General features: G+C 39.4%; 3 protein-coding genes across 4 annotated transcripts in view; 1 reads left to right on the top strand and 2 right to left on the bottom strand.

Moving 5' to 3' along the window:
• Positions 1 to 14,250: 14,250 nt before the first annotated feature.
• HSPA13 (heat shock protein family A (Hsp70) member 13) lies at positions 14,251 to 22,646 on the top strand. Its single transcript, XM_074901883.1, has 5 exons — positions 14,251 to 14,307; positions 15,477 to 15,817; positions 16,731 to 16,944; positions 17,532 to 17,699; positions 19,206 to 22,646. The coding sequence occupies exons 1-5, from the start codon at positions 14,283 to 14,285 to the stop codon at positions 19,874 to 19,876; spliced, it is 1,419 nt and encodes a 472-aa protein (XP_074757984.1). The 5' UTR covers positions 14,251 to 14,282; the 3' UTR covers positions 19,877 to 22,646.
• Positions 22,647 to 26,310: 3,664 nt separating this feature from the next.
• On the bottom strand, positions 26,311 to 65,975 carry LOC141958138 (multidrug resistance-associated protein 1-like). The gene is made up of 28 exons (XM_074900766.1): positions 65,913 to 65,975; positions 63,992 to 64,053; positions 59,218 to 59,359; positions 57,770 to 57,927; positions 56,197 to 56,374; positions 54,382 to 54,636; positions 52,215 to 52,280; positions 51,482 to 51,619; positions 47,934 to 48,080; positions 46,625 to 46,709; positions 46,444 to 46,510; positions 44,781 to 44,907; positions 43,230 to 43,406; positions 42,537 to 42,704; positions 41,393 to 41,579; positions 39,741 to 39,810; positions 38,724 to 38,784; positions 37,339 to 37,558; positions 36,679 to 36,833; positions 35,436 to 35,591; positions 34,998 to 35,197; positions 34,058 to 34,184; positions 32,561 to 32,662; positions 31,470 to 31,613; positions 30,658 to 30,816; positions 28,114 to 28,280; positions 26,912 to 27,106; positions 26,311 to 26,422 (listed from the first exon to the last, which is right to left on the bottom strand). Exons 1-28 carry the CDS (start codon positions 65,973 to 65,975, stop codon positions 26,311 to 26,313), a joined length of 3,888 nt encoding a protein of 1,295 aa, XP_074756867.1.
• Positions 65,976 to 70,347: 4,372 nt separating this feature from the next.
• Positions 70,348 to 72,089, bottom strand: part of RBM11 (RNA binding motif protein 11) — a 9,038-nt gene continuing 7,296 nt past the window's right edge. Inside the window, exon 5 of one of the 2 annotated variants that reach the window (XM_074901847.1) lies at positions 70,348 to 71,320. In XM_074901847.1, the coding sequence (XP_074757948.1) occupies positions 70,988 to 71,320 (333 nt within the window). In that variant the 3' untranslated portion in view covers positions 70,348 to 70,987. The remainder of the gene's footprint in view (positions 71,321 to 72,089) is intronic. The other variant, XM_074901855.1, reaches the window with a different exon arrangement.

Below are 72,089 nucleotides of genomic sequence, written 5' to 3'. Positions count from 1 at the left end.
GGCTATTCTGCTATTTTGAAAAATTTTGACTAAATAATAAAATTCATTGCAGGCAGGCAGTTTGTACCATTTAGCCTAGAGTGAGGTTTTATGCTGAAATTAGAAAATCATTTGAAACAGGAAAAAAAAATATTGGGGTGGAGCTATCATAAACAAAGTGTTAGTCCAACTGTGAAACACTGAAAAGGATGACAGTGTAGATGAGTGCAAATACAAACTACTTATTTGCTAATATACTGTAGTCATCTGGAAACACTCCTCTCCTAGCTGTAGGTCAGTGCTCTGTAGAGGTTATCATCACTGACCAAGCTCTTTGTAGCATTTTTTGAGGCTATCGTAAAGGCAAGCAAGAAGCATGTGTTGATAAAGAACTGATTTGAAATGTCAGCCTTATGGGAGATGGTGCCAGCAGAGCTAGCTGGCAGTTGTTTGTTGTTTTTTTTTTTTTTTCTTTTTCTACAAGTACAAGAGGATTAAAACCTTTCTGATCAGGAAGCAAACCCTGAGGAAAAGAAGCCAAAAGTCTGACAGGGCTGTGAACCTCATAGCCATAGCATTAATTTTGCAGGTGACTAATAATAAGGAGTCAATAATCCAAAGGATGATCTCTGAAGTGAAGAGCACCAAATTACTTCGGGGAGAAAATCAATTATCTCCAATGCAGTTTTGTGGCTGCACAGCCTACAATATGCAAATGCACAGAAGTTACCATAGACACAGAAACCTGAATATCAAACTTACCAGAAAAAAATCCAAGGAATTTTACAAGAATCATAAAAAAAAAAAAAAATCCTCCTCATGAATGGATGCATATCTGCTTTATTGACACAGCTACAATGTTATTCTAATATTTTTCATCACAAAGGCTGACAGCCGTCTAGAGATGTCAGCATCTATGAAAGAGATGCTGCACTGTGGTGAAAGCAGAACAGGGTGACTGGGTCTGGGAGACAGCACAGAAATCAAATTATCATCAAATACTGTGGGCAGATTTTTAACATCTTTTCTCTTGCTGAGTGGTGTCTCACTTCATAACTGGGTCACTGAAATTAATGGAACTACTTGCAAGTAAAACAGAACTCAGTGTGCCTTAGAGCATCAGGGTCTGACCCACAGTACATATTCAAATGTCACCTTGTATTTTAATGTATCTCAGACTTGAGAGTTTTTTAAAAATTATTATTAATTTAGAAATAGATTCCTTATTGGGATCAGGCTCTTTTTTTTTGCTAGAAGCATAAATGTCTTTAGAGAAGATGTCTGAACATTTGGCCACTTGTTACTAAAAATCCCATTTCCATGCATGTGTAATCCACATTCCCTGAAGGTTTTGAGAGCAAGGAGCTTATTGTTGATGAAAAGGGAGAAGCACAGCCTAAGGGCTGCTTGGGAACTCCAGATGGACAGAGGCCTCCATGGGGAGGGTGCATTCCTCGAGCATCTGCTGGTGAGCCAGGAAAACGACTGTATGGGACAGACCTCATTTACATTGCAGTTAAGCACCGGGTTTAGGCACTTTGGTTAAAATGCATTTAACCTTTGGATTTAAGGATAATAAAACACTATTATCCCAGTTGCGGGATAATTGGCAAAAGGACTGTATCAATTGTGCTTAAAACTGTTTCCCTAATTACAAGCACCGCCTTTACGACCACACAAGGGAAACCTCGGAAAAAGCTGGGAAAGAAATGAGTCAAGAAAAGTTTCTTCCAGAAAAGCTTATTTAGGAGCAAGGATTTTTCTTAGCCTCCCTGTATCACTGGTACTTTCTAAAAATGGGAACAGAATGGTGTCACTTCTGAGATGTTGAAAAGAGCTGAAAGTACTTGGACTCAAGCCATGGAGAGAGAACTACCTAACTGAGCAACATGGATAAAGACCTCCTAGCCTTATTACATGATCTGAGAGAAGGGACAGACACTTCTCTCAGGGTTAAAAGAAAAAAAAAAAGAAGAGCAGTGAGAGATCTTTGTGCCCCACAGGTGAATTTCCCCAATTCTGGACAACAAATTTTTAGACATAACAGAGAAGATTAAAAAAGTATTTGAGAATAGCTTCAGTACTTAGGGCTGTGAGAGACAGACTGGGGTTAAGACTCTACTTGGAGGAGGCAGTGTCACCTAATACCATTTCACAGTTTCTCAAGCTTATTCTGTGACCCCTTTTATAACTGCTGATAATGGGCTCTTCAGAGACACTCACTGCCAGTGAGTATGTGGGGCTGAATAACACCTTCAGAGATAACTTGATTTAGTGCCCCAAGATGTTGGCATAGGGCACTAAGCTGGAGTTATTTAAATATTCTTAAAAAAAGAAGTAACTCCTAAAACCTTGAATATAGACCTTATTATTACATGTAGTACCTCGCTGAAAGCATCGTGAGTTGTAAGAAGCTGCAAACTTATCCGGTCCAAGGTCTATTCAGTATAGGTACTCCCCACATCACATGCCATGAAATCAAAGATTGTCTCTAAGGATGGTTTAGGTCATCCCCATGAAGTTCTAGGCTTCCCTGCTGGGGTGTTGCTGCTGAGTTAATTTTCAATCCTAAATTAAACTGACACTACAACAGCATAAGCATGAGCATTAAATCCCCCACTGAGGGAACTCTTCTTTTTTCATTGGGTATAAAGTACAGCTGAGAGGTCCTCAAAATAAACATTTATGGCACAAAACAGTCAGTCATGGCCGAGACAGCTGGATGACAACTATTGTGCAAGTAGTGCCTCAAGCACTCTCTTCACTCTTTTGAAGCAGCACTGAGTTATGCACACTTGCTTGCTATATGATGTGTTCTGATACTGAAAATATGTGTACAGAAATAAACACTTCCATCAAGATGCAGATACTGTACACCATACTCCATACTGTGGGGCATTCCTCTGCTTAGGCTCATTAACAAGAATTACCACGCTAGCAAAATACATTGGTCTGCCTAACACAGCAAGAGAAAAGAGCTGTCTCAGAAGGAGGCGCTATGAAATACATTGATTCTGTGAAGACACGGCATTGTCCTGGTTCAGCTAGGATAGGGTTAAGTTTCCCCAGCAGGGAGGGGGAAGGGATCTCCAGCCGGGTTATTCATACCATGCTGACGTCAGGTCTGGGCACAGGAGTGCGGGAACTTTTTCCTTTGTGGCTTTGGTCGCGGGAAGCACGGGGCTGTCTGTAACCATTGCGGTATTTCTCTGTATATCTTTTGTCTTGTTTACCGTTATTACTGTTTATTGTTGTTATCATTGCTACTGATGCTGTTCAGATTGTTGATTACACTGTTGTATTAAATTTCTTCTTATTTTAACCCGGGGTTTGTGCCCTACTTGTGTCCGAGGGTGGGGGAGGGACAACGGCAACATGGTCTCCGGTCCCGGCAGGGCTTAGAACTATCACAGGCATACATAGGCCTTAGAAAAATTCTGTCCTAACACCTGTTTTGTACAAGTTAGCCAATACCCTGCAACTTGAAAATCTTTATCCTTTCTATCAGCTTCTGTTCTTACTCTTATTGTTAACCCGAAAGTCCACTCTGAGGCACGTGCAACACATTTAGCCTTCTATAAGGTAGATCGCATCAAGAATTCAGTTCACCAAATCCTGACAAGATTTTTTTTTTCAAGTAGCATAGGGAGCATGTATATATATTTAAAGATAACATGGGAGTCGGTTGCCTTAGTAACAGGATCTTTCAGTCATTGTGTTTAGTATTTACTCAGCACTGGAAATGTACACTGTATTGAGAAGAAATGTGGTATTTTTATTAGTCTACCCCTGTGTATATGCCCATCAGCAGCAAATGCATGCTGTGTAGTTTGACTTTCCATTTCTGAGCTATGTGAAACCTCTGAGAAGAGAACATGCAGAAATGAAACCAGGGCACCTGGTGCAATGTATTTTTGTTACAAGTATTTTGAGAGAAAAAAACTGTTTTGAGTTTAAAGCACTGCACTAAAGATATTCCTTGTCTCACAGTTATACCTCCATTTGTAGAAGAGTGTAAAAGCACTTCTATTCCATTGTTTCATATTCTGATGAAAAAATCTACAGAAAATAGTTATGAAAAAGGATATTTCTACAGTGCCAGTTTCCACAACTGTAATAATGTGCAGTACAAATTTAACAAGCACTGTTAAATGCTGTTTTAACTGACATGTGGAGGGGGGGTTGGTGTAAGGGCAAATACATTTAAAGGGCTATTGCAAAGCCTGCTTCAGTCTGTGAGAAGCAAGGCATCAGTTACAGCTGCATCAATTAAAATGCAGGAGAAACTAAGTAGAATACATCTATTTCATTTTGGGTCCAGACAGGATGCCAAAAGGTTTATATCTCTTCTTCTGCAAACATGCCATGGGATTTTGCATCCTCCCAGCAAGACATCAGAGTTGCCTTCAGATGCTAAGCAAAAATCTGCCACCTCCAGCTGCCCAGGGGCTGCTGTGAGGGCGCAGGGACGGAGGCCAGGCTGACTGGGGACAGAGTGCCACCTACCGCGGCACAGAGCCTTCCCTCCAGGGCCTGCAGAGCCTGGCATCACTTTGCTCTGAAATCACAGGCAAAACTCCCCTTGGCTTGGACGGCTTTTGTTTCAAGGCCTAAGGACTGAATCATCCCCTTCCCACTTGGCTAGCAAGAGCCAACAGGATCACAGCATGCTGCCAGTGGTGCAAAAGCATGTTGCTCAAGACCTTATAGACCCAACCACACAGGGCTGATGCTGGAAAAGGGTTAACTGCATGAACTAACCAGGCAGTCTCTTTATTGTAATATTCTGTGCATTACCTCATGCTCCTACAGTAACCTAGCTATTGCACCCACAAGACATCCACTCCTGGGCTGCTCTCTCTCATTATAATTTCAGGTACTGTAAAACACTTCCGTATTATATCAATTTAATATCTGATATGGCCTCTGTAACGGTATGATATCATACGCTTCCAGGATGATGGACTCCAGTCTAATATGGCTTTTCCTTCTCTAACTACTGTGATCCTCTATCTATTTTGCCATTCAGATGGAACAGAGCCTGATCAGATAGACAAGCAGAATGTTATAGTCACATAGAATAACTTAAATGTAATGCAGACAGAACATTTGTTCTATATTAAAAATAAAAGCTGGAAAATAGATGTGGAAAGGCATAACAGTGGTGAGAGCAGGTTGAACCAGACATTTTGGCTGGTTAAAGCACTATCCAACAAATGCAGCTTTTTGTTTCATCCCGAACAGTTTTCTCCCTGATCCCGACTCTCAATTTTGTTTAGCTCAAAATATTATTGCATAGGTGGGTTTGCAATGGGCTTTTTGGTTAACTGCTGAAAATGAACCAGGAAGACTATGTTACCAGATGGCATTTATCAGACTGTGTGCTCCCCACAGAGGGGCAGGCACATAATTCACCATGTTTTGTGTGCAGGGCTCTCCTGATGCTCCTTGAGCTGGAAGAGGCAGCAATGCCACACAGCACAGGTGCAAGGGAGATTGCAAATCACCCAGCTGGTTAGAGCTCAGCAGCAAGAGGAGCAGAGTGGTGGATCCGCTTCCCAGCAGCAGTCACTTCCTCCAAGTTATTTAAAATCTTTGTGTTTAAAAAGAAAACTTTCTTCCTCCATTTCTTTTGCCTTCTTTCAGTATAGGATAGAGAAAGCTTCACGTTTCTGTCAAAAGAGGAGGAAAAAAAGATAATATACATCGTTTAAAAATGGCATAGAGATGGTAAACTGATTTCCCTGACAAGCCCTCCATGAATTATCTCATTAAGATTATCATAGGCTGCAAAGTAAACTGCATTTTTCTTAGGACTGCCTTTTACAGGAAGAGCTCTGCTCTTAACTGTTTATCACACTTTAGAGCTAAAATCTATCAATCTGCACTAAAAAAATTAGAGTTCTTCTGAGAACCAGGGAAAGGTTTCAGCTAGTAAAGCTTTTTGTCTAATGAACTTTCCAGAAAAAATAAAAAGGCTTTGCTTGTCCTGATCAGATTTTGGGGCCATGGAATTTTAAACTAAAATATATAAACCAGTCACACAGAAACAGGCTTATCCATAGCATTCTTACCCACACATAGAACTCAGAACAAAGAAACGGAATGGTAATGAATTACTAGCCCTCAGTGACTGCAGGTAACAGTCAACTCAATGTTATTTTATGGGAGGATCTACTGTACAAAGTCAAATTATCAAAGTGGTTTAACTATTTGGCTTCCAATCACATACCCTTTGGAATTATCCAGACATGTCACATTTTCCCTATATTGAGCCAGAACGTGTAATCCAGCTTCAAAAACTTTGTATTACCAAGTGGGTCCATACACAGCATGATATAGAACGATTGTTTTGTTTTAAATGAATGTAATAGCAATGAGGATGCAAACACACATCTTTCAACTCAGATTATTTATTACCACTGAAATTGCAAAACCTTTCTTTACCATTTGTTTTTATTTTGCTGATATGCATATTGCAGGTATTGTAGATGTGTAGCAGTTGCCTAACTATATTCTTTTTGAGTAGTACATCGTTATATATCTGTATCTGTCCTACAGTTCTTCTCTCATACCTAACTGCTGCTGAAATGAAAGCATGGAAGATGGTTACTGTAGCATATGGCAGACAGAGAAGGACAGGTAGCATGTTGTATTGTTCCTTGGATCCTTTTCAGCAAAGTGAGGGTAAAGTATTGATGTTGCATGATATGAACTGAATAACTGAATCTATGTCTCCTTCTGAGAGACAGGACAGCTACAGTGGGAGTGAACAGGTAAGGGAAAAAAAGGGAATAAGCTGAAGCTGTCAAGGTCCTTAGGAAAGGGAAAATGTGAAAGAATTGACATATGTCAGCTCTGCTCACTTTGGGACTGACTGACAGCAAGAAAAGAGCTATGTTACTGAGATGGGAAACATTTGGGGCTTCTCCAGAACATATGAAGAGATGCATTTTTTTCCCAACAATTCAGCAGAAATTAATATACTTCTATTATTAATCTTTCTGAGATTGCAAAATCCCTCCCTCACACCACTGTTTAATTGTAATTATTGGTATTGTGGAAGCACCTCAGCTTGCTGACAGCCCCAGCTCACTTTGTGCTATGTGCTAAGAACAGAAAAAAAAAAGCAGTCCTGCCCAATAAGACTGTTTGCACATAGTCAGAAATGTTTCTTAGAACCACGACATAAACATACTGTTGCATTTTTATCAGTATTTTGTATTCGGTAAAAATATTCTGAAGCTTAAGGGCTCAGTGCCCACAAATATGCTGGCACACAGATTTCACATATCTTGTAAAGTCTACTACTGTGCTGGTGTGTGCATATGCAGTAGATGATTTTTCAAATAGGCAAAAGCATGCACTTGCATATCTGAGCAGCAGGACTGAGCCAAAAGCATGGCAATGAATTACTGGCTGCAAGAAGGTGTTGATGCAGTCCAGTAGACACATACACAACTCAATCATTCAAGACAGAGAAAGCTGGCATGGGACTTTTGTTTTATTGTGATTGCACAGAAAGGCTCATTTCTGGATGGATCATTTTCCATAGCAGTGCATGCTTCTTCTAGAATGGCTCTAAGTTTACTGTATCTGCTTCCAACAAACTTCTCTCCAGGCTAAAGAGACACTTGCTACTCACATGACAGTACATGGAGGAGTGATGCTGAGAAAAGAAGACACGCTGTGGCTAACATCTTTGCTTGTCTCGTAAGAGTAATCCAACTAATGTCGAAATGATTCCATCAATATTGTCAGAAATAGGTTTAAGAGCCCTCCAGGTATGTTGCAAGCCTTGGCACAGGCAAAGACTAATGCGAAGTGGATGCCAATTGACCAGAGGTTCTGGGAAGATAGAAAGCAACACTAAGGACCTTGACTTAGGCTGATGAGCCTGAGTTTTCCTCTTTGGTGTTCTCAGCATTTCTTTCCCTATTTCAGATGGATTAGAGTATATAAGAGGCATTGTGGGATATGCTGTCAAGTGCTATTGGTTTCACATACCACACGCAGAAACAAAACCAAACTGAGTTTGTATAATGCTAGACGAGCTTGCTCACATCTTAGTCATATTTGAACTATGTATCCATTGAACTGAAGTATGCTGGATATTCATAGAATAATGACAACTCTGGTTTCTGCAGGATAGACACATGCTATAAAGATCAGTAGGAAATGCCACTGCAACTTTGCCCAAACAGCAACTACGAATGAGGACACTTCTCTTACATCAGATTTTTGCTGACCCTCCTTAATACAGATTCTTTTTCTTATCAGAATGGAAGAAAGCTGATGTTGTCATGAGCTCTCTAGAATAGTGTTTAAGACATCCTGCTTCAGATTGTATTTGGCCTCCAGGCTTCTTCTTTGTTCTTGAGTTGCTGAGTCACTGAATTTCTGTGTTCCTCTACTTCACACTGTGTAAAGAGGAATAATACATTCTCTTACCTATTACTCTTCTGTATACTTGGATTAGAAATAATCTGGGTAAGGGACCAGCTCTTCTATGAAAAAAGGCATGGCATAGTTACTCCTAGAGTACCATGACACTATTTATAAGGGATAATTGAAATAGATCTTCTATGTCAGTGGCAAGATTCACCATAAAGGCCCAAATGTTCTTATCCAGTGTATAAACCCACTGATGTACTCTAGGTGATACCTTCAGGAAAAGAACAATGGTAAAATAGATAATTCTGAGACTTTAGCTCCAGCACCCCACAAAAGGAAAAGCAAGACTTCTCTATCCACACATATTGCAAAAGCTCTTTTCCTTTGCCAGGGGAGCTCACTGTTAAAGCGGCTATATTTGAGTGCATTCCTCTGTTTATCCTCTTGTTGCCATTCCTAATAGGTAAAATTGACAAGCCTGACTGACATCTGTATGGATTTCATATACACAGCAAGAAAGTGAATGAGAAAATGGCCTCTTGGGAGACTGCTGGGACTCTTGTTCATTATCATCATCACTATCATGATTCCTGCAGATGATGAGACTCTCAGTCATATCCTCTTCCTTGTGCTCTAGGTTGCACTGTGCAGCACCTTGGTGTCCGGTGACAGTGGTACAAGCAACCAGTCTTCCTGTCACCCCCAGAGCTTCTGCATTCTCCCTGCTTCCACACAAGACACCCCAGCTGAGCAGAAGGTGGATGATATGCTCCAGACATCAACACGAGTCCAAGCCAAGACATGACTCAGACCCGCTAACCCCAGCTGCCGTGGCTGGGGAGAATTCAGCCAGTCTCACAGCTCTCGCTCAGCTGTTGGCCTTGCAACACCTACCCAAAATGGCACTTTGGTGAAGCAGGAAGAGAAACCCTCAGTTACCAGACCGGTAAGCGCCAAACAATGGCTTGTCTCATTAATAAAAGGTCTCTGCTTTTTTTTTTTTTTTTTCTTTCACACCACAGCAAGCTGTATCAGCATGCAGACCAACTGAAATTCAGGTAGAGAAGTGGGAGAGAGACCTGTGAAAATCTTACTTGTCTTCCAGCCTGTTTTTCCTGGACATCTACAGGGTTATGTTATACTGTTATCACTGCAACTGTATTCATGAAAGGGGAAATAGTAATTTCATTGTTAACCTCAAATTTCATGAGGGTTCAGTGAAATGGCTATGTTAAGGTAATTAAACAAACGGTAATGAAAAATGAGGCACCATTTTCATGACTTATGCCTTTACAAGAATTTGGATAACGATTGCAAAAGGTTAATATGCTTTATATGAATCTGCAGGTATCTGTCAAACACGGAAAGCAGCCTGGGGAAGCAATGCTGCATGGCAGAGACACCTGCTGGAAGCTTCTTGCACTCGTTTCCCGCCTTCTGATTCAGTTCCCCGGGGCTGACAATGCTCTGAGCAGCCCCCAAGATGCGCCATTGCCTCCGGCTGGGAAACAGATTTCTGGCTAATGAAGAATTCGGTGCACACCTGACCGGCGACCGCCAGTCAGCCACTCAACAAGAGCCAGAAATCTTGAAGTTATATGCTGGAATTTAAATGGAAACTATTGCATCTAAATCAAAGGTTATACTTCTCTTCCACCTACCTGGCATTGAACTGTCTCTCAGAGGAAGACTGAGCACTGGTGAAATCCTTCCTTTTCCCAACTGTATACAGCAGGAGAAGATCAATGTTTTAATATGGGAAAGGAACCATGAGTGAAGTTCTGTGTAATTCTGATGTCGTGATTACACTAAGGCTAAGAACCTACTTTTACTTAAGTTAAAAACTGAACATAAGGTATCAGATTTTAGCATCTAAATCGACTCCTGTCTCAGAGACATTGACTACACTCTCTACCTAAGAAGTGGATCCAAACCCCTCTCCCCGTTCCTCCTTCACAGTGGGAAAACACAGCGTGATGATACTGTGCGGCTGGGGTCATACTGTGTGTTGACTATATCCTGGCACCCTGCATTTCAGTTTTGGATACTGACTTGAAAATGCTTGAGACTGTACAGAATGGACTCAGTCCGCCCTAGAAAGAGGAAGCCCTGTTTTGTATGATGGCAGGAAAGAGGATGCTTTGCAAATTCAATTACCTTTTCTCCAAGTGAGGGGATACAGCTGATGCAAAGCATCCTACAAATAAAAACAAGCTGCATTTGATTCCATGCACACCGAATGCTTGAACCGTGTTTAGCACATCACAGGTCTACAGTTTGAACGATACTCCCCAGTGTAGCAGGATTTTTCCAGTTCACATCTGAAGGGAGACCGTTTTAAACCAAGCCTCTGCTCTTACATTGTAAGAACAACTCTCCCTCAAGCTACTTGCAGACAAAACCATGTTTACTTCCACCTATCAAAGCACCGAGGGAAAACAACAGCCCCTTGAAGGAAATTAATCCCCGAAAACCTTTTGAAATGTCAGAAACAGCTCACTACCAGAGTGAATAAGGATAAAAAAGCACTTGTCCCCAACCCTTGGAGGGAGTCAGCTGCATGCCCATCTTCCACTCAAGTCAGTGTCAGGCGAGCATTGAGGGTCCAGTAGGTCGTCGCCCAGGGCTGGTCAATGCTGCACAGCCAGCACAGGCCAGGTATCCAAACCCGCAAAAATACCAGAAGCTGTTCAGTCCTAGTAGCCCATGTCACCACAGCACCCACTTACCCTCATTCAGCTACATCCAGTGAAGCTTTATCACAGTGACGGGGTTTTTAAAAGCAGTTCTATGGGTCTGAACTTGCACTGCCCAACCACAGGTAAGGATGTTCAACACAGCAGTACGTGCCTTGCCTGCCACTACAGGGAAGTGGCTAAAGCATGTCATTTCAGAAAAACACAGCCTGCCTTCCAGTGTCTGCCCTAACCACATCTACATATTCCTCACAAGGCAGTCTATGGGGCAGAGGCTACCCATAGCTTTTCCCTCCCAGCTGAACAAGTCTCTCCCCCTACTGACAAATGGATATTTAATTATTCTGTGCAAAAGCAAGCCATTTTCTCCAGAAACACTGAATGTTCCCTTCTGTTCCTGAAAAACCAGCTCCTAGGTGTAGCACTGCCTCAGATAAGGGAAAAAAAATGGAAACAGGTCTCACTCTCCTTGACGAGAGCTCTGCAAGGGTAGGTAAAAGAAGCTGACCCAGAAGATACTCTGGTAATGCCCAGAAAACCAAGGGTAAGCTCACTAGCATTAGTTCTGCCAATTTTGCAGATGCAAAAGAAGTCAGGCATCTCTGTGCAGAGCCCAGGAGTATCCATGAGCAGGTCCTGATAGGTCATGGAGAAGATGTAGCAAGAAAAATAGGCACTTCTGGACTTCATATGAGCATGGGTGCTGAAGATCAAATGTTGCCTTCAAGAGACTATAGAGTATGTAGGGTGGATCCAGCCTTCAAACTACACAAAAGCCAAAAACAGCTACAAGGAGGAAGGTGGCTTCTGAAGGAGTTTCTGGCACGATATACCTTTGCTGCAGGGCAGAAAGCCTGCTGAGATGCTCTCCTTGATTTGACTCCCAGGCAGGTGGCCTGTGCTGTGTAATTCTGCAGGGAACAGCCAGGCCTCTGGGGAGTGAGAGTCAGGTAGGGAGGCCTTGAATGATACACTGAATTCATTAAGCAGCTTTGTTTTGAAGAAATAGAATGGAAGCTATACAGGAAAGGGCATTTGAATTCCATCCTTCAGCAGCTATGTTATCAAGTGATCCCAATGTCTTTCAGAGTTTTAACCTCCAGGATGAAAAGCAGAGCCTGGCCCATGCTTTAGAAAAGGATGAAACCTCTGAAATGAGGTTTTGTATTGGTATTTCTAAAAAACCATTCCTACATAACTGTGTTCTGCAGTGTGCCATTTCAGATGGTCCCTATGTATTAAAGCATCTGGTTGTTATCAAAGATCAAAATTATGAGCAAAACCCAGTTTAATCATATGTCCTGTTTTCACTAAATCTTTTTTTTTTTTTTTTTTTCTCACTATCCACTGGCAGTTGCATAAAATACAAAGTGCCTGCGCTTGAGTTACAGATGTGAAGAAATACTGTAAACATGATTACAAGTTTTCCCTCACTTAAATAATTTAAGAACGACCACAATTACAATGGTGCCACTTCAGGAAACATGATTGCAGTATTGAACTCTGATGTATGGAAAACAAATTAGTTAGCTATGCAATTAGAAAACAGTCAGATCACGAGCCATTAAGAAGGCTGAACGGCTTAACCTTCTCTTCCCTTACCAAGGAGTTTCCACCTTCTCGGGCAGAGAATGAATCATATCGCTATGCTAACAATAAATGGAGGATGCAAACATTTTTTACTATTAAGTTAAAGTGGTGCTGCTTTTTGCATAAAGAAGAAGCTTAGAAGAAGTAAGCTCCCAGGAATTACTTTTAGGCTATGCGTCTTTCCATTACTTAGGAGAAACAGAGGCATTAAAGATGGTAACTGCAAAAGAACATATTCTAACTTTCCTTCTACTTGTTACTATTAATTTAAAAAACATCTAGCTTAAACTGCATTAATGAAACACCAGATTCTCACAATTAATTTCTGCCTGATATGGAAGCCTGATCTGCAAGAACCTGAAAATCTGTTACTGTTTATGAGAGCAGAGCTTAGCAGAGGGTTAACTGACTAGCAAACCCAAATGGTACTTCGTGTTTTATTTCCTGGATTACTACTTCTGCTCCTCCAGAAGCCATTTGAGGGGCAGGTTTCATATGCATTCTCCTTACTTGGCCAAATGTCAGATGGGCAAAAGAGAAATCTGCCCTCACCACGGATATGAGGAGGTAGAAGCTGCCATGGCTGCCTCACTGTTGAACCATTACATTCAAAGAACACCGTTAAGTTGCAAAAATGCAGCAGAGCACTTCAGGGAGAGAAGATGACATGTTTTTAAAAGGAAAAGTGCAACCTCAGCGGAGGAGACCCTGGTGCTCTCTCCGAAGAGAGCATGTGAGAGTAGATGAAACAGAAGTACTCTGCTTCAGCATGATGTGCTGGACCAAAACCCCTTCGCAGGTCCCGGACTGTCTCGCCCTGCTGCCAGAACAGGCACCGGGAGCGCACAACAGGCCCCTGAACAGGGGGTTTCGACGTCCACGGCCAAGGCCATTTCACCACAGCACCCGGCGCTTTTCCTGGGAGCCGCGGCCGCAGCAGCCCCGCGTTGTGCGGCAGCCGGAGTCGTGGCTTTGCTGTTCGTTTCCGGCCCGGGACGGGCAGGGCAGCTACCCACATCGCTTTAGCGAAAGGCTGAGACACGGATGCCAGCGATAACAACAAAAAAGAAATAATAAGGGTTACAATTCTTTTTAAAGGCCTAGCAGTTTCAACGTGCGCCGGTTTGGCAGTGCCAGATCTGCGGTCTCTAACGCCTCACGCCGGCAGGAGGGCGCTGCCGAGGGGCGGCGGCGGCTGCCCAGGTCGGGCCCCCGCGGCTTGCCCCGGCCCCTGCCCTTGCCCCTGCGCCGAAGAAAGGGCCCTGGAGGCGGGTGGGAAGCTGGGCGGCGTTCCCGTCCCGGGCACCCGGCCGTTGCCACGGCGATGGCGGCCGCGGCCGCGCCGCCACCAACCGAACTACCGCTCCCAGCAGGTATCGCGGCCCGGCCTGTCCCCCGCCCCTCCTCCCTCAGCCCATTGGCTGCTGTCCGCCGGAAGTAGCTGCGCCCCTATGCCTCCTGGGAGTTGTGGTTTTCTTTCCTCCACAGTACGGCAGCATGGGCGGGGCGGGCGGGACGCGCGTACTACCGGCCCCGACGTGCCCCGCGCCCAGCCCCGGCCCGGAAGGAGCCGTCAGCAGGCGGCGGTGGCGGTGGCGGTGCCGCTGGAGCTGGCGTGTGGCGATGGCCGGGCAGATGGCGGTGCTGGGTGAGCGCGGGCGGGGGTCCGGGGTCCTGGTCCGCCATTCGGGCTGCTGAAGGAACGGTGTCCGGGGGGCGGGCGGCGGTGGGGCCGGCGGAGCGCTAGGGAGCCCCCGGGAGCTCCCGCTCTCGGTGTGGCGGCGGCCGCCGCCGGGCAGGGCCCAGGCGCCTCTCGTCACTGGCCTCAAGCGGAGGGCGCTGAGCGCGGCTGCGTCGTGTGGCTGGGGCTCTTTCTGTCAGCGTATCGCTCCGGACGGGCTTTTCAGGATGGTGCGGGTGTGTCCTCCGTTTGGAAAGCCGAAGGGCTCAGTGGCTTGGTCCTGAGAAAGGTCTTGGAAGATTCATAGCCAGAAGTAAACCTGTGCTTTCTCACTAGTTTGTTTGAAGCACAGCTGTGACCACGCTTCCCTGCTGGGAAAAAGAGCTTATCCACTGTGACATTTAAGCTATTTAGTTTTATTCTTGGGATTTTGTTTGTTTGGTGGTGCTTTTTTATCTCCTCTGAGGCGTTGCTTTATGTTAGTTTTTTGGTTTCTTGCTTTGTCGGTTGATTATATGTAAAATTAAAAAAGCCCCCAAACCTACTCTGTACTTAAGCTACTCAGCCCCTTGATTTCAAGGCATAGAAAAGACTCAGGTGTGGGAAGGTGCTTTTTGGGAGTGATGACTAAAATAAGTGGAGTTAGCATGGGTTGGTACCTCCTTATTTCTAGACTTCTAGTGAAGTTGGAGGAGATCTTTGAATTGGAAATTTGTCATTTCGCTGTGATTTTGTGTGGCCTCATTAACTAGATGTCCCTTGGGGGTCATTCATAGGAAGTTCCCCCAAAGTATCATTAGCCTACAGTCTTGAAGTACCTTGCAGAGAGGAAGAAAAAATATTACAGCAGAGTGATTTTTTTGGCTTTGCTGTACCTCTTGGGCTTTTGTAAATCAGTTTTGTAATTAATGACCAAGACTTTTGACTCTTCTAATCACTTTTTCTCGAACTAAGAGACCTGAATTTGGTGGTGATCTTTGAAGAAGTTAAAAACTAATCAGGTAGCTGAATAGGCTTCAGAGCGTGAAATAAAACTGCATGAGGGGTAATATATAATACTGTGTAATTTGCATTGACTTCTAGGTTTGCAGCAGTAGATACTCTAACCCTATTTTTTAAAAAAATCTGTGTTTCAGGTTCAGCTATTCTGGCTCTCTTGTTAGCTGGCTATCTAGCACAGCAATATTTACCAATGCCTACGCCGAAAGTAATTGGGATTGACCTTGGCACAACTTACTGCTCTGTTGGTGTCTTTCTTCCTGGAACAGGGGAGGTGAAGGTTATTGCAGATGAAAGTGGGCACAAGAGCATACCAAGTATAGTCTCTTTCACAGAGAAAGGTGTGTATGTAGGATATGATGGCCTAGAACTGGCTGATTCAAATCCTCAGAACACCATATATGATGCAAAAAGATTCATTGGGAAAATCTTCACTTCAGAAGAACTGAAGAGCGAAAGTAGCAGGTATCCCTTTAAGGTGAGTAGCCATCTTCTTCAGTTCTGTCCGAGCACTAAACTATAGACGCTTGAAATAGCTTACAACAAGGTGACCCACTTGTCTGACCTTGAGTCATTTGGATAAATCTGATAAGCCTGAACACTGTAAGAGGTATCCAGAGAGGGGAGGAGGAAACGTCTGTGGAAGTTGTCTACTTCTGTGTGAGAGCTGATAGTAGAGGACAGGGTCCTCTAGAAAATCACTGTGCAGTGTGTTTCTGGATAACCTTCCAGCACGTTCTCTTAAAGTATAAATTTCAACTTGAAATTCTAACTGTGCTTTCTGAAACTTCACTTTTTCCCTGAGATTTAAAAAAAAATACATCTTGTCTGTCCCAGTGCATTTTTTCCCTAGTGCTTTTTTAGTGCTTACTTGACCAGCAGCAGATCTTGGAAGCTGCTTTTTAAAAAAAAGTACTGTGTTGATTTAGCATGGTGTAGTATTTTCTGAAAAGAGACAGATTTTCAGGTACTACAAACAGTTTTTGAGCTCTTTACTTGTCAAGAGAAGCTGTTCCAATACCAGTCAGTTAGCTTCCTTTCAGAAAGAACCTACAGGAGGCTTTATCAGTAGGGTAAACCTTACGAATAAAAAGCAGTACTTTTATCTTCGAATGTGGCATTGAAGCTGATTACATGGTTGCTAGGTCTTATTTTTTTTAATGTGTCTCACCTGGGCACAGTGGTTGTCACTACTTTGGATAATACTCAGACCCCTTAAGTGGCATGTTTTGCATAATACTTGTAGTCAAGGAATAAAAGTGATTGAGGAAGCAACAAAAGCACATTCTTATTTTTCCAGAATAAACAGACTATATGCAAATAAAACATTTGGTGGGAGAACGTAAGAAAAAGACTTCCCACCTGTGGGTTGTATTGCTTTTTCTTCCTAGATTTTCAGCAACAATGGATCAGCTGAATTTTCTGTGACAATTAATGAAACCTTTCACATCACTCCAGAGCATATTGGCTCTCAGCTGCTACTGAAATTGAAGAGAATGGCAGAGGACAATCTTGGCATGCCCATTTCAAAGGCGGTGATCTCTGTGCCAGCAGAGTTTGATGAGAGGCAACGGAATTCTACCATTAAGGCAGCTAACCTTGCAGGTGATGTCTCTTTATTCCAGCATTTTTCTATGAAACCTTCAGGTCAGTTTCACTAACAGTGATGTCTTTGGGGCAGATATAGAATCAATGATTGAGAACTTCAGAACAGTTTTTTTGGTTTTTACAGACCACTAAGAATTGTGAGGAACAGCAGAGAACTCTTAGGTACTGACAGGTGCAGCTGACTAATGCCAACATAGAGAGCTAGAAGTAAGTTTTACTTCAGGGAGAATTGTCTTGTTAATCTCCAAATAGAGAGACTATCCAGAGCACCCTTGGACAATTTAAACAGAAATAGAACATGTGAAATAAATCTCCTTGGCAAGGTTTCTCTGGAAGAAATGTATTTGGGCAAATCATGGTTCATGAGTTCACCCTGACGCTGAAGTAGTACTACTTTAGGCTTAAATAAGAAGAGTTCATTGAGTATTATTGCTTAGAAAATTATTTCCTTTAGATCTGGCATCTAACTTAAGGCAAGTTTGGTTAAAAATAATGAAATGACTAATGGTAAATGTCATTATGATGTGAGAATTGCAGTTTTCTGAAGTGTATCTGACTGTTACTTGGATCTTTGCTCTTTATAGGGCTAAAAATTTTGCGAGTAATCAATGAACCCACAGCTGCAGCTATGGCTTATGGACTCCACAAAGCTGATGTGTTTAATGTTCTGGTGGTGGATCTGGGTGGAGGAACTTTGGATGTGTCTCTGTTGAACAAGCAAGGAGGGATGTTCCTCACACGGGCCATGGCAGGTGAGAAAAATGCTTTAATTTCTCAGGGGTGGGGGGGGGAGGAAAGGTGCACCTAATGTCACCACTAGAGGGGCTCTTTAAAACATACCAGCCTTGTCACAAAGTGTTCTCCAAACGTGTTCTCAGCTGCTTTTCATGCAAAATTAGGTTTGTGACTGGCTTCAACAATTAAGATAAATTCACAGGTTTTGGCTGACTTAAAGGAGTAAGCTGTGGTTTCATTTTATCCATGGCTATTAACTTTTGTGCCCACTAGTGAAGTGCTAGTGGGTATTACAATTACTTTGACTGTGCTTTTGGGGGCTGGAGGTGGTACAAATCTGTTACCTTTGTCCAAACTGGAAATACTGGCAAACCACTGATCAGTGCTTTAGAGCACCCTTGCCTTGTGTTTGGCTCCAGCTCCAGTGTGCATGCTGCTAACCCAGAAGTAAGTTTTCTGATACATATGTGCCAGAGTGATTCATCACTTGGAAAAGAGTTCTGGCAGCGATATTTGGTAAAACTAGCAAATACACAACTGCTTTTCAGGTGACCTGGATTCAGACCGGTCTGAGATGCCATGCTAACTGTTTGCACTGCCTTCGGTGAACAAGTTTTGATGTGAGCTGCTGCTCAGTCCAATAAGAGTGGAACAGCAAGAAATAATCAGCAGATTAATTTTCCTTTATTTAGGTCGAGGTCCACTAAGTGAATTCCTGTTTTCAGTGGAAACTTTGAGAGTATTGTTCCACACAGATGAAAATCTGCAGGCCATTTTTTTTAACTCTGTTGAATGGAAAGCATGAACAATCATTTGAAGTTTTGCAAACGTGGTGCAAGAATCATCTTGCAGTAGAAACTGTTTATACTTTTTTCTTTCTCTCTCTCTCTGAAGGCTAATATAAGATATACCTGTTAATAGAGCTTGAAATGCTCAGTTTGTTTTATCACTTTCTTCTGCTTTTGGCAGGGTGTGTACATACACTTCAGTAGAATGTAGTTTTTCATGTGGGTGCATGAAGACATTGAATTAACTTGAAACTGTTAAAACAGTAATCACAGTAAACATGTATTGTGGAAGTGTTAAGAGAAAAATCCATTCTGGGCAGAGAGAGAAATTTAAAACTAGGAATTTTAGCTGGAAAAACAATTTGTTGTGAGAGATTGCACTTCAGTTATAGGGTTCCAGCTAGAAATTTATTATGTGCTTTCTTCTATAGAGAATACCCCTGAGTTAACAACTACTGCTTTTTTGTTGTAGCAGAGCATTTCCAGGAGAAAAAAACATTGAGGGGGTAGATTCTAAAATAGTTGCTAAATAAGAATCTGGAAACTACTATCCATTGTGTGTTCTTCAGTGGACGACAATTACGCCTGCAGCTCTGTGAGCTCTTGTGCTGTGCTTATAGTCCTGGTATCATTGCTCTGGCCCTTGAGCACATCTTCCAGTAAAGGAGATGATGCATGCTGCTTTCTGAAGCTTTGGAGGTGGTCTGTCTGATGCCTTCTATTCTGATGTTTCAGGTAACAACAAACTTGGAGGACAGGATTTTAATCAGAGGTTGATGCTGTATTTATATGATCAGCTCCATCAAACGTATGGTTCTCTGCCAACAAGAAAAGAAGAAATACATCGCCTCAGACAGGCTGTGGAGGCAGTTAAATTAAATCTGACTGTACATGAGGCAGCTACACTAAGGGTGTTACTGACTATGCCAGAAAGGAAGCTTACAGAAGAACTTCCAGAAAGTGAAGTAAAAACAAACACTGTGCTGAAAGGCAAGCTTTCACAAAAAACAGAAGATTTGAGAAATCTTGGGGACCCTTCAAAAGTAGATAACAACTTTATCAAAGTTGTGTTTGAAATGGAAATCTCTAGGAAGCTTTTTGAAATGTTAAATGAGGACCTTTTTGAGAAGATTCTTGTGCCCATTGAACAAGTGCTGAAGGAAGGCCACCTACATAAAGCAGAAGTGGATGAAATTGTGTTAGTTGGAGGTTCCACCCGGATTCCTCAAATACGTAAAGTTATTCAGGATTTCTTTGGAAAGGAACCTAACACCTCTGTAGATCCTGATCTAGCAGTTGTAATGGGCGTAGCAATCCAAGCAGGGATTGTTGGTGGGTCCTGGCCTCTTCAAGTCAGCGCTATAGAAATTCCTAATAAGCATTTACGGAAGACTAATTTTAACTGAAATTCTTGCCCATTGTATTCCATCTCTCCAAAAGTGTACTCTGATGGTGCATACTTAACCTGTCTGGCAGGGGAGCCTAATCTTAGTCATATTATATTAATTTTGCAAGGTTTTTGTTAGGTGTTACTGGACACCTAACTGTATTAAAGCTAGATGTTACTTTAAAGGTACGAATGACTTCTGAAGTTCTGAGGTATCCTGTATTTGCTTGTACGTTGGATATTAGGTGAAAATGCTCGTGATGACACAGCCACATTTTCTTGCTAAATTTTATTAGCAGATCCTGAAGAGGTGTATGTTTAAAATACAATGGGAGTGTGACCAAAGGTTAGAGATACTGTGGTATGGTACTGTAGGTGTTCCCAGGTCCAATATATTTACTTTTGAAGAATGTGAAGCGGTGTTAACACACTTAGCGCTAGCAGTGTTGATCTTAAATTTATTTATTAAATTGAGTCATTTGAGCATTTAAGCACCTTTTTAAAAGGCATGTTGCAGCTTGAATGAGACTTACGCATTCATGTGATTCTTCTGCTGTTCATAACAGCATAAAGGTATTACTGAGGCGATATGAAAAATTGTCTCATATTTCAGCCGAACCATCTTAAAATGTGGAGTTACTTAGTGTGTCTCCAAGGGCTTACTTCCTGATCTGGCTTTGATGGTTCATGTACAGGTGCTGCTGTCATACCACTTGATGTTCTCCACAGAGAACAAGGGCATATCCCTGGCTATTTATACCTCCCCCTGCCTTCTTCGAAAACTGCAGTAATTTTATGTATCTTAAAGCCACACCTTTATATCTTCCCTTGAGTTTGACCAACACAATTTTCATTGTTGCACATCTACAAGTGTGTGATGTCTTTCCCCTGGAGTACCCCAGACTACTGTTCTCAGGGAGAAAGCGTGGGACAGAAGGGACTGCCAGGATGAAGTCTAGTTCCCATAGTCCTAGTAAATGAAAATTCACCCAACTGTTTTGTACTTTTTGGCTTGTATCTCTGGTTTAAGTTTTCTCAAATCCCCACGCTAAACAACATAGATCAGAAATTGTAGCTGTTATTTTGGGGAGAAAGCAGTGTGTGTAATGCAGGATTTGAGATGGCACATTTTAGAACTTTATTTTGGGCAAATAGTTTGCTACACAGCTATCTAGCAAATGCATAAGAAGAGGAAAAAAAGTAATAAGCTGAAAAAAAAAATGGTGACAATTCTGCTCTCTTTAGAGTTAAATCAATATTTAAAGGCCAGTTTAATTCTTTTATCTGTGTAGAACTTCCTACGATGAAAATACTTCATTTGGGTAAGACTGGCTTCAACATCCATCAAGCCAGTCTTAATCAGGTAAGTGTAGTAACAGGTGGTTCTGAGCATTTTTTTTTTTTCCAGAATAATTTTGTTTGTATTAAGCTTGCCAAGATAACATGTGGGGCATAGATTTATTGTCTAACCTATGACTATATTAAAATAGGCTGCTTACTCTCCTGGTGGTAGGCCTGATTTATGGCACTGCCATAAATCAGCTGCGCTGATTCAGCTATTTGCATAGCTATTGTCTAAACATATCTTTCAAGTAATCTAATTAAAAACCTCTTAAATTGAATCACAGTTGCACACACAAACATTCCATCAGCATTGTTTAACTTCACAGAAGATTCCCAAAATACTGCTAACATCTTTTTAATATCCCTGAGTTGAAAACCAAAGTGATTTTATTTGAGGATTTTTTTTCCTTTGTAACTTTGGAAGTGACCCTGTCTAAGTCTGTATGTAACTTTCAGTAACTAAAACTCCAGTGTTGAAAGAAGTGCCTCTTCAGTGAAAACATAGATGAATGCCAATATACAGTACAGTTCTTGTACACAGTTGCTATCTGGGGCCTTTGCTTTGCAGATATAAGTATTTAATTCAACATATTCTAATATCTTTGGAGTCACTGTGGCCTTTCCTTCTGCCCTGCTGTAAATTCATCTCAAAGTCTACTGGAGTTACAGTAGGTCTTTACTCTTTTTTTTTTTTTTTTTTTTTGCACTGTGTAAAATGAGCAGATAACAATGAAGTTAAACTATTAGAAGCTTTTTGCAATTTTGGGACAAGTTAGGTAGGAGTGTGGGCATAACTTTTAACTGTTTAACTCTTAATGAAAATAAATGAAGAACTCTTTTTCTTTTGCATACTCCTTCACTCTGAAGGAGTTAAATCTCCATCAGTGTTAATCTGGGAAATGTAAGGGAAGGGTGAGTTGTTTACTTGTTTAAAAAAAATCACAAGAGGGTATTTATTCAGATTTCTATACCGATGATTTTTTTTTTTTTTTGAGAAGCTACTGTACATTGGATATCTCACAATGCATCCTTATTTATTAAATTACTTTTCTGAGTTCTGCAGTCAGGTTATTTATTTTGTATCTTTTTGATTTTAATACTGTATTTTGGCACAAACCCTTGAATTTTAAAGATGAGTCCACTGTACTAAGTGGATATTCCAGGTATGCGCATGTGCTGCTAACCAGAAGTCTCTCTTTAAACAAATTGATATTTGAAGGCTGAAATCTTTCTGCAAATAATCCTTGAAATCTGAGTATGGTTGCCTGTGGTGTTCGGTGTGTAAAATTTATACTGCTAAAGTTTGTTTTGCAAGTTGAAATTCTGAAAGTATAAGATGTCTCAACAATTGTATGTTCCTGAATTGTTTCCAAGTGCAAATGATGAAATGCATTTTATAAATAACCTTTTAGAATGTTTTTAATAAAAGCAGTTTCTGACCCCTGGATATGTCTTGTTTCAGTTTCTCAGAAATACTGTAACAGCACTTGTCTTCCTTAGGAGGTTAGAGGATGAGGTTGTAATCCCTCAATTTGCCAAGGGATTGCTACACCCTGGAGCAACAGATATTCTCTGGGAAGTGGTACAGAGCAATGTTAGGGATTGGGGTGGGAGGGGAAAAAACCTCTTATCCTTAGGCTGCACTTTGGTGTGGAAGAATGGAACCAAGAAGAAAAGTGCAGGCTGATACAAAGAAAAGCAAGGAATGACTGGGACAAAGGAAGAAGCACTGGTCCAAGGGGGTGGTGAAATCCTTGCTCCTCTTGTGAGTGAGAGCACTCCTATGTTTAAGCTACTTGTGCCCTGCCTGCTGGGTCACAGGATGGGGGGCAGAAACAGACCCTTCCTTGCACTGGTCAGCAGCCAGAGGGAGGATGGATGTGGGGAATGGTTCCCAGCATGTGCAGGGTGAAGGCTGGGGACAGGTTCATGCAGAATACGAGCAAATGTGATGTTTGAAAAGTTGCAGGCAGGGAAGCTTACTCAGTAGGTTCCAACTTGTCAGTATTTCCAGCTGTGAGATGGTTTCTACATGTGTGTCACCTTGAGATTTGGGCTGGGAAATGTAAGGTCTAGAGAGCCTGAACTATGATGGTGTTTCATAAATGAATCTTTAGTCAGTCCAGAATCTTCACAGATGACTTCTGCCCAGAAGCAGCCAGAGAAAATGCTACATTTGCAAGCCTCTTGCTTCCCCCATGCAAAAGCTATGATAACCCTCCAACCTTCCTCCACCAGACAGCAACCAGCTATGGCAAGCACGAGGCAGAAATGTGTATGTTCCTGTGAGGGAAAGGAGGTCTTTCCCCTTGACTTCTTTCCAGCTTCTCCTGTGATACTGCCAGGAAAGTGAAGAGCAAGGACTAGAAGCAGGGCTGGGGGAAGTGGCACCTGAGAAGATGGTGCCTCTGGGATTTTTGAATGTGGTGGAGAAGGAAGTTGAAGCAGACCATGGGCAGGTTCTGCTCCATGTTTCTCCCTGTGAAAATGAAAGAGTCCTGGTGCCCTTCTGAGCCTCACTCTCACTTTAGACTCTGCCCTTGTACCCCGTCTCTCCCACCCTTCCTCTCCCTAACCCAAGCAGCTTAGCTGGAAAAGGAGACCAAGCAGTAGCTCCTCACAGGGATGAACAGTTGGGTCCCTCATACTGTCTCCAACCAAGTGAAGGTCATCTGCCCAGGCAGAAGACCCTAGGAGAAAAGCCTCAAGGACCTTCTGGGGAGTCTCAGCAGTTAGTGGCCCATGTGGGGCAGAGCCATTTGGGGGGGGGTGGGTGCCTATGAGTAGACCCACAGGATGAGGCTGGGACCTGATCCCCAAATGCCACAGAGGCATAGGAGAGTTGCTTTTTGGAGGAGAAAGTGCAGGAGAGGCAAGGTATGCGCTGACCAAGCTGATGACATGGGTTCATTGGTACTGTCAAGGGAGCCTGCTGGTGACAAAGTCTGAATTAATCATGAAGTTGAGGCAGCCAAGTGGTCCCTCTGTTTCTTAAGAGTGTCTTTGACATCAGGTGTCTGAGGAGAGTAGAGGTTGCAGACCCTGGGTGATTGTTCTTACTGCAAAACTGCCTTTTCCTGCCTGCCTTACACTTGTTGGATGGTTTACTTTGGTAAGCTACTGCTGCATGAAAACACTGGAACATATCATGCTACTTCTGCCTCCACTGCATCTCCTTTTTCAAAGTGTAACTATATGTGAGGACTACAGATAATATATACATATGCTGAAAGAGAAGGAAAGTCTCTTTGGCTTTTTTGACCCTAGTCCACCATTTTCTTTTCTCTCAAACTTTGCAATTATTCAGCCTGAAGCTTTTCCCAACTGTGGTCTGAAGGTAATCTGAAGCTGTAAGACTATGTCAGCCCACCAGTAAGCACAGAAAACCCTCCCCCCCCATAAATTTTTTTTAAAAAAAGAAGTAAAAATTAGCATGCAGTGATGCAGTTCCTCCAATGATTGTTTTCTCTGGACCTTTCAAAAAGGGTTGGTCTCTGAGGTACTGAAGTCTACCTCCCCTAGCCCTGCACATAAAACTTATTAATCAGTTTAGGAATGGCACTCACTTCAGTCTTTTCCAGCTCCTCTGCAAGACTTCCAGGTAAGGGTGGGCTTGGAGGGGAGTATGCAAGTGGGGAAGGGGAGCCCCAGATGAGCCTGCCTGTGGCACTTGGAATGCTACGAGGCAGGTAAATGTTGGCATGAGAAGGTTCTGCTCTGTGGGAAAGGTACTGTTGGCCTCCCTTGGGGGAAAGAGAAGGAAAACCGATGAAAAGCAGAAAGCTGTTCTCTCTCCTGAGAAACATTCTGTCACACCAGTCTCTCCAGGACTTTCAGAAGGCAATAGTTACTTGGGCAGGGCTGTTCTTAGTCTAAAATAATTATAAGCTTCTAATAGTTTTGTGCAAGTGATAAGTATATTTAGTTAAACTAGACAGCACTCTGATCTTAATGTAGAAAACAGGCTTTCTTTTTTACCTTCAGGAAATGAGGGAGGAATCATTCACTGTAGTAGAATCGCATCTTTGAGGAACTCTCTTCAGAGAGCCTCCACCACTTCTCACCACCTTTCTAAAACAGCAAATATGGTTTGCTTGCTATCAGGAAAGAAATTAAGATCTTACTTGATATTAACCAGGTGTCAATATTAGAGCAATATAACACGACTGTAGCCTGAAACTTTAGTCATGTACTTTGGGGTTTTTAATTTTTTTAAAAGTAATCAATGGGGATCTTCTCTTAGTTTCTGAAGATTGTAGTGATTGAGTTGGTATTAAATTTGAAGAGTTTTAAGAACTGTAATAAAAATGAAAATTAATATTTATGTGACCTCCAGAAGCATAGGCATGTTTAACTGAAACTTTGAATAAATGCACATAACTTGTCCTGCTGCTGTAATTAGTATTGAGGTTTGCATTAAAATATACTAGCAAAGAGACAGATGCACCTGACTATTTTTCTGTGATTCTGTAATGCTCAGTTAGATACAAAAGACATGATTTTCACTTATTTGAAATAATTTTTCAGTTATTCAGAAATCACAAGGTCAAAAAGAAAAATTAACTATGTGGCAAGTTTATAGCCTCAAAAATTACTTAAGTATAGATGCCAATATGCATGTCCTAAAAATCAGCACCAAGTGACATCTGCCTGTATGTCCACACAATAAGCAGTTTTGGTATTTTATGGATTTGCAATCATAATAAGAATGTATTAACTAAATGGGCATAATGTCAGAGCAACTAAATACTTTTTAAAAATTAAAACCAGTGTATGAGCAGCAAGATTTATTTTTCAATCAGTCTTTACTAGTGGAACAGTTAAAATATGCCATGAAAATTACCGCTTCATTATGTTGTTCCAGTGTCAATATGATCAAAATAAGTGATTTGTATAAAAACAAAAAGTTATTTTAAGAAACTTGATCAATATATATATATATAGATTGTAGTAAATAGCAATGCTGCAAGGAGGTTTTGAGTAAGCTAGTTATTTTATATGGAATATAAATAAAATATTCCATATATATGTGTAATGCCAGACACCCCTTAAGTGTTTACTGAAGTAAGGAATTCTTGTCTTCATTAAGAATTCCTTCCTTAGTTTTCTTTATCTCCTTATGCCAGCCTCTGCAATCATTTCAGAAAAGGCACCTCTTCGCTGTAACAAATTATGTGGTGTATCATATTCTAGAATCCTTCCTGTGTCCAGAACAAGCACTCTACAATGCAAAAGCAGAAAGATTACAGGAGAAGAAAAATCAGCTCTTCAACAGTATTTTCCGTTCCCAATACAGACAGGCTACTCTTATTTAGAAGACATATCATCACACTAGATAATTCATTGGCTTCTAAAGCTCGGAACTCCTATATTTAAAAAAGCCTTTTGAAAATGGCATTTTTGCATAATTGTAAAAATGCTACAGTACAGTCCATTTACTCTACAGAATTAAGTGATCTTAATAGTAGCTTATACCTGTACCTTAGAGGGAAAAATAGTAAATTAATTCTGTAATTAGAAGGGGAAAACAGAACACAGGTTATTGATATTTAATATTGATGCTCAAGGCTTTTGTGATACCTTGTACTGTACAGATAAGATACAAAGATACTAAGGTAAAAAGTTGGAGTGTAAAATTTAGTAAGTCTGAAAGCCGATGCATTTAAAGGAAGCCATTTATTTTTAAAATGGCTTACCAAAACTTACTTACCTCTCTGAATCCATGACTGTATGTAACCTGTGGGCTATAGTTAATACTGTGCAGTTGTGAAACTCTCTCTTAATGGTGGACTGCACCAGGTTATCCGTTTCCATGTCAACAGAAGCTGTTGCCTCATCTAGGACCAGGATTTTTGTCTTTCGTAGCAAAGCACGGGCCAGACAGACCAGCTGTCTCTGCCCAACACTGTTAAAAATACATTTGAGAAGGTCAGGTCAGGCACACCGAGGAAGGGGAGAACAATATAAAGCTGCTGATTTCTGTGGAGCCTGTCTGTTCTATTGTTCTTAACAACACATTATACTTCTGAAAAGACTAGTGAAATACGTTCACCTTGTTTTGGAAGTTTTGATTTCTTCTTGCTCAGCATACCAATAGGTATGACTCAAACACCTGTGGCTGAACTTTGTAATGTAAACCTAGTCTTGCCTTCAGTTTCTATATTCACATTATAACGGGGACTCTGAATAAACCAGATTATAAAAATTGGTTTAGCATTCAATGTTCAGTGTAAAAGTCTGGATACTCCTATATATTAGATGCCTTCTGAAAACTGCCTCCTGAAAATGGTCTGTCAAAAAACTTCAAGCTGATATTCAATACATTCCATTTAAAAACTGTCCCTCTCCTGCCAAAAGCTTCAGTATTTGTCTCCTAGATCTTAGAGTCCTTTCATTTCAAGTGTCATCCTCCTTACATAACTATGGGTTAATGTTTTACAAGAAAAAAATGAGTTGCTTTGCCTAAGCAAATAAATCAAAGGAATAAGCTCTCTGCAGTTTTGCCTTCTTTACAGGTTTGGTGGGGTTTTTTTGTTGTGGTGGTTTTTTTTTTTTCTTTGCTCCATTTTATCGGGGTTTTTAAAATTTAAATAAATGAGCACTTTTCTATCCAAATCTAATTATGTGGTGCATGAGCTGTCCCCCACCTCTGATTCCTTTACACCTACTCATATACTTTAGCTGACAACAGTCTTCTTCCTTGGCTTCCCACACAGCATAGGCCATAGGACTTTACACTGTTGTGACCACTTGGCCACCTCAAAGAAACATGTACTACCAGAATATATCTACTTAGAATGATGGGAGAAGCATCAGTGTATACTGATGCTTTCTCAAGGAAATTCTCTGGAAAGAACACATAGTTTTACAGTACCAGAAAGTAACTGCAATAGCACTTTCTTGTTTACGTACCTGAGATTTTCACCACCTTCTGAAATCTCATGAAGGAGCTTCTTTGGGAGTGACTGGACAAAATCCTTTAGGTCACATAGTTCTAGTACCTCCCACAGTTCAAGATCAGAGTGTTTTCCAAGTGGATCCAAATTTGACTGCAGTGTCCCAGAAAACAAAATGGGGTCCTAAATAATAGCAGAATGTGAGTCCACAATTCCAACACAAACTCAAAGCAGTCTGCCATAAATTCTTACATTAATATAGGGAACTGAGACAAATAATTTTGGAAATGAAGGTTTTCAAGGGAAATTGTAACATTTTGAAGTTGATGAATGAAAAGACAAAAATCATGTGGGATCTCAGTGTGCTCAGTTCTTCATTAAGGTGAAATATGCATTCTCTGTGCTATTGGTTCTGTGGCTGACTAAAGACGTGCCCAGCACCTGGCAACTGCAACAACATATGAATTATTACTAGTGTCAGGTTTGTGAAGCACTGGATACTACATTCATGAGCACTGTTAAGAAAAATTAGAAGGATATAAGTCAAATATTCTTAATGTCCTATAGGAAAGGTGACATACTCAGCAGTAAGAACAAAAGCAATTATTGCATAAATGAGCATCACTAGTTTTTCACTAGCACTGAATACAGCAGGAAATGTCTAGAAAAGTACACATATACTGGTACATGCCGGGATGTATGTGGGTCACATCCAGCACTTAAAACTGTAGAAACAAGTATTCAGTAAAATATAAACACCTTTTTTGGAGACACAAAAAGGCCTTTTACTTAAAAAGGCCAATTTAAGAAGTCAGTACTTGACAACATGCAACTTGACAAACCTACATAGATTTATAAATGGAACTGATATTTTAGAGGCAGTGAACAGATACCTTGACTATGCAGAGACAGTGGCTGTGACTCAATAGGCAGACTGTAAAAGGCCAACAACATTCACTAGCAAGTTACATGCAAGCACAACAGTGACAATTTTGAGGTAGCTAGGTGACCAGAAAGGACTGTTGAAATGTTATGAGATCTCATGCATATTCTTCATTTAAACTTCATGTTATTTGCATTAGAACATTGTTAAATAATTTGCAAATCTAATATGACTTTTAAAAACAGTTTGTATGAGATATAGTTGACTGATCTGAAAAAGTATGTGCACACTGAAAGTTTTGGTATCTTGCCATGCCCTTTTTTCTGTCCCAGACTTTTATCTTCATCCAGCTCCATTCTCCCAACCTACTCAGTTCAACACTCCTGACTCCACCTACTCTCTACCAGCTCCAGTCTCCAATTTTCCATCCTTCCAGTTCTAGTTTCCTTGTCTGATGCCAACTTGTTAGTTTGCTGAACTTTCCTGTATCTCTCTCAATATACTCCACCCACAGTAAATCAGACCTTCAACTGCAGTTAAGAAAATACCGTAATTTACAGCTGTCAGATGTTGTGCAAATTCATAGACTATTAACCGCTTAAAACAAGAAAAATGTTAAAATTTGGTTTAGTATTGTTATTTCTGACCCAAAAGTATATAAAAAACGGAAAATTTATCATTCCCCTGAGCAACTATATTTCTCAGAGGAAAAGCAGCCAAAAATTTGAAGGAATATATACTTTTTTTTTCTATTCAGCTCATTCTTGGAAAGACTCAAGCTATTTTGGTTTAAATATTAGTCTCGTCCCCATGCAGTCTATGGTAGACACACAGAGGAAATATTACCAGAGTTAAAGTTCCAGAAAAGCTAAGGAAAAAAAATAGACCTTCCTTTGGAAAGTGTCAGAATAATTTTTTATAAGTGATGTTAACATCACCCATGCATAAAAATTGTTTTATGAGTGGCATTCAGGGAACACACAAGTGTTCAGGTGACGATTATATTTGTGTTCTAGGTTTTACTTTATACTAGAGCATTTCAGCGTAAATCAGTTTACCAACATGAACACAATCCTAATGATATGTGAACAAATCTTGAGTCTCCTGCCCTGTTCTGAAAAAAGCAGGGACAGCTTTACATGACACACCATAGCAGATTAATTTAAATACATATTACATGATTTGAGTATACATCACTTTATTCCCTACACTCTTCGGACATAATTAGAGTTGTTTTAAAATATTTTTGCCTTCAGGTGGGACTTGAAAACACCATATGTAGCTATACACATACAGATTCTGGAGAACATGAGTTATTCTAGCTAAGACTGTTAAACTAAACTTGGCATAAGAAAACCTAATGTCATAATTGTGGTCTCCCTGTTTTGAGGCTTCCATATAATTGCCAACATGAGGTTGTGACATTTTTCAGGATAGCATTATGCCAGCAGTACTGAAGATCACTGTGTAATCAAAGAGCTTAGATTCTAAAGAATTTAATTCTAAAACTTGATAGGCCATAACAGAGCCTGTTTTCAAAGATCGGTAAAAATCTATTGGAGTTTTATGCCTCTGTCTCTTGGCAGCCTGTGGACTTTGGGGTTATAATTTCTAAAAAAAAAAAAAAAAAAGTCTTGTGTTATTCAAAAAAATAGTTATCTCTAAAACACATCTCACCTGTGGAATAATGTTAAGATTTCCACGTAGGTCATGGAGTCCAATAGTTGATATATCAATTCCATCGATAATTATTTTGCCTTCAGATCCCTCTAGAATTCTAAACAAGCAATTTGTGAGTGTTGATTTACCAGCTCCCGTTCTTCCAACAATTCCAATCTGAAACAAAAAGTTTTCTGGTAAAGACTATAACTTTCCATGCTACACATTCTATATCAAAAATGATTAGTGAATTCATTTTCAACTTTTAGTTCAAAAGTTCAGTTTCTTTCACCAACATGGGTGGATAAAACTGTTTAAAACTCAATTTTGGAAGAGGTGACTCAATCACAGCTCTCCCTCAGAAGCTGTATGGCCTATGCCTGGTTCAGGGGGAATCCTTTCCATTTCCCTTCCCTTTTGTCCAGCACTCCTCAGCTCAGACCAACGACTCTAAACTAGGTCTCATTTGCTGTTCCTTGATATCAAACCCAAAGCTGATTAGCACTCACCTCGCAGTGTATTTCTCTACATAAATATTCAGCACAGTGTCCAAGAGGCTTAATTTCAAATTTGGAACTTCCTTAAAACTGCCAAATTCATAAAACATTATCTTGCTTTCTTACAGGGATAAGAATTTCCACACAGCGGGAAAAATATTTTTCCTTTACTCATTTGTCTTTTCTTTAATGTCTTATCCACTTAACATCTTCCCCGTTCAACATCATCTGGCTGTATCTAGTATTGGAGCCTCCTCATATGAAAAGTTTTTGAAGTAAAAGTTGGGAAACAGAATTTTATACCTCTGACTTATTTCTTATTACATACAGTACCTTCTCTTTGCTCTGTGTCTGAAAAGAGACATCATTCAGGGCTAAACCAAGATCCTTCCCGTACTGAGCCTTGTAATTAATGAACTCTATTATTCCTTTATCGGGCCACCCCACTGGTGGTCTTTTTGGCATTATCCACGGTTCCTGGAATTAAAACCATTGGTATTAAAGAATATGACAGTAAAAGTGTTACAAGTTAATAAAAACATTAGGAAAAATGTATATATCTTCAAAATCTCACCAGGTTTAGGAAAATTCCAATGCAATATAAAGCGAAAGAGAACTTACATTCATGAACACTGGGCAGAAACATTCCAGCTGGGTTTTTTAGTTTTGTTTTGTTTTGGTTTTTTTTTAACAACATCTTATACACTGATTTTAAAAAGTAAACTCAGTTTAACTGGGTAGTTGATAATAGTCTGGTACCTGTTCCACCAATTGACAGGACCAGAATTTAATCTGATGCCTAATCTCCCAGATATTTAAAATACATATTTTATGAGAAACATTTTGCTTTAACGAGTACAAGAGAACAGGAAGATGTGAACAAAAGTTAAGAAACAAACATGGGGGAAGGGTAAAAGAGAATGGAGAAGTGGAAGTTAGTCTTGTTTCCGAGACAGACCACAGCTCTTATGCCTCCGTACTTGACATGGGCACTACTTTCAGAAAAGCATATAACCAAGGCAAACTGGTTTGAAACAAATGTCTCTCCAGACATGAGGTGAGTAACAGTTAAGGGTCTGACAGGCCTCTCTTCCTCTCTTCTGCTCTTAAAATGTTCCTCTTAGTTGCACATAGCATGAAGAGTTCACCTGAGCTGTAGCTGCATTAGTCTTATTACAAAACCTTTTGCTATGAAGGATGCCAAGAAATTTACTGGTTAAAATAGGAACAAACAAAACTGCATGACTATAAATGTAATGAAGAAGCTACATTTTATTATCAATGTAAAAAAATAAAAAAAAAAAGGGAGGGGGAGGTATTTAATAACAAATTAAAACCTGCTATTACCACTCACCAATATTAAAGTCAATCTAAGGTAGTAATTTTCTATGCACATAAATTAAATATTCAAGACGAATGCTCACCTCTTTATCCATTTTTGCATATTCACAAACTCTTTCAATTGAAACTGTGTTGGTCTCGATTTCACATGCTTTACGCACCCAAAAATTTAGACTCTGAATTATCTGGGGAAATAGTTGCATTGTAAAACGTAAAAATTTGACTTTAATAGAATACAGCATACCTATTTCAAAACTTACCCTGAATTTAATCATCTCATAAGCTGGATCCTTAATCACAGAAGCAAAAAAGTGTACAGAAAATGATGGCACACCAAATGAACTATCACTTAGAAAATCACTGATCTCAGCATTCCTCTGAGTACTTCTTGTCTGCTTTCAGACTGCTCAATGGCTATTGTAATTTTCACTAACATAACATCTCCCAAAATCTGAAAATACTTCAGGATCAACAGAAAGTGTACAGTAATTGTATGATATGCTCGAAAGGAAAAACATATATGGTTCATACTGTTGGTACATTACTGCATGATTACCTAGGTAAAGTAATCTAGCAATACAGAACAGAGAATTTGTAATGGAGATTTGGTCTACCATGTCTACCAAATTTGCCATCTTCAAGCACTGGGAACATTTCTGCAGACAGAATTGGTATCACTTCCATGGTTAAATATTCCCACTTCTATAGGAAAAAAGTCAGCCAAAAGAATTCTTAGAGTCAACCATTCTGAGATGCGGTATGTAACTAAATAAAGAATGGTGTCAAAGTGTCATCAGATGAAGGTGAAAAACTGTGCAGCACCTTTGAATGTCATCACCAACAAGTACATGATGATATAAAGGAGATTGTTCTATCTCTGAATAATAGAAAATTGAACTCTTGTGAGTTGAGGGTGCTACGGATATGCCATAACAGGTAATTGTCTATATATTTTTGTATTTTTATTCATCAGTATCTGTCAGCTGTGTTTCTGAAGCACCGCAGTGAGAATCTGAACACTACTAGACTTCTAAGCGTCACAAGATTAAAGGAACTTCGATTTTTACTTTGTTTATAGATGATACTTAAGATTTATTTCAACTAGCAGCTTATCAATACTGTTTGCCTTACTTCAAAACACATTTCAAATGTGGCTCTCACATATTACTTTTACAAGGACAATGCCAAAGTAAACGATTTTACCAAACTTTTACGTAAATATTCCTACATAACATTCAGTAAGTGAACAAGAAAAAGAAATCAAATATGAAGTTAAGTTGTACACAACTAGGCTTCTAACTTGATTTAACAAAACATGTGAAAATTAACCATACCTAGTTTAATTAACTTAACTTTTAAATATGTTTTAATAATTATTATTTCATCTAAATTTAGAAGTGGAAAATAATTAACATGAAGCTTCCCAAAATTAATGGAATTCAAAGGAAAACTCTGTTCTGCCCATGGGATTTAGTTTCGTTGATGTCACCATGTATATTCACCTGCTCATCTTTATTGTATGTATCTTTCTCTTTTCATATGCAATGTGGTAGCAGCAAGAAATGTATACTATTACTTACATTTAGAGCATAGGATATTGATAAACCCACTGTAGAAGAACTCACTGTATTTCCAGCCAGTACTACAAATAGTGCAGCAAAGAACACCATTAAATTTCCCAGAAATTCAAGTCTGACAGACAGCCATCTGTAGTAAATCAAGGCAAAGAAAAAAGTTAATTACCTACAAAATTTTTTATAGTATAGTGAATATATTGCTAATATGTTTTTGCTAGTAATTGCAATTTACCCACTTTACAAAAGAGATAAGTACTATCATTCCCATTTTACAGATGGACAGGGGAAGGAATATGATATATCTTGAACTGGTAGCATTGCTAGAAACAACTCCCAGCTAGGGCTCTCTTCACTCCTCATATTGCTTTCCTACTTTTCATGTCTGGAAAAGATTCAGGTATACGACTGCAAACCAGAACTGAAAATCCTCTCCTTACTAATCTCTACCTGTAACTGAACTGAATCACAAAGGAAAGAGAGAAAATGGACTTACATCCTTAAACCCAAGATTCTACTCTCAAGACTACCTGGTGCATGTAGGTACAGGCATGAGGTTACTTCCACATATAAATTAAATTTGTTCATGAACTTGTAAGAGGAACTGTTAGTTAAAATGTAGTACAATCCAAACTTATGACCTCTTGGTAAACTTATTTTTTCAGTTTGGGTTTTGGTTTTTTTTTGTTTGGTGTTTCTTTTTTTTTTTTTTTTAAAATTCTTATCCCAGGCAGCATATACATATTTTCTATAAACCTACTAGTTTCCGGTACATAAAGAAGAAATCATCTTAGTGCTTAAATGTAACGTATGCACTCATTACAAAGGGCAGTGGATAAACTATTCTTGTCCTGTTTCTCAGTGGGTTTACTCTGACTAAAGGTAAACACTTAGTTGTGGAACTCTACAGAATCTCAATCACAGATGCAGAACTACTGTAAAGTACCTGTTTGAGATGACATTGTTGTAGAAGTAAACTAAGTTTTCATACACAACATCGTTATTTTTTCTAATGAATCTCTCTTGGTGGCCAAACGCTCGAATTGTTGATCGCCCTACAAGAGTCTCACTGAAGTGGGAGATCACAGGAGAATGCGATGCTCCTGCTAGCCGTCGAATTTGCCGTGAACTCGCAATGTAGTGTCGCTAATAAGAAAGTACAAACAGACCAGACATTTTAAGTTGCTACGGCTTCTTTTACACTGTTTTTTTACACAGATTTTTTTCTGACATCAATTTCAGATGTGTTCTGTATATGTGTGTGTGTATATATATATATATGGTTTTTTCACAATAATGAATAATTTAAGCCTGTATTCTTGATTGGTTTGGACATTTCATCCACATACCTCTAGAAATTCTTATAAAAGCTTAATGCACTTACTTGGATAGTAAAATAAAAGTATCCCAGGGGAATAACTACCACTACAAATAGTGGTGAGGCAGATATGATAACTAGAATGGTTCCAATAACATCTACTGTACAATTAAGCCAAGTTCGTAAATAGTAATGGAAACGTATGTCCACCACAAATAAGTCCTGTAACAATGCACAGAAGAATCAAGATTTTTGTGAGTAAATTCCACTAAAAATTCTGAAAAATCAACCTTTAAAAATGGAATAAAACTAAAATTTATTGAATAAAAGTAAGTAGGATCCCCCCAATTACATCCTAATGAAACGTATTCAAATATTGTCTACAAGTGAAATAGACATTATAGCTTTTAGATTACACACGGCATGTCAGAGAACAGGCTCAGAGTGTGTGAAGTCAAAAAGAGACAGCTCTTGCCATTGTGCTACTCAATACTATTTAGCTTACATAAAGCATATCAGACTGAAAAGGAGCCCAGGAACTCAAATCTTAACTCTTGTATACTCCTGTTAATAATTCTAGAAGTGTACTGAAATATTACTAATCTCTTACTGTATATGGTGAAGCTTTTATAAACACAGTTTATAATATATTGATACCAAAGACTAAGGGCTTCAGTGAAACCTAAATCAGCTAATCTTTTAGTGTATTACACAACCATTCTTGAGTCCATCCTAGAGAACACAGCTATCAACAGTCACTGCATTTGAAGCAATTGGTAATGAATTGCAACAGTCTAGTTATGATGAGAGAGGGAAGTAAAGTCATATTAAATAACACTTGTTTGTGTATTAGATGTCGCAGTTAAAGCCAGAACACTACAAAAATAGAAAATAACATTCACTTTAGTCTATATACCTCTGAGAATGTTAATTTAATGTACTCATTAGTTTTGACAACAACATTTGATTCTGATAGGCAATATACTATCAAATAAAAAAATAGAGTTTTTTAAAAACAGATCATCTTTAGGTCTGGTAAACTTGCTGCACTGCAGGACTGGTCTTTGAAGAATGGCCTCCTAATGATCTTGGATAGGCTCTATACTTTCACTAATAACATGTTTTGATGATTTTGTAAGAAAATAGCTTGAGACAGTTTTTATGCACTGAAACAGCTTTCTATTGCTAGATATTGCATTCAATTACGTAGATATTTTTAATTTTTCAACAATAGTAAATGGAATGAAATCTGTAGTCACTCAAGCTTCATTTTCAAAAAATGGAAACTATGTATGAGTTTTCCCTTTACCTTTGTGAATCTGTTGATGATCTGGCCAACTGGATTAGTTTCAAAATGCTGAAGAGGAAGGTGCAATACATTGTCTAACAGCTGATGATGCAACACTCGAGAAGCCGACAGGGAACCCCTGGTGAGCACATAAGCACCGCAGCAAACAAGAAGACCTTGTGAATGGATAAATTAAAAGACAGTATGAATGGCTGGGGAGGGAAAAGGAGATGGAGTTTGTTTTTGTCACTGTTTTCTACTACAGTGAGCAACTTGTTGCACTTCATATCTTAGCTTTACAAATGTATATATTTGTATTTTGCTGATACATCTTAGTACTTCATAAGTATGTTTTTCCTGCAGTTAAGTCTCTCATGCTAGCATGCCACCTCACATTCACAATCATTTCCTTCCCGAGATGCCAACATAATTTTATTAGGTTACACTTGGATGTTTGAAGAATTCACAGAAGTATCATAAAATCAAATAGCATTTTCTTGTATACTTGTATGTTTTCTTGTTGTCTGTATATCTCTTCTCCTCTCCCCAGTTTAAACTATTACACTATATTGCATACAATTCAGTTTATTAAACAACCAGCATTATTTCTTTACTAATACACATTCCGGCAGATCAAACTTGGCAAATGGTGAGAAAAGAGTCATAAACGCTCATACTTGCCTTGTAAGAATCCCAGAAGCCCATAGATACAAAGTTTATAGTTTTGTGACTGTTTCCATTCTGTGAAGTCACTAACTTCTGCTGTTTCTGCAGTCCAGGTGCTAAGCCATAGATTTTGCCCAACGGCTAGTGCATTTTGTCCTAAACAAGCAGCTATGGTTAGCCACATCCATTGCCAGTTGAAGGCTTGGAGGTATTTCAAAACAACTGACATCTTCATCTAAATATATAATAAAAAAAGGAATACATAAAAAAAAGAGTTACTCTTAAAATCATTACCACTGTTGAAGGACCATACACATTATAGAATGGGAACTGGATACATTCAATTCAGAATAAAGAATTTAACTAAATCTGATAACGTATATAAAATTATACTGCAAAAAGGTTTCCTCTCCCACTACACTCTGCTCTTTAATGATACACATCATAGGCAGTCTTGCTTGTGACACTTTCCAGTGTCAGACTTAAAAGATCTTATGTATGTAGATTATACAAAACAAACAAACCAAACCAAACCAAAAAACCCGAACCAAACAAACAAGAGTGCAATTCTTGGGCAGTTTGTATGAAGCGAATCTTACCCTATTCATTAATGGAACCAGAAACTTTAGAACTACCACTCTGGGCTACTGGAGCCAAGGAAATTAGTGTCATCAGGAGTAAATGCTCATCCTAGATGAAGACTAATGGGATCAAACTCAGCTAGGCCATTTGAAAGGTATGGCAGATTCTTGGATTTCATTACAGGGTCTGGAGTTAAATGAGCTCTAGTTGGCACAAACTCTTCTGTCTGTTCTGCAAATTCATTCTTTTCAAGAGCTTATTTCTACCATCTTGCTAGAAACTCATACTTTCTACCCCCCTCCACCCCCTTGCCCTGTTCCTATTTTAATTAAACTATAGATTCCCAGGAAGTTTTGACTTTCTCACACTATTTCACTTGTTCTTTTCCCTCTCCCTAGCAACTTGGCAGGGTTTTTTTAAAGGAGATTGCAGAAAGTGTGCTTCTAACATAAAACAATACTGCGGCAGTATTACCATGCAAAATTTCTAGTCTTTGCTCCAGCACACAGGTAATTAAACTTCCTGAAGGTAAAACAGACAGAATGATTTCCTAACAGAGGTAAAATCTTACTTTAATCTTCTTCTTTCTGAAATATGTAAAACAGACTGGACCTGGGCCTAATATGAAAATACAGCCAGCAGCAGATCATCAAAATAGAAAATCTAAGGTGACATACTTAAAATTTGGCAAAAACCTGTAAGATTTTAATTTCAGTAATGAGATGTCAGGCAACCTTAGCAAGGAACAGAAAACTGCAACTGCAAAATACATTTTTATAAAAACAAATGTCAAAGTCTTTTCTATTAGTGATACTTACACCACCAGTAGCAACTTTTTCCTTAGTGTTAGTGAATATTTTCCATTGATCAAAGGAAGAACTGCAAGCAAGAAACACTTTCAAATCTTCTTGTGAATCATCATACAAAGAATATATCCATTTATTCCTAAGCAAAAATGGATACTATAAAATTTTATAGATTTTTCCTGTGGAGACACGAACTGTCCTCAGCTGTTCTATTTTTGTTGTTAAGAGTAACATTATGGTCAGAAGACAACACTAGGTATGGCCTTTTCCCTTCTCATATAATTATGTGTAGACAAAAACTGGGCTTGTTCTGTGTAGGCATCAGCTAGAGATGTAAGACTGTCCTTTTCTGAAGCATGTAAGTGTTGTGCAACTCAGGTCTCAACCTCGTGTGGGCCCAGGATTAGGGCTTACTATTTGACACATCCAATGCTACTACTTCAGGATCAGGGTGGTTAAGCTTAAATGTCCTGCATTGTCTGAACTTGTTAGTTGAGGCTCTTCTATTTCAACTTTGCACTATCTTCTACCACTGCAAATAAACGGCTACAGAGCTTTATAAATTAATCTAGGTCATTCAACAATCTGAAAACCCAGAAGTTTTCTTAGAGGTGCAAAAAGACAAATCAATGTTACAGGGGAAGAACAAAGAGCATAAACAATTTGTTAATACACCAAGCAGTCAAATTGCTGCCTGGGAATTGTGGGTGCATCCACATCAGTGACTTCAGTTGGTCTTCTGAAAGTCCCCTTCATTCCTGCTTAATGTACTTTGTTTCACACAGTGAGGCAGCCCATGAACTGGACCTCTTGAACTCATGCAGCACATTAACTGGATTTCTTTTGTATAAAGTGAAACCAGAAGATGAGCTCCAGATACATGTTCTCCAGCCAACTGCTAATGGGCACTCAGGCTTAACCCATGCGTACATAGTGAAGCATAGTGGCACAGCCTTCAGCACTTAGGTTTGTTCTAGCATGGCATTAATTAAGCAATGGCTACTTTTTTTTTTTTTTTTAAATACTTACTCTTTATGTTTCAGCAGTTCTCTTTGTTGCAGACTCCTACCCAGTTGGCCCTCTTCTTTTGAAGAACTCACTATAAAGGAATAAAAATAGAAACATCTTTTCAATATATACCATGAGTTGACAGATACAGTACAAGAAGCTAGAAATAAAAAACAGGGACAAAATGATGAATGGGGATGATTTAACTCATGAATTTCTTAAGTTGACCTAGTCTTGGGACAGTTACTACACAAGACAGACACATTTAAGACCTAATACTAGAACTGTGACAGCAAATATATCTCCCTCATGAGCCTAGAGTCTCTTTGGAATTCCATTCTTGCTTAGTGAATTCTTGCTTAGAGTATTAGTATCCCTGCAAATATTAACATCAGTGTTTATCTCAAAGTATTCTTGCATCATGGCTGGAAAACCAAGATTGCTGTTCTTTGTGTGTTAAGGAAAGGAGTCAACACTTTTTTCTTCCAGGAAGGGATTTTTTTCTTCTTTGTCATATTTGATGTTGTTTTTGTCAGCAGACCTGTTAAGACAAAATTACGTTTTCTACGTACATCCACCCTGCTGAAGGTACCCCTGCTGTATAATTTTGTATCATGACACACTGCATACTGTTTCTTCTCCTCATTACTTTGGTTCCTCTTCATGAATAATGCCTGTTTCCTTACAAGGTTACCTCACACTTTAATCACAGCTAACTCAAGACTGCCCACTGTGGCCTTCTGAACATCTGCTGTTCTGTCTTTCCGCTCCTCCCTGTCAAACCCCAGCAAATATTTGAGAGCACTGGCTCCTGTATAGGGCCTGAATTAATAAACCCATCAGACTGCATTGTACTTACTACGGGCTCAATTTAGAGTTGCTAAATTAACTGCAAACCAGCATTATAAACATCTACAGTCACTTGTCTGTTATAGGACCCTTCTGTGTCATGTGGAGATTCCTTCTCTCAAAACGAGATAACCACAATTAATCTCCTCCTGAAGTACATGATGAAAACAGGTCAAACAGACTGCATTGTCAATGTACCTATTTCTTTCCCACAACTCTATAAAGAGCACACATTGAACAACTCAGGTACAGAAGTAAATTGAGTCCTAATCCATGTGAATGATTTGTAAGTATGCTGTTTCAAGGTACTGTGCCATATTTGTATATGCTGTCTACTTGTTGTATGAAGTATTTCATAAGAGTACTAAAAGTTTCTTTTTTCTCCTACAAATGGACCATATTCTCCTGTTCCTGCTGTGCTTCATGATTACAGCAGTCTAAGTTGATGGAAATGGGAAGGATCCAATGTAAAACAGGACATAATTGTTGACACTACAGTATTAATTTGGAATGTCCATAAGTTATTTATTGAGTGATAAATCCTTAGCAGAATCAGGTAACTTTTACCTGGTAATTAATAGAGCAGCTGTGTAAGACAGATTTATCATACATTTATTAGTTGAAAGAATAAACGATTTGATCTCGACACTAATGTCTGATTTTTTTCAGTCTATAACCTATAATTCCATACCAAAATGTAGACAGGAATGCTATACATTTTCCTGTAATTATTCTCTTCATTTCCAGGAAGGAAAGGAGGAATATTTTGAGAAGCTTTAATGAAAAGAAAAAATACTAAGCAAACAGTATACAAATTTTCTCACCTTTCATTTGGGTTGTCTCTTTACTTGTATGCTCTGCACTGAAGACTTGAATAAGCTCAGCAAAATTAGCTCTCTTTAAAATGAGTTCTTGGTAGGTCCCCATTTGACTTATTCTGCCCTCTTTCATTACTATTATAAAATCAGTGTGAGGCAGGAGCGTTAGGTTATGTGTCACTAATATACGAGTCTGAAACACAATGTTTTCCATATAAATACAAAGTGTACATTAAAATTAGACATTATATTATGATAGCTGAAATAGTGTAGTGGAATTTTTCTGGGATTTTGCTCATTTATTTGTCTACTTTATTATTACTATTATTGTTGTTGTTATTTATTGCCTACTTCACTACATTACTCTTTAAATTTCTGATTATAACGTCAAACTTTATGCTTACAGCTACTTGTACTCACCTGTTTCTTAATGTGCATCTTCTGCTTAGGAATGGTTTAGATTAGGTTGTAAAGAGACGAGGCAGATACTACATCTTTTAATATACTACATGTAGTTTGATAGTCTCAATATTAAAACCTGCTAACAAGTCTATCATTAGTAGAGTTCTTGCTTCTGCTAGATACTCATAACCCATAGAGCAGGTAAATTAAGAAAAGGGAGGAGAGAGGGAAAGTCAAAGACATTTACTTCATACTAATGTATTCATAATATTAAGTATTTCATAGTAATACATGTGTTTTGCAGTCACCAGCCAGCAGGAATAATCTGTACTAATTCATAACACCAAGGAGAAATTTTTTAGAAGCTATCTTACCTTCCCATATGAACAGTTTTTTAAATGGTAGAATCTATTTTTTCTGATTCCACTCTCCCCACGGAGTTTCTTTGTTCAAGAAGAAACCTTTCTTTCTATGATTTATACTGGCTATTTACTGCAGCGAGGCATCAAGAGTGACTACAAAAGGCTCTACCCTGCCTTCTATATGCAGATCACAGTAGTCCTCAAAAACTGCTAGTAAAGAAGAAATAAGTAAATATTATATGAATCTTTCAGACTCTTTATTCAGAATAATTTTCATCAACACACTAGGTAAGAGATGAGCTTTTGCAGAACAACTGTGACTTTTACTGTGTCTGTTGTATTGTACAAAGCAGCTGAAAACTGAAAAGGAAGCTGCCCTAATTTACCTTGGTTTTTAGGAGACCGGAAGGGCCAATTAGCTTCTCAAAAAGATGTTTCCCAACATGTACATCTACAGCAGACAGGGGGTCATCCAGAAGATACAAGTCAGCATTGCTGTACACAGCTCTAGCAAGACTCACTCTCTGCTTCTGCCCTCCACTGATATTGACACCCTAAGAAAAGAAAGACCCAAAAAATCTACATTTAAATATGAAATACTAAAAAAGACCAGTGTATTACACTCAGTCTCATCATTATTTTTTCAGGTAATCAAAGTTAATTTTATACTAGATATGAAAATAGAAAGGTAACATTTGGATTTTCAAGTAATTAGAGCAAAGTTTGGGCTCTGTTGATTAAATCCCCACTCCAAACAGGCAAATGTAAGGTACTTTGGAAAATTAAAAAACAACTTTTATTTACAGTCATATAGGCCTTTTTACAGTATAGAGGAAAGCACTGGTGAACACGACAGGGCTTACTCAAACTTCTGTATAGAAAAAAGCCATTTTAAAATTAGTAAGAGTTGAAAGCTTGAACAGAAATTAAGTTCAAAGTAAGCAAGCTAAGTAAGAAGATGGGATAGATGTACTTGGCTGAGCACTGATTACTCAGAGTAAATGATCAAATAGAGAATATATAAAAACATAAAAGCCATAACAAATTATTGCATCATTTCTGACATCTAAGATTCTCACCCTTTCTCCAATCTCTGTTTGGTCTCCATTCGGTAACTGTTCCAAATCTGGCAGTAAAGCACAACACTCTAAAACAAGTTCATAGTATGGCCTATTTAGATTTGCACCGAAGAGAATATTTTCCTGTAAACTGTCATTCTGAATCCAAGCCTGCTGAGAAACATATGCCACTGAACCCTAAAATGAATTGGAAACATCTTCTTTACTTGGGCTTTGTGAATATAGAAAATAGCATTTTAAAGTACATTTTAAATTCCAGGTTTACCTCAAAGTAACCAGTAATTACTTCCAAAACTTGAGCATTTTTAAACTCTTCAAGTTTTGACTAAGTCAGGTAAAAAAACCAATCTGTTGAGTATTCCTGTATAACAGCTTACTGATAATTATTATAAGAGGACATTGAATAAAACTGACAGAGCTGGGACATACACTGAGCAAAATTTTTCAGGTGACAGCCACCCATTGTAAGACTTATATGCAGAAAAATAGGTCTGTTTTAGGTCTGTTGTAGGTATATATCAAAATACAGTCTGATTGTTTGTATATTTACATAACATGCCATGGAATGTGTCAGCCATTAGAAATTAAGGTTACAGGATAGGAATAATAACTGGAAATTCTCCTAGATCTTTTCTTACATTAAGCTACATGCTCTGTGAAAATCTATTAATTTTACAACAAACTGATAGTACAGATACGCTTGTTGGTTATATGCCTTCCTTATTAGATTCTACACAGCCTATCTTTTTCTCATTAACTACTACTCTCAGATTTGGAACACCTCAACTTGATATTCTTCCCCCACCCCTCAACAGTGACAGGAGACTCTACTAGATTTCCATGGGAGTGGATTCTTGTTCAACACTGATTTTCAAGGCTGAGACACTTTTTTAATGTTGCCACATCCCCTTGCAACCAGATTAAACAATACTGTGCTTACCCAATGATAATGATTGGCTCAAGCACTGTAGTCTGCCATCAGAGGTTAACTTCCACCATATCTATAACCTATAGAAAACTTCCCTAAACTCTATTCTGTGATGGGGACTTTTGTTGCTCTCTGTAACTGTAAATTAAGCTACAGGGTTTCCTATCACTAGGAGAGCCAGCACCTTAATCCCATCTCTGCCTAAAGTTTATCTTTTCCCTCTATTTCCATATCCTGTATCCTCTCTACACATAAGCCATTGCAAGAAAGATGATCATCTTCTACAGCAGCTTATAACTGCTCCAAGTGGATCATGTTTGTACCATTAGATGTTTAGGCTCAATATATGACTTAAACACTCAAGATTTTTGCACTGAATTACACAGATTATAAAAAAATGAAAATAGCTTTGCAATCACTTAGATTGAAAGCAAATTGTTACACTGTTAACAAAGTCTCAAAAATCACTGTGTTACTTTGAAGATTTAAGAAGCTGGAGCTACCCTTGACAGAATTTCTACAACTATTGTTGAGAAGGAAAAATTGTACTTTCAAAAGCAGTTCTACTTAATTTAGGTATTGTGGAGTGGGCAGAGCAGGGGGACACAGACAGACAATCTTACTCTTCGCTGAACTGTTCCTTCAAGTTTCTCCATTTCTCCAAGAACAGCAGAAAGAAAAGATGACTTTCCAGATCCAACCTGTCCCACAACAGCAACTAAAGAGCCTTCAGGAATGCTGACACTCAAGCTGGAAATATTGAGGAAGACAAATGAGTTATCCTCTTTGTAAATACTCCATCATATATGGGTTGTGGTCACTTTATTTTACCCTCAGAACAATGAGAAATTAGTACTTCAGTTTGCATGTCTTTTGGCTATGCACCGTTCAGAAACTTGCAATAATGACTTTAAGTATAAATTTATATGTCTGCAAGTTAAAATGTTATGCTTTTATCTGGTCACAATAAAACGAAACGGGAGACAGTCTAAACAATAAGTGGTGTTATCGTATTGTTCTCAGGCCTGAGGTTCACATTCCATCTTACTCTGACAATCAACAGTTAGACTTCCTACATAGCATCAACTGTGACCGATGTCTGATCCTTCTTAAGGATCAAAATAGCTGTTTGGATAAATAAAAGCTGCCCTTCATAACCTGTATATTTTGCCGTCAAAACAACTACAATATGTACTAACAAACTTTAGCATACAAAGACAGCCATTTGCCATATCTGTACCCTATGCTATCTGGATCTAAGTGTATTATGATCTGAAGGCCTTATGCTGAAATAAACACAGTCCTTTCAGACTGGAGCTGGGAGCACAAACGAGGTAAAGACGTACCCAGAGACTGTACCAGACTTTAATGAAGCCTGTACACAATGCTGAAGGCAGCTCATGCCTGGATACTATATTGCAGGCTATGGTGGCTGAGATGTGGACGCTCAATGGCATGTTATGGGAAATGATACCCCACAGCCCTGAGAGGAATAGGGTAAACAGCATGGTTAGTGGGTTAGACCAAGTGGGTTGTAACCTCTTCAGCTGTCTTAGTAAAATTTAATAGCTGTATAGAGCTTATCAAACAGGTTCTTCACTTCAGAGCTCGGTTACTCCATTTCCTTACTAACCCTTCAATGTGTTCATTGCACAGCAGTTTATGCATAGCTGAAATTACATCTAAGAAATACCTTGTTAAGGAATGAAAAAGAGGGGTGTTTTCAGGCAAGAGACCACCGTGAGAAAAGCAAACTTTTTGTTTGTTTATTCTTTCCAAAGGAAGCCACAGCCCAATTTTAAGATCAGTATTCAATGCAAGGCTGCATAAAATACCTTAGCTTACTCGTGGGCAATATAAAATGCTACACTGACAAAAGAGCATCTTGCTAGTTAATGCTTCCCAAAATGCTATTCAGGAAAAACTGATATTGCAGTTAAACTTTGTGCAAACTGAGGGGAGAGGTGGTAGGAAAGAAGGAAGGAATGAAGAAGGAATGAAGAAGGAATGAAGAGCACTGGCTTCCCATAGCACTTATAAAGTGCTGTCTTGAGGAACATGCACTCCTATGTGGTTCCTCATCAAAGAGACCAAGTCAGATTTGACTTTTCAGAGCACACCAATCACATAGGATATTCTGGAAACAATAATTTATGTTCTTCTTATTGTGTAACATCATGAACTAGTCTGAATCAGAACACATTAAACCTGAACAAAATCTCTACAGATATCACATTCACATCCTGCCAAATGAGCTTGTAAAAAAAAAATTAAGAAATATCTTACTTTTTTAAAACTGGCAGGCCATTTTTTTCCCAGCGTAAAGAAGCACCAATAAACCCAACAGCGTGATCTGTTGCAATAAAGAAAAAAGAGCAAAGAGTTGCTAATCCATCCCCTCAGTTGAGTTTCTTAATGATCATTCATATAAACTCATGACCAATTAAAAATTAGTAACTCTGCTTACTTCCACTGTAGTTTGTATTGACATCCTCAGGGTTAAGATCCTCGGAACACAGAAAATCCTCTAAACGACTCAGAGAAACCTTGGTCTGCAAGATGAACATATACATATAATATTTATAACATGTCTGTGCTCCCTAATTTTTTAAATAGTATTTTAAAACTTCTAGATAATATGGAAGAACATATTCCATGTCTTATTTGAAGATAGACAAAAAAGGTGTTTACCTATTTAAAAATCATTTTCCTTAAAGTACTAAACAATCTAAAGTCATGAATAAGTGTATTTTTTTTCCTGAGGATTTACTGCTTGGTAGTTATAAAGTAACAGAGCATGCCAGACACATTCAGTATTAGAAAATATAGTTAATCCTCAAATGTCTGGTTCCTCTGACTCAAGTCAGAGAAAACTAGTTTGTTTTCATAAGCCTCTGGTGAAAACAGAGCTTTTTTTTTTTTTTTTTTTTTTTTTTTTTTAAGCAATAGCTCACAGTAACTCTCTGTGAGTGCATCATGAGATGTCCATCACTGTGGGGTGACAAAGTGAGATGAACTTACACTTGTGATAATTTTTAAGCTATTAGAAGTAAAGTTTAGGAAAAGACGAGGCTTTGATCTTACAGTATGCTAACCATAAATGAAATCAAATCAGGATGAGTATCTGCTCACAGTGGTCCCGTTCCTTACAAAACTCTGAGTTGTATACAAGCTGTGACAGAGTACATTCAGCTCGTAAACCCATAACAGAGTCTTAAAAGGTAGAAGTTCCCAACTCATATAGTAACCCTGCTGGTATACCATTAGGACTGAAGGTTGCTGATATGGTTTCCTCAGCAGCTCTATTCCTTTTTTTTTTTATAATTCCTTCAGTGATGACTTGACAAAACCAGTATTGTAGAGTCCACAGTGGGTCTCCCATACTTGGTATCAAGGGCTCCAATATATGACAATGGCCGAGTGACCTAAAATGTGCAGCCCAAATTGTTCATACTTTTATATTCGGTGGACTATGAAGAACAGAAGTTGAGAAAGTAGGAGCAGAAGTTGAGTCTAGTCCACTGAAGGAAGAAAAGCAAGAAACAGAAAGCTCAGTCACAATTAGGTGTGCTACCCAATTTACTTTCTACTTAAAAGACTGAGAGACATCTTTTAAACAGCCTTCATGCTTCTCATTCCATAAAAACACTGTGCAGTTTCATCTCAATAAAATGTAACTTAAAATAATTATATGACTTAATCACTCCTAGAAATAGACGAAACATGACAGAGTATAAATATCAGCCTTTTATAGCACTTGTTCATAATATGTTTACCTGGGCTACAGCAGAGATCACAGGTGATAAATCAAATAAAGGCAGTCGCAAAATGTTAAATAAAGAAATAGATGTAAAAATTTTAGTTGCTGTTAAAACATTCTCTTTGTCTAGATGAACGAAGACTCCAAATGTAGCCAAGGAGACCTTTAAATAAAAAAAAAGTAAAAAATGTATCCAACCAAAATCACATTGTAACTAAAATTTATACACAAATACTGTTTTTGTTTGCATTTGGAAGGTGTAGGATCCCATTTCTGCTCATGTCAGGGACTCTAACTGCTGCACATGGAAATTATAGCTGCAATACTGAGTGCAGGATTACTATCATTTTAGTGAGCAAAAAACATGGCTACTGTGTTTCACCCAACCAGATACATATGCAACGATATGAAATAACTCCCATCTCAGGAATTCATTTACTCATTTTGAAAACACTCAAACATTATGTTTCAGGAAATTCACTCTTTTTATTTCTTCTTGTATTGCTATGATATTGGATATACAATAGAATTATTTACTGCAGGTATTTTTATTTTGCCCATTTAAATTTTTTGCAAAAATCTAGTCAATAGTCATCAGAGAATAAGCTGGGTTCTTACACAACCGATACTTAAGTCTTCAGAATTAAGTAAAGCCTAAATTTAACAACCTGTCCTATGGGGTCTCTTCCGCCTTTTGTTGAGTTTAGGAGTCCTAAACTAAACTACTCACAAAGTACAAGGATTCCTAAGTCCTAAAAAAGAAGTTGATTATTTCACTGCATTTAATTGAAAATTTGAATTTTTCTCAATCACTGCTTCAAATATTTCAGTTATTATCAAGGTTAGAGACTGAAGGATAGCCTTAATCCTCCCTTTCACTATTCCTAATATTCCTGTTCACCTCTTACATCTTGTGAGTTAAGTGCCAGAAAACATCAGTTTGTGTAACTGAAATTAATGGTGGACATTTATCCCTAATGAAGGTTCCAGTTTGATCCACAGAATCATTTAGGTTGGAAAAGACCTCCAAGATCATTGAGTCCAACCATAAACCTAACACTGCCAACTCTACCACTAAACCATGTCCCTAAGTGCCACATCTACGTGTCTTTTAAATATCTCCAAGGATGGTGACTCAACCACTTCCCTGGGCAGCCTATTTCAATGCTTGATAGCCCTTTTGGTGAAGAAATGTTTCCTAATATCCAATCTAAATCTCCCCTGGAACAACTGGAGGCCATTTGCTCTCATCCTATAACTTGTTACCTGGGAAAAAAGACCAACACCCACCTCGCTACAACATCCTTTCAGGTCACTGTAGAGAGCAGTAAGGTCTCCCCTGAGCTTCATTTTCTCCAAACTAAACAACCCCAGTTCCCCCAGCTGCTCCTCATAAGACTTGTGCTCTAGACCTTTCACCAGCTTCATTGTTCTTCCTTGAATGTGCTCCAGAACCTCAGTGTCTTTCCTGTAGTGAGGGGCCCAAAACTGAACACAGTGTTCAAGGTGCAGCCTCACCCAGTGCTGAGTACAGGGGGACGATCACTTCCCTGGTGCTGCTGGCCACACTATTTCTGACACAAGCCAGGATGCTAAAGGCATTCTTGGCCACCTGGGCACACTGCTGGCTCCTGTTCAGACAGTTGTTGATCAGTGCTTCCAGGTCCACTGGGCTGCCAGCCACTCTTCCCCAAGACTGTAGTGTTGCATGGCATTGCTGTGACCCAAGTGCAGAACCTGGAACTTGGCTTTGTTGAGCCTCATACTACTGGCCTTGGTCCACTGATCCAGCTCATCTGCATCCCTCTGTAGATCCTTCCTACTCTCAAGCAGATCAACATTTCCACTCAGCTTGGTGGCATCTACAAACAGGGTGTACTCAATCCCCTCATCCAGTTCATTGATGAAGACGTTAAACAGGAGTGGCCCCAAAACCCAGCCCTGGGGCACACCACTCGTGAGTGGCTGCCAACTGGATTTAACTCCGTTCACCACAACTCTTCGGGCCTGGCCATCCAGCCAGTTTTTTGCCTGGCAAAGATACAGACATCCAATCCATGAGCAGCCAGTTTCTCCAGGAGAATGCTGTGAGAAATGGTGTCAAAGGCCTTACTAAAGCCCAGGTAAACAACACCCACAGCCTTTCCCTCATCCACTAAGCGGGTCACCTTGTAATAGGACATCAGGTTTGTCAAGCAGGACCTGCCTTTCATAAACCCAAGCTGACTGGGCCTGATTACTCAGTTGTCCTATATGTGCTAAATGATGGCACTCAAGATGATCTGCTCTGTAACCTTCCCTTGCACCAAGGTCAGACTGTATTTCCCTGGATCCTCTTTCTAGTCCTTCTTGTAGATGGGTGTCACATTTGTTAACCTCCAGTCAACTGGCACCTCCCCAGTTAGCCAGGACTGCTGAAAAATGATTGAAAGTGGCTTCATGAGCACTTCCACCAAGTCCCTCAGTACCCTTGAGTGGATCCCATCCAGCCCCATAGACTTGTGTGTGTCTAGGTGGTATAGCAGGTCGCTAACCATTTCCCCTTGGATTATGGGGCCTTCATTCTGCTCCCCATTGATGTCTTCCAGCTCAGGGGGCTGGGTAGTGGGGAACAACTGGTCTTACTATTAAAGACTGAGGCAAAGAAGGCATTAAGTAACTCTGGCTTTTCCTCATCCTTTGTCACTATGTTTCCCCCTGTATCCAATAAAGTATGAGGATTCTCCTTAGCTCTCCTTCTGTTGCTAATGTATAGAAACATTTTTACAGTCCTTTACAGCTGTAGCCAGATTAAGTTCTAGGTGGGTTTTGGCCCTTCTAATTTTCTCCCTGCATAACCTCATGACATCCTTGTATTCCTTCTGAGTTGCCTGTCCCTTCTTCCAAACTTCATAAACTCTCCTTTTTTTCCTGAGTTCCAGTCAAAGCTCTCTGTTCAGCCAGGCCATCATTCCCCGCAACTGGAAGGATAGCACACTGCTTGTGCTCCTGATCCCTTAACTAGTCATCCCAAGGCCCTGAAGTCTCTATTTAACTTCCAATGGAGTTTAACAGAGGGATTTAAAGATCCAAAGATCTGAATCCATTCTTGATAGAATTCCACTGAAACAAAGCTAGGATGAATTTGGTTTGGGTTTTTTGGTTTTTTTCCTTTTTTTTTTTTTCAAACGTATTTAGAAGTTTGGTGTTTGAGAGGGGATAGCCAAAAATTACACATCAAAAATGCATTCCCTTAAAACTTAGAAAATGAGGAGTATAAACAAGGTAGTTGATTTCTATGCAATAGAAACAGTATGATTAAAACAGTAAAATTAGATTTGTGAGTTTTGGATTTGGTTTCTGACTTTCTAATGGAGGTCTTTAAAAGCTTGGTCAATTCATAATCTCTCTCATTCTTCTCCAGTCATAGACATACTATTAGAACCTGAGAATTCAAATATATTGTGTTGATAAATTTAATGTTTTGAGATACTGTGAGGAAACATTTGTGAGCAATTCAGCTACTAAAGCATTAGGGAACATGAGAAACAGTTCTGCATGAATTAATATTTTTAAGAAACAAACCATAAAAGGAATACACGTCAATGTTAGCATGGAGTAAGTCATCAGATACCCAGATGACTTCAACACATCCACTTCACGTTCTCTAATGCTCATGACTTTCCTTTGATATGCAGATTCCCATCCATAAAGTTTTAGGAGCTAGACAATCAAACAAACATATTTTAATAAAACAAAATAGCAGTGACTACAGAAAATAAGCTTAAGTTGCAAATGTCATTATCAAATATTTAGCAATACCAAACTACAAAAATTTGTTTTACAAATGAAAGCAAGACTTAAGATAACTCTAAATTAGGTTGTTCTTATGGAAGATATACTCTAGTCACAATTCTTCAGATTTCAACTTGTCCGTTACGTATCAGAAATGATGAGCTAGTTTATATCAAAACAAGATAAATAACAAAAATAAGGCAACTTTCAAAAGTACTTTTCTTCTACACTAAAATTTCACTCTGCTAAAGGCTTCTGGATATCTATTAACATATTTTACATTCTCATTAGAAATGTAGTAATAAAATTGTGGAAACATGGATAGTAAGTTTTTCAAATCAAATTAAACCAATAAATATTTTCCAAAAACACTTTAAGCACATTATGTTAAAACATTTTCTTTTCTAACTTTTATCATTATCAGCTGAAATATTACACACAAAACCTTAGTTTTTTTAATAACTTATTTTCTATCTTTAAAACCTAACAAAAAAACCAAAACCCTTATTAGTTGTGGCATTACCTTTATTCCATGTAACATCTCACTCAGCAGCTTAACTTGTTGATCCGAATATCTCATTTGGCTTTTCTGGTTAAAAGACAGCAATGTTTTAATTTTTCAATGAGCAAAAAAATTTGGAGAGTAAAATATGCAGTGTACTGTAGGCAATAACTACCTTTTATGCTATTTTTACCTTGTTGGAAAACAAAGTAGCACTGTGACATAAAAAGGCCTGAACAAAAGCCTGAAGCATAGGCCTCAAACCAGAGCTGATTTCTGAGTGAACCTCTCGACCTGCATCCTTTCAGCATATGACCATGGTAATATCCTTTGAAAGCTATAGATAATATCTATTTTTGGACTCTAAGCCAGCTGTTTCCTAGAAGACAGGAACTCCTCGGACACACCTGGGATCCTGGCCAGATGTAGGATGCACCCAAGTGAAGTGAAATCAATCTACTAGACGTTTTCATGCTCTTTTTTTTTTTTTTTTTTTTAAATATGATTTGTTTGTTAAACTGTATAAAAGCAGGACCCTCTCACAGTGACGATGGAGACCTCACCTACGAGTAGATGCACTGCGTAGGAACTCCCAGTTGCTGGGAGCAGTTCTCTGATCCTTCGCTGTGACAGGGCTCCTCAGCTGAAGCACAGATCTGGATGATGGTAAAGTATTAGGGCAATTGGCGATGTAACTTTCTTAATCACTATAGCTACCTCTATGTGCTAATGATCAGATGCATTATCTTGCTTATTCTTTCTGCTGCTTTAAACTAAAGTAAAATAAGCTTATGTTTTTAACTTGGTGTCTGTGTCCTTGCTGTTGACCTCATCAATTGGCAAAACACACTGCAGTTATATCATCTTCAGATAGATGTGGTTAAAAAAAATCATTAGATAGGATAAAGGATTAAATACATTAAAATAATATTTTTCCCTTAAATTATCTCAAAAAGTGCATTTCAGTTTTTGTCCTTTTTATTTTTCTTCACACTGAATTAAAATCTTAACAGGCTTTCAGTTTCCAGGGTGTTCAGGAATGATAATATGGTTTTAATGTTCAGAATCACTAAGCAGGTAAATACAGACTCAATAACAATATAATATAACACTGTATATACACATACACAAATATATTCATAATGCTATATGGACATAAAACACTGTATACATATATAAGTATATATACAGGAGTAGGAAGAAAGTTTCCTCTGCTACTGATTAAAATATTGTTATTGAAAGAACCAATGAAAGAAACACAGCAATTCTTCTCACTCCTTCAGTGTACCCAGGCTCTTCTGCACCTCACATTCCTAAAATAATAATAACAGCCTCTCTAATGTTTTGAGTCTTATTCATATATAACAACAAGCTGCAAACTTTTAAACAGAATTATTTTATTGTCCTTTGTATTTCTTCTCTATCTCTCATATCACAGTAGGGATCTAAGTACATTTGTAGCTGCTGTACCTCACCTGCAAAACAGGTAAGAGGGTTTTTTGGGTTTTTGTCAATGTCTCTAAACTGTCACAACCTTACAAAGAATTAATGGAGACCCAGAGTCTTCACTGCATGTGTCACCATCAAAGGCAGAATAAGACGGAGAGAAATAACTGCCGTGACAGCAATGCAAAACTTAGGGTTGTAGTATTATTTTTTTTCTGTGGAGCTTACAGAAATTGTCATAGTAACAGGCAATACAGTGCTAAGAGAACTGTAGCATCAGAGAAGCAGAAAAGAAGTCAGAACACCTGCTGTACTTCTATGGGTATTTCCATAATCTCACGAGAATGTGCTAAATTTGAGGGAGAAGTTTAGCCTGAATACTAAAAGTGGGAGAGGGCCATAATCCTACAAAATCCCTTATTTAATGGAATTAACTTATGTAATATGCAAAACCATAGCTGTATCCTAAATTGAGTCATACAAAATTTTTACTAATACAAAAGTATGGTTTCAATATAATGAAAATTTAGGTATCCAGCCTAGGTACTAGTTCAGCTATCAAACATATGGCTTTCTTACTGCAGTTATGCTTCCTCCCTCAATGAAAAACAGCTGTGGCTTAGTATGTTTATTTTGGGGGGTTTAATTTAGATGTACCAATAGCATTCTTACACATGTATAATTTATCCCCTGCTTTATGACAACCTAACCTCTCCTTACCATGTTTATTTAAATATCTCACCTTCAGTCTTTTTACTTTGGCTGCAATAAGCGCATTTATAGGTATAACCAAAAGAAGCAGTGCAACACCTGCTAGGACTGATGGGCCAAGTTCTTTCCAGAGAAAAATGACAGCCATGATGATCTGAAAAGGTGCTGACCACAACAGGTTGATGTTTACAGTTAGCTCCATGAGTTGCTGAGCATCTGCTGACATCAGGTTAACAATTTCCCCAGTTGTATAGTTTTGCCGTGAGGAATTAGCTAAAGTTAAGGCCTGCAACCAGAAAATACAGAGGTCAGAAAAATGAACAATTTTGATGGGTTTAGCTGCCCAGAAGAAGCTAAAAGGACAATAATTAGAACTCAGTGAAACAGATTTGCAACTCTTTACAGTAAACAGTACAACACAGCACAAAGAGGGCTCAGAAAGCCTCAATTTTGGCCTAGCTTAGAACCACTCAGTGCAGGAGCCAGCAACAGCAGGCTTCACAGCAAACTCATGTACAGTCTCAGTGTGGCAGGCAGATACCACAAGTCTCAGGTCTCTTGGGACTGACACCCAGACAAACACATGCATTCTCTCTCTCTATCTTAGCGCCTCACTTTTTTCCACTGTGTCACTTGCAACTCCTACATGTAACAAGACAGTGCTGCAACAACTCACTCCACCATCTGTCCCATGTGCAAAGCACAACCTGACCCAGCATTAAGTAATCAACTCTACTCTGAGAGAGGAAGAAACTCTATCGCAACCCTGTAGCTGTGAAAACTTGCCAGAAGACATGCCCACCCCAACCAGAGCCTCTACTGCCCTGCTTATGATCTGATGTACTGACACACCTTGATATGAGACTGGAGAGAACAAATTCCTTTATTTAACTGATTTACAACTTACAAATAAAATTTTGCATGCTGGTCCAAAAAATACCCAAGATGTTTATGTCAAAAGATCAGTTTGACTCTCTTGAGAAAAGAGACTGTATTTTACATTAACAAAGACAGTGACTTATTTCAGATTTGGATTATTTTTTTGCTTCCTTAACTTGTGCTTAATAGTTAAATACTGCAGTAAAAATACCGACATGCCACGTTCATAACAAAGTAAACTAAAGGTCCAATGCTGAGAAACCAGCTTCATCTCATATGCTACACATTAACAGTATAGTAAACATTTTTATGTTTTGCAGGCCAGACATCTACTTTTACTTCTACATTATTAGCACCTGAATTTCTTGTAGCAAATAATGCCGCCACCTCAGCATATCTTATAAAAGGTGGGGATAAGTTATGGACAATCTCCACAGCAGTTAGCCATCTTTTAAACATCTGAAAAACAACAAACCTACTGGGTATTCAACTCAACAGAAAACCGATTTCACTAAAATTAGGGGGAAAATTTCAACCTCCAAAGGAGACCATGTGGCAAACTCCAGCTTCTTATATTCACTACTACTATACAGTAAAAACAGTGATCACGTATACCCTTACTTTTTCCCAGACATCCAACCTAGAAAGTTTTCCCAGTTCATTCTGTAAATTTGGGAAATTAACCCATAATCAAAATGGGAAGAGTTCAGTTTCTTCATATATCTCCAATACTATGTCTCTACAGGTGGCTGACAAAAGCATGTAATTTCAGGATTAGAGTTTTACAACAGAAATGCTGCTGAAAATCCAAATTATTTTAAGTAAATAATCATCAAAATACAAAGTCACTCTGTTAGCCTGTCACCAGTGTGTAACATCTTGGGTTTCGATCATGCTGGTAAGCACACTGTCCTTTAACACTGTGTTTATTTTAGTGTTTCGAAAGAAAAGTAGAAGACATGATTACCTTTTTGTATATCAGGCCGACAACAGCAGTCTTGATTTTGACTGCAGTAAGCATGTTGTTACGCTGGTATAACTGATGGAGAAGGGTTTGTGAGAGAACTACAAAAAACAGGGCAATAGCATAGACATATCCACTCCTGTATGAACTAGGATGATTTTCGCTGACTATTATCATCGCTCTGAAAATGCAGGAAAATAAATTTTAAATTCTGTGCAATAAAAAGTTCAATAAACTGACATACTGGAAACTTGGTCAACTAAATCCATTTTGGCTCCAGATATGGTGGAAGATCACAAAGAAATATGATGTTAAAAAAAGGTAAGTCTTAACTCTGTTTTCCAATTTGTTCGCTTAGAAACAATTCTCAAGTACTATTCTAGACATGAATGTGCTGTTGCTGACTTCACTGACAATGTAGTACAAATGAAGAATGGCATTAAAGAAAAAAAAATTACATTGGATATTTTTACTTAGACTGCAACTACCCATCATGAAAGTGAGAGAGAAAAAAAATCTACAGGAAAATTCTTATTATTGCGTTAGTAAAAGGTTAGCTTAAATAACCAGCAACTGTGATGTCTTAAAACAGATTTTACGGTTAACAATTTTGTTCAGGATTACACCGATTCAGGGTATAGCTTGGAGGTCAACAATAATTCTGTTCATTAACTCTTTATCAACACAAAGATATTTGATAAATTCTTAACACCTCTGTGGTAAGCAAAGTTTCTAAAAAACACTTCCAGCAACCTCCTGGTATCAACAACATGATTACAACAGTCATTCCAGTTTTACAGTAAATGCTGAAGCTGCAGATATTATTATATATTTAGTGTTCTTTTAAAAAATAAAGATGGAAAAATACTAACAAAAAAGCAGGGAAGTTAAATATCACAGTAGTCTGCAGAGGACGGAGGAAGCAAGCAGCCAATTCAATGTGAATGATAGAGTAAGCTTCCATTTTATTGAAAAATCACACCTTATATAAGCACTCTACAGTATACTACTCACAAATCTATTGGATACAACTAAAAGGTTACATGATAATATCCCAACCCCTTGTGGTATTTCAGGTATGTCTCAACATCCTCCTTCTTCTGACTTGCTTACTTTCCCAAGGTTGTTTACCATCATACTCAAGGCCATTGTGTACCTCGGTTTCTCTCTTTGTTAACATAACAGTCCATTGTTAGCATAACTGAGCCCTGAACCTCCTTCCTTGTTAGCATAACTGTACCCTGGGTTTTTTCCTTTGTTTACCTCAGATGGCTGCAATCAGCTCCTGCACAGACCCATGGCCTTGCTCTGCAAGCCATTCTCCAACAGTAGTCCATTTCTTTAAACATTTCAGTTTATAATAGTATGAAATTGAGTTTCTGCTGGTTTTGTTTCAGTCCTTTGGCTAAGAAATTCCTGATCGCTTTGAGGTTTCCCTCATTCGATCATTTTCATATAATCACTGAAGCGGGGAACATCTATGGTGTTGCTTAGTTTGGTTTTGATACTGGTAACACTTTAGATATATTATTACTGTTATTCTCTGAACATCAAGTGAAACACATTAAAAACTTACTTCATTATTTGTGGACTCATGAAAGCCAGAATGTCAGCTGTAAGTTTCAGAAATGCAACTTTAATCAATAAAAATTTAAATGCTTGCCATAATGGCAAAATCAAAGATGGTTTATGGAAACTCGTTTTCTTAAATAGCATTCTTCTGATGTAAGAGGCCTGCAAGATTACAAAAATACATGCAGATTTAAGAGAAAAAAAATTATTTTTGAACTTCACTCATATTTACAAATATAAAATATGTAATATTAGTGTCCATCTAAGGCCATCATTGTACTTATGTGAAAAAGAGCATTTCCTACAGTTAGAAGAAAAGCATTTTTAAGAAATGAAGTCTGGTTTTATTCAGCCTGGCTAGTAGTCTTTCAGGAAAGGATATAATTTCTAGGGTTGCCCCAGTCATTCACAAATATAATTAGAAAATAATTTAATCCTCAAATTATTATTACAAATCAAAAAAACTGTATGATAAAAACAGAGGTAAGCTTCAATACAAATGCATTATCATTTACAGCAGACTTAGAGCAACTTTATATTTAAGGTTGTATAACCCTACTGTCCTTTCTGAATATTTTCAGTTGTCAAGTAACTATTTATTTTCAGTTTGAATTTAGCTCAAACAATTGAAAATATTCTTACAAGAATTAAAAAAAAAAAAAAAGTCTTTCTTAATTATCACAGTGATGAAGGATGGGGTATTTCTACAGATTACTTGAATAATAAGAATAATATCTGAATTAAAAATTATCCTTCTTGGAAAATACTTTTGAATGCTTTGGTAGAAAGGGTTTCGGTGTGTATACCATCTGCACTCTTACTGGTCTTACAGGTTAGGTCCTTTCTCCTGTGAACTTCCTAACATTACAGAGCTCCTAGTGCACTTTAACAACAAAATAAAAATTGTGACTGAAACTGTCAAGAATTTACATGAAAATCACACAGGATAACTCAAGCAAAACCCCCAAATATATCTGTAAACCTCAGTATTGTTAAAACTAAAGAAAACTGGAATCTGTTCTGTGAGTTCTATAAGCCAGTGTTTGTATAAGTAAGCTGATAATAGACTTCTCTACCTATCTGAAATACAGATGCAAAGATAAGACACAGGGAAACAGACAAGTTCAGAGAGAAATTAGCTGGACAGTTTTGACAAAGATGGCAATCAATCATCAAAGTAAAAGTCACAGTAGATTCCGTATCAGTCACAGTAGATTCCGTATCACTTGAAGTGTTAAAATATAACTAGGTATCTTTCTAAGAGGTAAATTTGAACTTAAACGATTTAGAAAAATCCCAGTCACACTCAAGATCACAGATCACAACACCGAGTGGCTTTTGTGATCTACAAAATTTTGGCTGTTCAATAAATAAGATTTTAGAAATCTTCTCCAGTTTCTAGACTCCTCTAATTTAGAAAAGGATATTGACTATTGTAAAAATTATAGCTACCTTTAATCCTATGGTAGACTTCTGGATTTCTTTTCTCCATTGCTTTTCAAAGTTAGGACACACACTGTATGGTGAATCAGTTTCATTCAGTTCGAACAAGTCATCCCTTTCCAACGGCCTCTTATAGCCTATAGATATAAGTCTGAAAGAAAGCAATGAATTTAGACAGCATGAAATACAGCAGACAAAACAAGCAGAACTACTAACTCAAAAAAGTAACTACATAATTGAGTGTATATAAATAAACTCTATAATCAAAATAGTGTATGTAATCCCATAAAGTCTACAGACTAAATAGTGGAACATACTTAGTCACCTTAAGCACGTTGAAATTCACCTGAAGTAAGAAAAGCCCAAGCAGATTGTCACACCTGAACAGCAGATTCTGAGGAACCTTTGTACCTCAGAATCTGTCTACATTTCTGATCCCATATTTCTTTATAGGAAAATATACTATTTCTTAAACAAGCATGTGTAGCATCACTACCCACTTAGTATTGTGATCTGGAATGAAATACCTTTTCTACCACAGGACTGCATTATCACAGAATCATAGAACCATTTAGGTTGGAAAAGACCCTTAAGATCATCTAGTCCAACTGTTAACCTAACACTACCCAGCCTACCACACAATGATGTCCCTAAGTGCCATGTTTACACCCCTTTTAAATACCTCCAGGGATGACAACTCATTATCACAGAATCACAGAATCATCTAGGTTGGAAAGGACCCTGGAGATCATCTAGTCCAACCGTTCGCCGAGCAGAGCTCCCACCTACAGCATATTCTTAAGCTCTAAATCGACCCGACTCTTGAACACCTCCAGGGATGGGGACTCCACCACCTCCCTGGGCAGCCCATTCCAACGCCCAACAACCCCTTCTGTAAAGAAATGCTTCCTAATAGCTAGTCTGAATGTTCCCTGGCGCAACTTGAGGCCATTCCCTCTTGTCCTGTCGCTTTCTACCAGGTTAAAGAGGCTCAAACCCCACTCTCTGCAGCTTCCTTTCAGGTAGTTGTAGAGGGTGATGAGGTCTCCCCTCAGCCTCCTCTTCTCCAGACTAAACACCCCCAGTTCCCTCAGCCGCTCCCTGTACGACCTGTGCTCCAGACCCTGCACCAGCTTCGTTGCCCTTCTCTGGACATGTTCGAGTCATTCAATGTCCTTTTTGTAGTGAGGGGCCCAAAACTGAACACAGGAATCGAGGTGCGGCCTCACCAGCGCCGAGTCCAGGGGCAAGATCCCTTCCCTGTCCCTGCTGGCCACACTAATCCTGACACAAGCCAGGATGCCATTGGCCTTCTTGGCCCCCTGGGCACACTGCTGGCTCCTGTTCAGCCGGCTGTCAATCAACACCCCCAGGTCCCTCTCTGACTGGCAGCTCTCCAGCCACTCCTCCCCAAGCCTGTAGCCCTGCTGGGGGTTGTTGTGGCCCAAGAGCAGCCCCCAGCAGTTGGCCTCAGCCCATGGCTCCAGCCTGTCCAGGTCTCTCTGCAGAGCCTCCCTACCCTCGAGCAGATCAACACTCCCACCCAACTTGGTGTCATCTGCAAACTGACTGAGGGTGCACTCAATCTCCTCGTCCAGATCATCAATAAAGATGTTAAACAGGAGTGGCCCCAAAACCAAGCCCTGGGGGACACCACTCGTGACCGGCCACCAGCTGGATTTAACTCCATTTACCACAACTCTCTGGGCCCGGTCGTCCAGCCAGTTTTTTACCCAGCGAAGTGTGCGATTGTCCAAACCTCGAGCAGCCATTTTTGCCAGGAGAATGCTGTGGGAAACAGTGTCAAAAGCCTTGCTAAAGTCAAGGTAGACAACATCCACAGCCTTTCCCTCATCCAATAAGCAGGTCGCTCTGTCATAGAAAGAGATCAGGTTTGTCAAGCAGGACCTGCCTTTCATAAATCCATGCTGACTGGGCCTGAGCATCTGGTTGTCCCTCATGTGTTGTGTGATGGTACTCAGGATGAGCTGCTCCATCAGCTTCCTGGGCACCGAAGTCAAGCTGACAGGCCTGTAATTTCCCGGATCTTCCTTCTGCCCCTTCTTATAGATGGGCGTCACACTGGCCAATTTCCAATCAGTCAGGACCTCCCCGGTCAGCCAGGACTGCTCGTAAATGATAGAAAGTGGCCTGGCGAGCACCCAGCCAGCTCCTTCAGCACCCTCGGGTGTATCCCGTCTGGTGCCATAGACTCGTGTGTGTCTGTGTGATGCAGCAGGTCACTGACTGTCTCCTGGATTGGAGGGGGGTCATTCTCCCAGTCTCTGTCTCTGGCTGTGGAGGCTGGATTCCCTAAATAAAACTAATCTTGTTATTAAAGACTGAGGCAAAGAAGGCATTAAGCACCTCAGCCTTCTCCTCATCACTTGTTACCATATTTCTTCCTGTATCTAGCAGGGGATGGAGACTATCCGTGGACTTTCTTTTGCTACTGACATACTTATAGAAACTTTTCTGCAACTCATTATCCTGCGACTCATCTTTAACAAAGGTAACAACATTAAACTACTGGGTTTTAGCACAAGTACAATGGAAGTTTCCTTACCACAGGTCTTCAGCTCTTAAAATTTTGTTTTAACAAAGTGCTTTTACACACTTAAGTGTCAACAAAACCTAAAACTGTTCTTAAAAATGGCAAAATAGGGCGGATAAATACACTGAACCTAAAGGAGCACTGAAAGAAAAATAGTTGATTTGGAATTTTTGACAAGCATGTCAGATTTATGACAATCCAAAGCAAACCATGCCATGCCATTTCTGAGGTGGGGGAAATGCAAAAGGATTCATGCTGACTGTGTTCACTAACTTAAAGGAAGTCCCAAACAGCTAGAAATTGACAAGAGACACATGCATAGCCACTGGAGCGTGTGTACTGTCAGCGGCAGCCCTAATGCTTTCAGCCTGGTGAGGATTTCTCTCCCTGAGGGCCGCAGCACAAGGGCAGTTTCTTTCCTCTCTGGCACGCACTGCTAGGGTGTCATTCCTGTGTGGGTCAGTGCCAGTGCTGGGCTTGGGGCTAACATGTGTGCCATATTGCTTATCACGGGACAGAAAATGAAGACTCAGAAACACTCTTCTGAGGGTTGTAAAATTCTGGTGGGGGTGGACCTCACTATCCCTAAGGGCCTCCCAAACATCTACTGAAGCTGTAACATTAATACAAACTGCATTTGCCTTAGGCTTGATAAATTAAGGCAAAAACAACAGAGCTTCTCACTAAGAACACCAGCTTTTGAGACAGATGAGGAGAGCAGACCAACTGGTACTCGAGTGGAAACTGTTGTTTAAGAATTCTGCATAACTCACCTCTATGCTAGAACTCACTTCTGCCAGAGGATAAATAGAACTAGCCAATGCCCTCCATAACATAATCTCCAGATTGCCTGAATTCTAAAGAAACATAGTGTATCATTATGGGTTTATTATCTAACAATTAATTTCAGACTGCAAGTACTTAAGGCAAGTATATATTAGCCTTAATCTATTGTGTTTGCTTGTGATTGGAAAGAGGAAATACATCTAATGTTCACAGTATTAGTTTAATTGCATCCAGTTGTTCAATAGCTAAGTAAGCTCTCACTGAACAGAACTGAAATCCTTTTTTTTTTCCTCCCTGCCTCTCTTCTTCCGTTAAACATTGTGGAATCGGTTAAAAAATACAAAGGATAGCCTAGCTTGAACATCTGGGTGAACACTGCAACATAATGAACACAAATATCATACAGAAGCGCTGCACTCAGTACACTGTGTAACTTCCTAGAACTGAAAATCTGAATGTAAGGACTGGTGAAAAACAGAGCTACTCTGAAACTGATGGCAAACTTCAATGGTGCCAAGTTTAACCAAACACTCTGAATCCTTGAAACAATCTGATTGTTTTGTCTCAGCTTATTAATAGCAAATACCATTTTCAGTTTTTCCTTAAAATTAATAATATTGAATAAAGCAATAAACAGTTATAATATTCTTAAAATGTTTTTTCTCATTTTTTACTTCTTTAGAAATCATTTGAGTCAGACATATACACTTCAAAAATCTAAAAGAAAAATGTTAAAAATGAGTAATGGTCACAAGACATAACACATGAAATTGTTTGAAATAACATCAAAAATACTAAGTGAGGGGAAGCTGCAAGGCTTGACATAGTTGAGTTTTCAGTTCCTATTTTTGAGTGGAAATTTTCCCCAAAAGCAGTGAGACTTTACTGGTGTTTATGAGCAGGTGATCTGCAGTAATAACATACAGCCTACTGTAAAAGAGGGAGGAAAACGAACATGAAATGGGCTACTTGGAAAATACCTTAAAGGTAGTACTGAATATTTGTTCCTGAAGATCTCAAAAATTATTGTATCAACACATGCAGCGTAAGGAAAAACTTATTTTATTTTTTGTCTATTGCCAAACTTTACAGGGACAGATAATAAATAAAAAAGGATAGCCTGATCTGGATTTTTATATCCCATTGTCTAAAAAAAATGGTCTACTGGGACAAGAACATTGTGCTTAGTTATCAAAATATTAACATTTTAAATAATGCCATTAGAAATGTATAAAATGACTGTTATTATGTATAAACAATACTCCACAAAATATTTGGATATAACCTCTAAAAGTTGTAAATTGCTTTTTATACAAAAAAGCTAACAGCAATCTCAGGCTCAGGCTCTAGCTCAATCCAGAATGATGGTGTGGAATGTAAACACATTCTCCATAATTCTGTGAGCATCAACGAACACCAACAAGCAGTTTATTAAATTCTTACCTGCTAAACCAGGAATATGTTAATTTATTGAAGAAAAAAACATTCTCTTCAGGGCTGCATTTCTGTTTAAAAAAGAAAGAAGGAAAAACTACCAATGTTACTTGAAGGACTGAAGAAGAAGTTGGGTTTGTTTTTTTTTTTCCTTTTCCTAAACATGAAGCTTTTAGGAGCTATTTAATTCTGAGCTACAATAAGGTCAATACTTACATTTCTTTGCCTGTTACCTTCTCACACAAATAAAATGTAACACAAGGTATTGGACAGGCTGGAGCCATGGGCTGAGGACAACTGCATGAGTTTCAATAAGGCCAAATGCCGGGGGCTGCCCTTAGGCCACAACAACCCCCAGCAGTGCTACAGGCTTGGGGAGGAGTGGCTGGAGAGCTGCCAGTCAGAGAGGGACCTGGGGTGTTGATTGACAGCCAGCTGAACAGGAGCCAGCAGTGTGCCCAGGTGGCCAAGAAGGCCAATGGCATCCTGGCTTGTGTCAGCACTAGCGTGGCCAGCAGGGACAGGGAAGGGATCTGACCCCTGGACTTGGCACTGGTGAGGCCGCACCTCGATTCCTGTGTTCAGTTTTGGGCCCCTCACTACAAAAAGGACATTGAATGACTCGAACATGTCCAGAGAAGGGCAACGAAGCTGATGAAGGGTCTGGAGCACAGGTCGTACGGGGAGCGGCTGAGGGAACTGGGGGTGTTTAGTCTGGAGAAGAGGAGGCTGAGGGGAGACCTCATCGCCCTCTACAGCTCCCTGAAAGGAAGCTGCAGAGAGTGGGGTTTGAGCCTCTTTAACCTGGTAGAAAGCGACAGGACAAGAGGGAATGGCCTCAAGTTGCGCCAGGGAACATTCAGACTAGCTATTAGGAAGCATTTCTTTCCAGAAGGGGTTGTTAGGTTTTGGAATGGGCTGCCCAGGGAGGTGGTGGAGTCCCCACCCCTGGAGGTGTTCAAGAGTAGGGTCAACATAGCGCTGAGGGATATGGTGTAGTTGGGAACTGTCAGTGCTAGGTTAATGGTTGGACAGGATGATCCTCAAAGGTCCTTTCAAACCTAGTTGATTCTGTGATTCTGTATTAAGTATGAAAGACATCCACAGTCCTGGGACTTACTAGAACTTAACTTGCTATAAGAAAGAGGGTGTTAACTACCACCTTAGCTTGATTTTACACTGTTCACACATACCCTAGAATATGATCACACTAACAGTAAAGCATAGGAGTTGGACTCGATGATCCTTATGGGTGCCTTCTAACTTGAGACATTCTATGATTCTACGTCCAGTATAAGCAAACCTTCCTCAAATCTTTGACAGTTAAAATCCTGTGCATTTTTTCTCCCCCTGTTTGAAAACCTAGCTATTGGAAGTTATCAGCTGCTAACACCTCAAGAACAGCAGACCCTAAGAGACGAAGCATGACTAATGTGTACTGTACACATACATGAGGAGAGGAATATGAGGCTTGTGCTCTGCTGCCAAGTTCACAAGTCATTGGAGATAAGTGTAATGGAGGCAAACAAATACGAACTCTCCTATGCTTCCTGAGGAATGTGTACCCACACCCCAGAGAATGACTTCAGCACACCTAGGGAGTAAATTCTGTCCCTTGGTAATTACTGCCTTAAAATCATTTCTAACCAGAGATACAGTTACAATTCTTTTCGGTAGGTGGTGTAAAAAACCCACCTATCAAAAACGTACGCAGCGTGTGCTCGGAGATCCTGTACGCTTCCCACAACGATTTTTCTTTCACTTCCATTGAAAAGCCAAACGATTAAATCAATGTCCGAGCGGTGGCCAGGGCGCAGGCAGGCCCCGGCGGGGCGGCACCCCGTCCTCAGCCGCGGCCCCACCGCCTCCCGCCCGCCCTCGGCCGCGGCCGCCGCGCCTCCCGCCCGCCCTCGGCCCCCCGCGCTCTCACCGTCTTGCCGGTGGGACTCGGGCGCGCGTAGCAGCCGCCCTGCCTCCCGCGGGAGGCCGCCATGGCTCCCAGGGGCCGCCCCGGGCGCTCCCAAGGGCCGCGCCGGGCAGCCGGCGGAGACGAGACGGTCTCGGCGGGCTGCGAGGGAGGAAGGGGCGGTGGAGGCGGGCGGCGGCCGCCGGCGGAGCTAGGGCGAGGCGCGGGGAGGGCGGTGCTGCCGCCGTCTCTGCTTGTGTCCAGCGAGGCCCGGCCCGGCCCCCGACCCCAGCGGCGGCGCCGGTAGCTCTGCCCGCCAGGCCGGGCCGTGCCCGCAGAGCGCGGGGTGAAATGCGCTTCGTGCCCTAACGCGACCCGCAGCCGGCGGGGGCACGGTCTGACCCCGACTTCTGTCCCGGTGGCAGCATTGAACGACAGCCCGATGTGTGTTGCAGTAGTGGGCAGCATTCCAGTAACGTGGAGCGGGCAGCAGAGGGAACGGCGTCTGGTGGGGGCTGTGCATCCTTATCTTGTCACTAAACGTATAAAACCCCTTTGTTTTTCACTAGCGCTTAGCTGGATGCGTGTTACTGTTGAAGGTTAAACTTTTAGAACCATGTAGCAGTATTATGCATAGGTCAAGAAAGACGTTCTTTGTAGATGTTAAAGCCAAAGGCATCCCTAATCAGAAGAGCAAGTAGATAGCTGTCTTTGAGCAAGGACATCCCGGGGCCATTAGACTTTGCAAAGGGTAACATTGCCAGCTTGGCAAGCAGGCTCAAGGTCCAAAATCGAGCAAACACAATAGTCCAAACTGTGTATCCTTAGCTGAACCACCTTCATCATAATACTAAGAATCATGCCTATAAGTCAAGAAGACCCTCACCCAGGTGAAGACCCTTCCCCTGAACATGTGTAGTAGTGGAAGTATTGTGTTGGCAGTATTATAATTGTATGTAAATTACTAACCAATCATCTTAGAGAGGATGGATTTGGAAAATTACTAACTCTGCAAGTTTTGTGTAGAAATATAGCACAAAACGTCTTGTTGGTGTGCATGATTTGTGGGAAACCACTGAGCACCTAGGCTTCTGCAGCCCTAAAATAAATAAGCAATGTCTCTCCCGAGGATGTGATTATTGACCTATTGCACACTGGGTGACAAATCTGCTTTTCGGACAACACTACCAGAAGTTTATTATTACATCAGAAAATGACAAATGACAACAGTAATTTTGCCTGAAGAGTTGGTCCCACAGAGCAAGCTGCTTCGTGACAGCAGCTGTGTCTCCCACTTAAATCAGAGCACCACAGTGCTATTGGTGCTGAACATATCCAACTTTCAGACAGAACTTAGAAAGCACCTGCTTGCTGTCGACAGAACTGCTCCACCTGGCACTGGCAGCTGGGACTCCAGCCTGTCTCTGGAGCTAGGCTGCTGCAGCACTGGGAACTCCTGCACATTGAATACCATGTTTTTACTTTTGTTACTTCTCAGTGCTCCCTAGTTTTGTTTTTTTTTGGAGGCTTCATACAGCTTCGTCACTAGTACTTAAGTGTAAATACTTAAGGTAGGAGGGAAGCTATAATATCAAATTCCATTGCTGTTTTTTTCCTGAACATAAAGTTTTCTTAAAAGCTAATAAAATCAGTATCTTGATTTTACTCTATAGTTAATGTGGCACCTCCCCTTTGACTCCTGTTGACCTGACACATTGCCACCTTAAATGAGAATGCATCACTGACTGCAGCAATACTGATTTCTCCAAAGTTTGGGAGACTGTAATGGAAGTAACTATGCACCGTATTCCATATAATAAAATACAGACATACAAGTCTAAATGCAAGACCCGTGTGACTGCAGGAAAAGCAAGGTCTTGTGTCCAGCCAGAAGCATAGGAAGTACCAGGATAAAATAACAATAATTTAGAATCAGAACTAACACAAAAAATATTCATTTCATATTCATAAATAATTTTTTAAAGTGACTGAAACAGATAGGGCATTGAAGGAATATTTGGTCAAGGCCAAACTTGAGTGTTTTTTTTGTTCCCGGTATTTTATTTCCTAAACACGGTGACAACATAATTAAAATATCAACGGCGCCCTGACTAAGGTGATGTCTTAAGTTAACAGATGTACAAAAGAAATTTAGTTACAGCTAAAGTAATTTTAGCACATTCCTACATGCCTGGCTTTTCTTCTTTTAACACACTGGTGAGTTTTAGGTAAGCGAATACTGAGAGGCATTAAAATCCATACTTCCCTCAGGAAAGAAACAAAACAAAACAAAACAAAACAAAAACTGGGAAGAAAGAGTGTAAGAACTGTTTCTTTAGAAGAACTGTACAGGTATTTATCAACCATATGCAATATGATCCTCCTTGACATTACTTTTGTACAGTATAATTGCATGGAACAGATTATCCACTGGGGAAGTCTGATAAGGACACATTAGCATAGAGCTAAGAATCTCTTTCTGTAGGCCAACTCATTTGGGCATCCATCTGTTTTCTCTTTTGTCTGATGAATTTCACTTATAACTTAAGATAATGTTAACATATTCTTCCTCTACTTGATTATATATAAATGTCTTTAACATAGGGTATAAAGAAATCCAGTGTATTTTACTTGTTACCTTTTTCCATTATTGTGGCAACTTTTGTGATCAGTGACTTACTGGTGTAATGTCAGTAGTATCTTCCAACAGAAGTTAAGATTACATCTAAATAGCTTAGTCCTAAAGTTACTGGTCGGAAAAAAATAAAACAAAACCAAAACCCAGAAAGATAAAGGGGCAAGTGTTTATGTGGAAGGGTAGAGGGAAAAAGGGAAATAGACTGGGCAGACCTAGCAAATTTCTTAAAACATAAGGCATAAATCTTATTTAAGGCACAAACCTTTGTTACATAAGTTCTTTCTAGAGAAGGTTAATAATGACATCTCAGGAGTGCCATAGTGTGGCGTTATAGGAATGTCTCTTAGGCTAAAGAAGTAATCCCTTTGGGAAGTTAAAAGCAGTGTCTTGAGAAAGTGATTTTATTACTAGCTGTGATTTATCTGACAAATCGTTGCAAGCTAAATGCTCTTCCATTTCTGAAACTCATTCAGGCTTATAAAACACATCACCTTTAAACAAATAAACCTGGATATTCTCTCTCAATACCAGTATAAGGATGAAAAATAGGCCTTTCCAACAACCCAACATTATAACCAAGAAAACTGAGTTTAATAAAACCAAAATCCTTTTTTTAATGTCAAGTTTAATTTGAAGCCTACATCTAGTCTGAACAGAAGACTTCACTTTAAGCCATATTAAATATTAAATAGCTGAAAATTAAGTTTTTTGCTTTCTCCTGTAATTTTTCACCTGTACCTGGTATTGTATAAGACAATACCTCTGTATCTGTCTATAGGTTGTGAAAGACAGAAAATAGGTCATTGTGAGAGATGAAAAACAGGCCTGCGAGAAACACAGACTGAGGAAAAACAGCCTGAGGAAGAGATAAAAGTTAGCAGGGGTATTGGAGGCACTCCAAGCTAAGGAATGCCTCAAGCACTCGCAAGACAAAACTATAGTGGATAGTGTGGAAGTTGAAACTGATAAGGCTGCCCGAATAACAGGATGCAGCTGGAGTGGGGAGCCCTGTGGAGACAGGACGGCTCTGCTTTGGTGCATCTGGTCAAATTTGAAGGACCATCGCTCTGGTGAATGACCTTTGCTTCATTATCCACAAAATGCATATTAAAGTTAACACCCCTCACTATGCTAATGAAGGCTAACATGATCATGCTAATTACATCATCCCATGAAACACCTTACCCCTCCCCATCCATGGGATACGTAGCTATGTGGGTCAACCTAGGGGACAGACCCAAGGAGAGTGTGTATAAACCGCAGGGAAGGAAAGAGGGGGGGCCCCCGGAGAGTGAAGTGGACGGATGCCTCCTGGAACCCTCACTGGTGGGATTGACACAGAAACCCAGACTGGTGATATCTATTCCCTCTATCTCCCTCCTTTCCTTTTTCCCCTTTTTCCTGCACTACCAATAAGAAATGCAAGGCATACTGTATTGTTGCTACAACTCACTGTATACTTAGCCAATCATCATGTGTCCAATTAGTACACTGTAAGTAGTTAATAAATGTTTGGGTTTTGAGACTTGTCATTGTCCGCTCCATTGGGGATTTACAAATCTGAGTCACTTGTTTCCGTCATCTGAGCAAGACGTGACAGTCATTTGACTACTTTGATTAATCACACTATGAAATAGTTTATTTTTCCTCTGCTGAACAAGGGAAAAACTTCTCTTGAGAGGTAGTACTAACTCCACTGATTCATGATTTTGTGTTATCAGTTAGATGAGATACTCATTAAATTCTTCATCCATTTGTTACAATGAACATATAGATTTCCACAGACTCAAATAAAACACTAGACAGTAACTTTATGGAAAGATGCATATATATATGCATGTAGTTTAGTCAGTACAAAACTACAGCCATAAAGTACATGCATTCATTGGAGTATCGATACATGTGTAAGTCTTGTAGTTAGTGCAAGTGCCCATATTTTACCTCAAATTTTCTACTAGAAAAAAACGGTTACAATAACCATACATGGTGATCCTAACTGAAAGTAACAACAGAGCTGAATCAATAAAAAGCTATAGGTGTTGATATTTCAGGTGATGACCACATTTGTGATGCACGACTTGGAATTTCTAACCCGCTCGCTTCTTCAGTGGCTCCAGAAAATTCTTGCACCATTCACACAAATACATTCCATAAGTGATGGAAATGGCTGAAATTATGTATTTTCATAAAGTTTCTACATTAGTGAAATAATAGCCTTCCAAGATTCTTGGAAGGAAAAAACAGGAAAACTTTATCTTCTTAAATGTTTCCTATACCTTAAATAGTATTTAATCTCAACCTATTTAAAGAGGAAAGTAAAGTATCAGTATACTTTATGTATAACATTTCAAAAATAATATGAATCTTGAACGTTCCTTTTTCAACAAAGTGCAAAGATGAAATATTAAATTTCTCTCAAAACCAGCAAATATAATTAAAAGATGAATCCAGTTACACAGTATTAATGCATCTTTTTCTTGGCTTTGTGCTTCTTGTACTTTTGGTCATGCTTTCTTTGCCTCATTTTGTCATCCTCAATACTACTGTCATTGTCACAACTTTGCTGTTCCCTCTTTCTTTTAAAGGTGCTTTCATCCACCTGGTGCACTTCACAGTCACTTGAATGTGGCAGGGCCAATCCAAAAGAACTCTGTGCGGACTTAAATTTTGCAGCTTGATTCTGATAGGGAGAAAAGGATAAATTTGAAGGCAGTGGTGGAGTCATCTTATAGCAAGGAAACTTTTGACCGACTGGACTTTGTACTGTGTATTGCTGTGCTAAAAAATAGTTAATCTAAAGAAACAGAAACTTGAGTTAACACTGTAAAGAGCAAGTTCTGAAGAGTTTAATTTTGCATGCATTATGGCCTACACAGTGAAAATACTAATAAATTCTAAAATAACAGAGAACGTTTGAGAATAAAGCTTATATATTTTATCAACTAATTTAGTTGGAGAAAGTAGACATTTTTTTCATTGCAAAGTTAGAACACAGACATAATCTGATTTAAGATTAAACTGCCAGTTAGAGAACTTGTGTAAGGTAATCATATGTGGCCTTCCTTACATCATCTATGTATTTTATAAGCACTTGTAACTGCAGTGCCTACTGTTAATGTAAAGACATGCACATCTGCTATTTTTTTTAACCTGGTTTAACTAATTTTACAGTTAATGTGGAACAAGGTGTTCCAACAAGGTATAGTTAATCCACATATCAAAGCACTTGGAAGAATGCAGTAAGTGCCCAGCTTATTGCTACAGTCCCTAAGGTATCCCAAGAGTCCCTCTCATACAAAATGCACAGCCCAAATACAGAAATAGAATTACAAGAGTCAGAAAAGAGCAGCTTTCTACTCACTGGCAGTAACCAGAAAAATGATGGGAAGCATGTCTGAGTATATGTGCAGGCAGACTCCATGTAAGTAACCTGCCTGGTTCACCCCAATAACGATGAGGTAACGTGTGAAGGTGTTGTACATGTGATGAGATCACTTCCTGCTGGAGCTGCAACAAACTATCACTGGAGACTTACTGCAATACTATCTCTGTAGCAAGCAGAA

Source organism: Athene noctua, chromosome 1, assembly GCF_965140245.1.
Source record: "Athene noctua chromosome 1, bAthNoc1.hap1.1, whole genome shotgun sequence".
NCBI classification, from domain to species: Eukaryota; Metazoa; Chordata; class Aves; order Strigiformes; family Strigidae; genus Athene; species Athene noctua.
The sequence above is the reverse complement of the archived record's forward strand: the minus strand, read 5'-3'. Positions and strand labels throughout refer to the sequence as shown.

Coding starts and splice junctions, on each gene's coding strand:
- LOC141958138 (XM_074900766.1), bottom strand. CDS start 65,975: ATGGCGGCCTCCCGCGGGAGGCAGGGCGGCTGCTACGCGCGCCCGAGT. Junction 46,511..46,624: donor CAATACAAACTACAGTGGAA/GTAAGCAGAGTT, acceptor TTATTGCAACAG/ATCACGCTGTTGGGTTTATT. Junction 27,107..28,113: donor GAAGGTGGTGAAAATCTCAG/GTACGTAAACAA, acceptor TATTTTTAACAG/TGTTGGGCAGAGACAGCTGG.
- HSPA13 (XM_074901883.1), top strand. CDS start 14,283: ATGGCCGGGCAGATGGCGGTGCTGG. Junction 16,945..17,531: donor TAAGGCAGCTAACCTTGCAG/GTGATGTCTCTT, acceptor TGCTCTTTATAG/GGCTAAAAATTTTGCGAGTA. Junction 17,700..19,205: donor CCTCACACGGGCCATGGCAG/GTGAGAAAAATG, acceptor CTGATGTTTCAG/GTAACAACAAACTTGGAGGA.